This window comes from Rosa chinensis, chromosome 1 (genome assembly GCF_002994745.2).
Source record: "Rosa chinensis cultivar Old Blush chromosome 1, RchiOBHm-V2, whole genome shotgun sequence".
In the NCBI taxonomy this organism is placed as follows: Eukaryota; Viridiplantae; Streptophyta; class Magnoliopsida; order Rosales; family Rosaceae; genus Rosa; species Rosa chinensis.
Genome location: NC_037088.1, coordinates 28,362,099 through 28,424,125, shown reverse-complemented (window position 1 = coordinate 28,424,125; position 62,027 = coordinate 28,362,099). Strand labels below are relative to the sequence as shown.

General features: G+C 37.8%; 3 protein-coding genes and 1 pseudogene across 3 annotated transcripts; 3 read left to right on the top strand and 1 right to left on the bottom strand.

Annotated features, from left to right (window-relative positions):
• The first annotated feature begins 6,105 nt into the window (after positions 1-6,105).
• Positions 6,106-32,643, top strand: LOC112164379 (annotated as a pseudogene).
• Positions 32,644-39,704: 7,061 nt separating this feature from the next.
• LOC112164368 lies at positions 39,705-41,594 on the bottom strand. Its single transcript, XM_024300575.1, has 2 exons — positions 41,556-41,594; positions 39,705-41,447 (listed from the first exon to the last, which is right to left on the bottom strand). Exons 1-2 carry the CDS (start codon positions 41,592-41,594, stop codon positions 39,705-39,707), a joined length of 1,782 nt encoding a protein of 593 aa, XP_024156343.1.
• A 6,108-nt stretch (positions 41,595-47,702) lies between these two features.
• Positions 47,703-50,531, top strand: LOC112192621 (pentatricopeptide repeat-containing protein At2g35030, mitochondrial). The gene has a single exon (XM_040512653.1). The coding sequence runs from the start codon at positions 48,496-48,498 to the stop codon at positions 50,395-50,397; it is 1,902 nt and encodes a 633-aa protein (XP_040368587.1). The 5' UTR covers positions 47,703-48,495; the 3' UTR covers positions 50,398-50,531.
• Positions 50,532-51,654: 1,123 nt separating this feature from the next.
• On the top strand, positions 51,655-56,734 carry LOC112164359 (pentatricopeptide repeat-containing protein At2g35030, mitochondrial). The gene is given in 6 exon segments (XM_040505839.1): positions 51,655-51,670; positions 51,757-52,230; positions 52,233-52,265; positions 52,268-52,609; positions 52,612-53,574; positions 56,115-56,734. Coding segments are annotated over 5 exon segments (1,449 nt in total). The 3' UTR covers positions 53,196-53,574; positions 56,115-56,734.
• The last annotated feature ends 5,293 nt before the right edge of the window (positions 56,735-62,027 follow it).

The following is a 62,027-nucleotide window of genomic DNA, read 5'->3' as shown; positions in this document are numbered from 1 at the left end:
TAAAAGCATCCAACAATTTCAACTTTCAATTGTTGCAAATTCCAAATGATCAACCCAACAACAAGAAGCAAATAATCCAAAATAGTCCAATGATCTAAAATTTAAAACTAACCAAAGTACCAAACTGCTGCTGCAAGAAAGTGAATAAACTCAACGAAGTACCAAAAATCCAAAATGATCCAAATCTGGTAAACTAGTAAAGTACTAAACCACTCAACTGTCCAACTTGAAAAAATACTCCATAGTCCAAACCAGAAAAAAAAAATAATGAAGCAGGCAGGTGGAATGCAGCAAGGCAACAAGGGCTATTATGCAGCAACTTAGCAAGACAGCAACAAGTTGGAGGCTTGATAGATAAACTGCAATACTGCATACACATTTACACATTACACTGAAGCACATTTTGAAGTTTCAAAATTCAAACTTTCAAGTTTCAACATAAAAAAAGAAAGAAAAATTGCAAACCTTTAACAGTTGGAGTCTTGGAGACATGAATCATTTTTTGGATTTGGAAAACTTAGAAGTCTTAGAAGACTTTGATGTATTTGATGTCTTGGAAACCTTTGCAACCTTTGGAGACCTTGCAGCCTTTGGATCCCTTGCTGCCTTGGAAACACTTGCTTGTTGAGCTTGCTCTTTTTTTTCTCCTCTCTTCATCAGCTTGTTCTGCATCCAATTTGTGATAATAAGATAATGACAGAAATCAACAAAGAACAACTAAAGACTTAGAAAAAAAAAAATTATCAATCATTAAAGGATTAAATACTTGTTACTCCTCAAACTCTTCCCTGAAAAACAATTTAGTCCCTCGCCTTTTAAATTAAACTAGATAGTCCTTAATCTCTCTATTTCTCACATGACAGGTCCATAACAGGTCCAAAATGACTATTATACCCCTCACTTCCACTTTTTTATTTTTTTCTCTTTTTAATTCCTTTTTATTTATTTTTTCTACCTCTCTCTCTCTCTCTCTGAGCCCAGATAAATAAAAAAGGATTAAAAAATAAAAAGAGAGAAAAAAAAAAGAGAGGGAGAAATTAGAAAGAGAGAGAGGAAAAAAAGAAAAGAAAAAATGAAGTGAGGGGTATAATAGTCTTTTTGGACATGTTGTGTGAGAATTCAAGAGAATAAAGACTAACTTGTTTAATTTAAATGGTGAGGGACTGAACTGTTTTCTGGAGCAAAGTACAGGGAGTAACAAGTATTTAATCCATCATTAAATGTACCTTGCTCAACTTTTTCATAAAACTCCACTTCTTCAATGGTTGGAATATATTCCAACCCCATAATGCTATCTAACTTTAGCCAATTTTGAAGGCAGATCAATGGTTCTACAGATTTAGGAGTGAGTGAGCTCCTATATGGGTCAATAACCCTTTTTCCAGTACTAAAGCTCGACTCACTAGCCACTGTGGAGACTTGGATGGCTAGTACATCCCTAGAAATAGCCTGCAAGTTGGGATATTTACTGCCATTAAGCTTCCACCCAAGGTTTTAAATATCTGCGATATATCCGATATCTCCCCCGATGTCTCCTTTTTTCGACGGACCGATATATTTAGGGAGGTAAATATCTTATCTTTCACCGTTTCTGCGAAATTTCTCCGACATCGTCAAATATCCCCGATATATTAGATATTTATGATATATCCCCGATAAAGTGAAGAAATATCTGTAAAATTTGAGGTAAAAATATGGCTGTTTTTTTTTTTTTTTTTTCCCTTTGGGGCTTATAGTCTTTGATTGCTGACTAGTGAGCTTGTATACTGCTACTACAACATGAAGCTGCGGCTGCGAGATAAACAGGCAAAGAATAATGTGGTCAATGAAAACAACTATATAGATCTACTTCATGTTGCAAGCGAGCCGCTTGATAATGGCATTGATCCACTTCATGATTGGATTATGCCGGCACACCTCGATGATGAAGCTGGAAGACCTCTTCCACAAGTTGTAGAAACTGCAACTAATGCTGGAATCAACGTAGAGAGAGTCTTATCTGAAGAAGTTGTTAAAAACCCAGAAGATAATTCAGATAGTGATGATGCGTGGGGTGGTACAGCAACTCCAGATAGTTCTGATGATGGTGGAGAGGGTGGAAGCGGAACAGGTGGTGGAGGTGAAAGACATGACTATGGAGAATCTTCTGTGGATGGAGGATTCCAATTTACATGTGAAGGTAATTTTGATCATACCACCCAAGATGAAGACCACGGAGTGAGAACAGCTGGCCATGGTGCTCAAGAGAAGACCCGATATGGGAGGAGGACAAGAGGTGCAGCTGATGATCAAAGTACCCCATCTGATGTTTCTTCAATTGCCTTAAGTTTTGACTCAATCAGTTTAAGCACAGAGCGCAGTGGGATCTCAAATGAATCTCATGAAGGCAACAATCAATTTGGTTATGATGCTTATGGATATAATCAATATGGAGAAATATATGATCAGTCATCTAATTGGGTTCATCCTTATTATCCCCTTATAGGAGAAACAGTCGGCAGCTCTAAAGAGATCTATAACTATCATGTTCATCACTACAATTCGCACTATATGGGTCATATCTTGGTCTGATTATTGCATTTTCGTAGACCAGCGAGCGGCTTTTCAACCGCCTAGAGTCTCTTTTTGGATGTAGATGAAGTTGACATTCATATGTATTTATATGTAGTTCTAAATTTCTAATAAATTTACTTTTTTCAAAAACGACATTTTCTTACCCTGTATCCCCGATATATCCCCGATATTTCCGACATCTCCCTTTTTCAAAGTACCGATATATACAACGATACCGATATTTAAAACCTTGCTTCCACCAAAGCAAAATATTCCAATCTTCACCTTCTTTAGGCTTCTCTATCGGGTCAAGCAAATATCTATCAACTTCATGTCCAACCACCATCTGATCACCTTCTTCAAGCTGCCTATTCCAATCTTCAAGCATAAACTTCCTTTTACTAGTAGCTCTTCCCTTAGTTTTCTGACTTTTACTGCTGTTGCTCACAACCATAGCTGTACTCTCTCCACTCCTTGATTTTTGTGAACTTTGTGCACCCATAGATGCTGCATGTAGGTCACAAAGGTTAACCAGAAGCTCTTTCACATCATCTGACGTCCTTTTGATCTCTGACCTATCTAACCCAAGCATATTGTCACAATTAAATTCAAAGTACTTCAGCTTGTACCTAGGGTCTAACACAACTGCAATAAGGAAAAGCTGATTGATGTTGTCTAACTTATCAAAGTATTTGCTATACTTTTTCTTCATCTTGTTAGCCATCTGAAATAGCAACTTATCAGCCTCGGTTGAGTCTCCATCAATTGGCTTATAAAACAGATCATCAATCTCAGCCTTAATGGCTACAATGTCATGGAAAGCCAACTGTGAAGTAGGATGCAGCGAAGCACTCACATTCACTGTGACTTGATAGAAAACCCTTAGAAAATTCACAAAAGTTTCAGCCTTCTCCCAATCTTCATCCTTCGGTGGCCCAACCTTCTCCCTTGGTGTTCTAGACCTGTGTACAACTTCTGTTTCTTCCTCCTCCTCTTCTAATTCTTCTTCTTCATCAAAATAACTTTAGTACTTCACATCTTCATCCTCTGCCATCCTATCAAAAGCCTTCCTTAACTCCAAAGCTGTGTCTAACATCAGGTAGGTGGAATTCCACCATGTTGGAACATCCAAAATGCAAATTTTTTTACATTCTACCTTTGTTTGCTCCATACAATGCTTCAATACATCTGTTCTGGCCTGAGAACTCCTCACATACCTTATAGCATTCCTAATTGAAGCTACTGACCTCTCCATTATATGCAAACCAGGCCTCACAATTAAATTCACAATGTGAGCTAAGCATCTCACGTGCATAAACCTGCCTCCATAGATTGGCTTTCTATCCCAAGTTAACATTCTCTTCCTAACATACTCAATAGCAATCACATTTGCAGTTGCATTGTCTACACCAATTGTCAAAACTCTATCAATTGTCCACTCAATCAAGGCATTCTCTAATATTTTACCAATTGTGTTGCCATGATGGTTTGGAATTACACAAAACTTAAGACTCTTTTGTGCATATTCCAACCATAGTCCATAAAATGAGCTGTGATGATCATGTAATTGATGTTTTGATAACTAGTCCATGTATCTGTTGTTAAACAGACACAATGGGACTGCAATTCACCTTTCAACTCACTTTTTTTTGCTTCATACATCCTCAAAAAATTCTTCACAATAACCTTCCTACATGGCACCTCAAACCTAGGAACAGCTACATCACAAAAGTGCCTAAATCTAGGCCTTTCAATGGCACTGAAAGGAAGCTCATATATGACTATCATTCTAGTAGCAGCATCTACACAAGCATCCTGACTCCAAGTCCTACTTGTTAAACTAGGTTTCCCATCCACCATATCAGTACTCAAAATCTGTTGTCCCCCTCTAAATCAACTCTGCCTGGATAGCCCTTGCAAATAAGCTCAATGTGTTTCCTAAGTGAGCTAGTGCCATTATCTCTAGAATCACATGCTAGATGGGTAGGGCAATACTTACATTGAGCTCGTTTTGTGTTCCCAACAACAGTTTCAGCCCCATCGACCACCTCGATTAATGGCTGATCAAACTTGTGAACGTACTGCTGCAACCTTTTTCTCCCTCTTCCTCTTTGAAACTCTCGGAGTCGGAGCAGTTTTCTTCTTCTTCCCTCTTGGACCAGTAGCAGTGGTTTTTTCTTCTTCTTCAGATGCATTTTGACCAACGTTTTCTTCACTTTCTTTGTTTGATCTCTGAGTAGCACTTACAGCTAGCAACTCCTGACCAATAGGAGTTGGACTTGAATCGGAGGCCATTGATGATTAGAATCAATAGATGAATCGGGTTGATTTTTTAATCGATTGAATGAAAAAATCAACAATAGGGACAATGAATGTGGAAGTGGGGATGTCGATCTGGGAGAAATAGGGAAGAACTTAAGAATTGGAGGAGTGAAATAGGGCTTTAGGGTTATAATCGAAAAAATGAAATAGAGAAATCCCAAATCTGTCTAAGTTTACATGTATATATGCTACGGTGTCCGGTTCCTCGGTTCCCTGTTGTGTTGGACTACTGGAACAGAAACCGAACCGCATTTAGAACTCTCAGTTTGGTTCTTGAAACATAATCCATTCTCAAAGATTGAAACCGCACCGAACTGCCAGTTTCTGTTTGGTCCGGGGCAGTTATTCTGTTTATCAGGTCTAAAGTCCCACCCCTAGCTTAAGTTGTGACATGTTGATAAGTTATAAATTCAACATTGTAAATGTCATGTCTTCAATTCTTACTGGCATATATATAGTTTTTCTCGTTTAAGAGGGAACTTTTTCTTAAGTATTTGGTTTAGTTTAATTTCCAATAAATCTAAGATAGCGATTTGATAGAATGAAATCACCTGTCCCCAATTTTTCTGTCCCAAGCCTGTCTCTTTGCTTCAAATATTGATACGTGTCCAATTAACTTTTTCTTGAATGTTAACTTTTCTTTTTTAGATTTAACTTCTCCTTCTTCAACACTTCTCTAATCTCGCTGCATTCCTGCATTCTTATCTTCATTAACACCTTCAGACTAAAAGAACAGAAAAAACTATCATTAACATCAACAGATTTTGAGGGCATTCAGTCATGATACTCTAAATTCTCACGAGTGATTAGCTTCAATTGAAAGCATTGTTCTTGCCTTCAACTCAAGCAACCCACTTTCTGCCATTCCTTTGTCTCCACAGAACCAGATCGAACCAATTTTTTCAAATTCAGATAAAAGAAATGACCAAATTTATCAACGTGAAGTATGAATGCACAGAATTTCAAATCCAAGAGCTGATTTAATAGAATATACGTGTTCGATCCTAATAGAATAATACCCATCTCCAGAACTCATCACCAGCAATTCTTAATTAAGAAACCCAAGAACCAAATAATTGAAAATTCTACTTAGATCTAATACTGAAAGAAGAAAAACAAAAATGTAGAAGAGAAGGCAAAAACCCAGGCCGTCTTCATGGAGGTTTTGCCGTCTTCTCTCATCGAGTCGGGTTGGGGTCAAATGGATCCTGCTTCTCAATCAAATCGCAGATGGTGCTGCCAAGCAATGCAAGGTATTCATCTCCAAATAAAATTTGATTGAAAAAGATGAGATATTGATTTTGAGCTTCTTCTTCTTCTTCTGTTTTGTAGTTATTTTGGTGGTCTCTTTAACGTTTTTGAATGTGTTGTATTCCTTATAATGCAATTGGTGAATTTGGAGTGATGGACTCTATTGCGTTTTTAAAACTTGTTTTGAAACATGTATTGACATGTTTTAATAAACCTTAGGATGGGCATATGAGAATTCTGGAGTGGCCAAGCCTGTCCATTATTTTAGATGAACCTAAAGCGCATAAATCTGTCCATGATATGGATTTCAGGTGAGCACCTGCTTGTTTCGTTTTGTATAATGGTAGAGTGCATTGTGTACCATTAAATACAAGACAATAATGTTTTCAAAGAAGCTATGTTCAGACAATGTTGTTGATTGGCATGCTAAATTAGTATTAAATTAATGTTAATGAGATACATGGGAGAAGACTGGTTGTCTTTTTTGTAACTCTTCCACTCATCAAAAAATTTCTACAAGTTATTAGTGAACCAATTAGTCTTGACTAAATGTAGTATGAATAGTGTTAATAGTTTTGTTTTCACTTTTTTGTTGTTGAATTTGACAGAAGAATCCTACTTACTTGCCCTTGTTTTTAATCTAGATTTATTGATCCAGTGTGCTAGTCTAGGTTTTCCCTTGACCTTGCCCTTACCCTGTATCATTAAATTCAAAACAACAATGCATAAACGAGCTATATTCAGATGTTTGTTTACATTTGGCTTGGTTGGCATAATTATTTGGTTGTTAAGAAGTGTTATTCATTTTAATTACGGTTAATGTTGGCATCGGAGTTGTATCATTTTGTAATGCAGTGATTCTCCTCTGATCAAAGGATCTCTAAAATTTACTTTGAATCACTTCAGTCTTGATTATATGACGAAAGTAACGGTTGTTAATGGTTTTTGTATTTTTCATTTATTATCTTTTATTTATTTCTTTTGTTGAATGCACATATAACTTTTACGTAGATTTATCCTTGTCTTTAGTCTAGATGTTAAACATTCTGCTTGCCTTTGTATATTATGCTCTAGCTTAGACTCAGAGTTCTTAGCTTCGACATCTACTGATGGCTCAGCGAGAATATGGAAGATGGAAGATGGTGTTCCTGTGACTACTTTGACTCGCGACTCAGTAAGTTGTATTTCTTAATTTTTGGAAATATTTTTGTGATTTTTTTCTTCTATTTTAGCATCATATTTTTGTGTTTGATTAATGCAGGATGAAAAGATTGAACTCTGTTGCTTTTCTAAGGATGGGAAAAAAACCCTTTCTATTTTGCACAGTTCAAAAAGGTATGTGCACCTCTCTGAAGTAAATGACCTATACTACCATATCATTGTTTCTCAGACTATTAAATGTATTTCTGGGAATCAAACAGGTGCTAAAGCTTTAACTTCAGTCTGGGACATAAGTACATGGAAGAAAATTGGACATAAAAGGCTACTTAAAAAGTCTGCTGCTGTTAAGCAAGGATGGAAAATATCTTGCTCTGTAAGTACTAAATTTGCATTTGATCTTGTGATTTACACTAGGCTTTATACACATTCTTCAGCTGTAGCTTCAACTTGAAAATTAGGCATCGCTGGTAATTAGGTGGAAGACTAGTTCATATCTTACATGCATTAAAACACAGGCAGATGTACGAGGCAGATGTGCATGTATTTACTGTAAGCAAATATTATATACAAGAGTGGTCATGTTTTCCAACTGTTCAGTGTGTTTTTATATTCAAGTTCACAGAACTCCATAAATCGTCTGTTTTTTTTTTTGTTGAACAATGACTAAAGGCACCTCATAGATAGTGTTAATGCGGAATCATTAACCTCTGGTCCTCCACTTTTGGAGGTTGTGGTGTGACATTTTTCTTTTGTTATGTCAGTGTAGACACCAAGAAATTTAATGAAAATAAAATTCATTAAATAATTCAGTCAACACTTGAAATTATGACCGAACGAACACAGTCGACATGTGGGTCCTACAAAATGTGCACGTGGCTTGTGAGTAAGCAAAATCACGTAGACTCAGAGAACAACACTTGGCGACACATGAAAGGCCCGACGGCAATAAATGAATTTGTTCCGGCTAGGCAGATCACACTACTACAAAAAGGTCATCAGACAACGGTGATTTTCTGTTGTGTGATGACCAAACTAACCGTGGTCTAAACGAGTGTTGTGTGATTGAAAAATCAGACAACGGTGATTTCACCATTGTGTGACAATACTTTGCTCAACAGAATATTTGTTTCCGTTGTGTGAATTCTGCGCAAGCATGTGCCTGGCATGGCATGCGGATGGATGTGTCAGTACATTCAGACAACAAAAGAAAGAATTCACTGTTGTGTGAGATTCATAACACACAACAGATATAACTCATTCTTTGTTGTCTGAGATTCATAACACACAACCGATATTACTCATTCTTTGTTGTCTGAGATATATAACACACAACAGATATTACTCATTCTTTGTTGTCTGAGATTAATAACACACAACTAAAGTGAAATTATATCCCTTGTCTGTTGATTACTCAGACAACAGAGATGATTTCATTTCTGTTGTGTGTTATGAATCTCACACAACAGAACTTTGTTTTCTTTTGTTGTTGGTTGTTAGTTCACACAACTACTCTATTTGGTTTCTGTTGTGTGTTAGGAATCTCACACAACAGAACTTTGTTTTCTTTTGTTGTTGGTTGTTAGTTCACACGACTACTCTATTTGGTTAGCTGTGGTGTGAATATTGTAATCAAATTGGGTAACAAACCAGTGACTGTTGTAGGAAAAGCCTCAATTTCGAACTCTTTTACAGTCAGACAACACATTGATTTGCATTGTGTTGTAAGACTAAATATTGGACAGTAATTACCACATAAAAAGTACTCAAATCCATATCATTCCATTACCATTTTTCAAACATCCATACATTCAAGTGACTAGGTAATGTACCAAACAAGAAAGCATTCCTAGCTAGCTACACATGAATCAAAGCTGATATAATATCTTTTCGCTTCAACAAAACCTTCTTGTGCCATTTTATCAAGCATCATGTGCACTATATATACACTCTCATTTGCCTCACCTCCAAGCTTATTGTGAAGCTTCACGAGTTAGCACATATTGCAGCAGAAGAGCATGATACAGTACCAAAGGGGTTGGTTTTCCAGAGGAATGAAGAACAAGAGCATGTAACCCAAGTTCAAGTGCCTTTTCCCCACTCACTAGCACTAATGAAGCTGCACCATCACTGCTCAAGAGAAAAGCACAACCCATTATGCACTGTTAAAAATGAGAGACCATTGTGATTTATGAGAAGTACCTAAACACAGACACATATATAGATAATCTTATGATAAAAGCATTGCCAGCAGTAACTGTACCCCCATAATATAAAGTTTCAGATAGATGTAGATGGGGTGTGGGTAATTATTTTCTCTGTAAAAAAGGTAATGTACTTCATACTCAATGAACTTGACAAGCACAACCAAAATTTTCAGGTTCGACAGTTTTATGTAGAGAAGTCATGATTTAGAGATTCTTTTCCTAATGGACAAATTGCTATCAGCCTAAGCTATTAAAACTTCTTTATGTTGCTGATTACATATACACAAACTCAGTCTGAAACAACAAAGATCCCAAAACCAACCCACCTAGCTAGAAAGGAAAGCCATATTCACCATAAAATTGATCTAGACGAATGTTACTATATGAAGACTGATCGATCAGTAACAAAAACAAACTATGATAGAAATAAACAATGCAGAACTTGTATTTCTCACAATTCACAAGCCTAATATATAGCATTCTACAGTCAATTACCTCTTATGATCAATCAAATTAAATCAATTGATTCCGAGTCAAATCAAGTATTAAATTTCGTCTGCTGATTAGATGTCAAGTTATTTAAATTGATAATCAAGATGAAAATCAGCCATCAAATTAATTGGCTAAATTTCTTAATAGTCGTGATTAAATCAATTAATTAAAGCTGATTGATTTGATTATATTATTAAGGAAAAAACAATTAAAATCAGCCATCAAATTGATTGGCTAATTCCTTAATGATCGTGATTAAATCAGTTAATTAAGTCTGATCTATTTGATTATGTTATTAAGAAAAATGCAATTAATTGCGTGTCATCAAGACATTCCAAATTGAGAGAGACGCCGACACTATAAATACCCCCTCTCAAATCAAGAGAAGGACTTCAGCCAAAAAAGAGAAGAAAACACTCTCAAAATCTCTGAAGCCTCCCAAGATCGTGAATAACCATCAAGCTGCCAAATAGCTAGTTCCTCACCAACCTCAAGCCAAAACGTTGGTCACGTGTCAACTCTCGTGACCATCGTACGACTCAAGATCAAGCGTCAAGCCCTTGAGTGAAATTCATCGTCGGAGATAGAATCAGAGAATTACCAAAGATTGTAACCCGCACTCAAATTCTTAATAAAATTATTATTTTTTGTACACGTGTCTGCATACTGTTTGTTTTCAGATTCCCTTTACAAATTGGCAGGCCCAGTGGGACCTCTTTTCCTCTCATCGCCTTCTCCGTAAGACGATTCCAAACAAATCTGTTCAAGCAATGGCTTTCAAGAACACTCAAGTCACCCCGAAGAACAAGTCCAAGACAACGACCTCGAAATCGAGCAACAGCTCATCTGGTCACGTCACTCGAAGCATGGCAAAGGTTCAGCCTACAACAATTGTGGCTTTGCCTTCTAAGCCTCGCCAACCAATCATCACCCTAGAAAGTTTAGGGGCAGGGAAGCATGTCCCTCTAAGTGAAGAGAGACAAGCTCCAAATACAAGATCAAGGGAACGGTCGTTTTCACCTGCCTCTGATGACAACTCAAGCACCGGATCATACAAGGGGAGTCCTGATGCTGAAGAAAATAACACTTCTGGGATGCAGTCAGACGGTGCATCTCACCCTTTAGCAATGCAGGTCATGATGACTGGGGCAACCACGCTCGAAGAGCAGGTAGCTAATCTGATGGAGGCGGTTCAAAAGCTCACCAATATCGTCGAAGAAAAGGATATGCAGATTGCTCAACTTTGGAGCAGGCTCGAGAAACAAAACGATGAGGATTCTGCTAAGGTTCCATACAAGGACGACAAAGGCAAACAAGAAGAAACTTTAAAGACAAATGACAATGTTAGTGAAAGTCTACTTGGTTCTTTGTCCGTCCAGCAGTTGCAAGACATGATCAATAACTCCATCAGAGCTCAATATGGAGGTTCCTCTCGTGATTCTCTCACATATTCCAAGCCATACACAAAAAGAGTGGATAGCCTGAGGATGCCATATGGGTACCAGCCGCCCAAGTTTCAGCAATTCGAGGGGAAGGGCAATCCAAAACAACATATTGCTCATTTTGTTGAGACTTGCAACAATGCTGGAACGAAGGGAGATCATCTTGTTAAGCAGTTTGTACGTTCATTAAAAGGCAACGCCTTCAAATGATACACTGATTTGGAACCTGAGTCAATCGACAGTTGGGATCAGATGGACCGTGAGTTCTTGAATCGTTTCTATAGCACGAGACACACAGTGAGCATGATGGAACTTACTAGCGCCAAGCAATGGAAGGACGAACGCGCAGTTGATTACATCAATAGGTGGCGTTCGTTGAGTCTCGATTGCAAAGATCGACTGTCAGAAATATCTGCAGTGGAAATGTGCATCCAAGGTATGCACTTTGATTTGCTATACATTTTACAGGGAATCAAGCCTCGTACATTTGAAGAGCTAGCTACGCGAGCACACAACATGGAGTTGAGTATAGCTAGCCACAAAGGGAATAAGGAGTCAATTGTTGACCAAAGAAAAGACAAGGTCTTCGGAAGCAAGATTGACAAGGTACCGAAGAAATCTGCAAAAGAATCGATGGCCGTCAACATTGCCCCAGTCAAAATCTCTACACGAGATAAGGAGGTTAACAAAGTAGAGCCAATTCGCACCTATGACAGGACAAAGTGTTAATTGAAGGAATGGCAACAAAAGACGTATCCCTTCCCGAATTCTGACATGGCAGGCATGTTGGAAGATTTACTTGAGAAGAATGTGATAGAACTCCCAGAATGCAAGCGGCCCGAGGAAATGCATCCTGTCAAGGACCCGAAATACTGCAAGTACCACCGGATCGTTAGTCACCCGGTGGAGAAATGCTTCGTCCTAAAAGATTTAATAATGAATCTTGCCAAGCAAGGAAGGATTGAGTTGGATGTCGACGATGTTGTTGAGGTAAACTGTAAACTACACTACCATTGTGTTTGGGTCATTCGAGCCAACCCCATTGCCCTCTCTTCCAATAAAAGCACCATATCAGCTTTTGAGAAAGCTATGCATACAGTTAAAGTTAGAGAAAGTCAAGCCAATCCAGCAAGCAAGCCTCACACCTGTTGCAACTCCTGAAGTTGACTCAGTTGTCGATGACGAGGGATGGATACTTGTCACTCGAAGGAAGGCACGCAAGAGCCCATCGCCAAGTTTACCTATAGCTCAAGCAAAATGTAAGCAATCAAAAGAAAGTCATCAGTGTCTCGAGAAAGGTGGGACAAGATTTGTCAAAGAGAGGGGCAACAAACAAGAAAAGGTGAGAGTTGCCCACATGACAACGAGCTACGAAAATTGGTTCGAAGGATCCTGCCAAGGTTGAGTCAAGCACGGTCAACACTAACCAAACGTCAGAGGAGAATGAGGTGTTGAAGCAGCTAGAAGACCTACCATTGCACTTCAACATTTCTAATCTACTACAATTGCCAATAAGCAAGATGTGCTTTGGTACAGGTGCTGATCGACATAGGCAAGTACTCTACAGAGATTAACAAGGTGAAACCGAAGAAATGCGTCACGTGTGTTGCAGATTGTGACACCATTCACTTCACGGATGAAGACCTTCAGTTAGGCTCTAAACTGCACAATAGACATCTCTTCGTGACAGGGTATATGCGAGATCAAAAGCTAAACCGCATGCTTGTTGATGGAGGGTCCGCTGTAAACATTATGCCTAGGTCGACTATGAAGCAGCTGGGCATCAATGTGGAAGAGTTGTCCTGAAGCTTTCTCATGATTCAAGGCTTCAACCAAGGGGGGCAAAGAGCCATAGGGATGATCAGAGTAGATATGAAAATTAGAGAAATGAAGTCGAATGCTTTGTTCCATGTGATCGATGCGAAGACCTCATACAATTTGTTGTTGGGATGACCGTGGGTTCACGAAAATGGTGTCGTCCTCTCCACTCTTCATCAATGCTTCAAGTTCTACGATGGCGGAGTAAAAACGGTAGCAGGTGATACTAAACCATTCACTGAAGCTGAATCTTACTTTGTGGATTCCAAGTTCTACATGGATGATGAAACAGTAAAGAAAGTTCTCCCAGTTGGAGTACCCTTTACAGGGAAAACTGCAGAAATGCATAATAAGGAGGTGGAATCCAGCATGGCAAGAAGTCGCAATGAGGAACCACATAAAGTTTCGTTGGAAACGAATGTGGCAGCTTCAAAGAACAAAGTCAACTCCTCTGCTCCAGTCCTTCGTTATGTGCCAAAGTCTAGGCGAAAAGAAGGGGAATCTCCTTTGGTAGAGGCAAATGAGCAAGAATGTCCGCGAAATCTAGATGAGAAGGACGTAGAATTGCTAAAAGAAACATCAACCATACCGTTGACGAAGTTGAGCAACGTAACTCCCACCAAGTAGCCGCTAAAGGGGTTTGCCAAACTGATTCAAGGCAAGACAGAGTACGAACACTTCCTGACAAAAGGACAAAGTAGGGGTCATCATTTGGCCCGCGGGCCTAAAAGCCCATGGGAGCCCGCCCGGCCTAGTGGGCAAAAGCCTGGCCCGGCCCGCAGCAAAGCCCATCTTGGCCCTGCCCATTGGGCACGAGGCAGGGCTAGGGCGGAAGGTTCAAAGCCCAGGCCCAGCCCGCAGCCCGGCCCGTTATATGCCCATTAAAGCCCGCCCGGCCCGGCCTTATAAGCACGCCCGAAAGCCCATTCAATTTTTGTATTAATATATTTTTATGTAGTTATATTGAACTAATTATTGCATTAGGCCATATGTTTTTTTAATTTTGTATTTTATTTTGTTCAATCATTAACATATCATCATTTTTTCATAGATTTTTGTATTTTTTTAACAAAATAATATGACATATAAATATAATGGGCTCGGCCCTGCCTACCCAAAAAAGCCCGGCCCTGCCCGACCCTAAAAAGCCCGTAAGGCCCTGGGCCCATGGGTGGCTCTGGGCCTTGATTTTTAAGAGAAGCCCGGTCCTGCCCGGCCCGAAAAATAAAAAAAATATGTTTTGGCCCTGCCCGGCCAGGCTCGAGCCCATTAATTTTGGGCAGGGCCGGCCCTGCCCTGCCCATTAACGACCCCTAGGACAAAGGAAGGATTTGACCCTAACGCTTATAAGCTACTAGCAAAGGCTGGATATGGCTTCGGTCATCCCTGGCAAAAAGGTGCATGAGCTTAATGAATCTGAAAGGAGGTTGAGAGAGCAAGGGTGCACATTGGACCCTGCTAAAGCAGGTCTTGGTTTTGTGCCAGGCAAGCAAATCAAAATTTCAGGAAGAAGAAAAGTTGCAAAGGCAAGCACGCAACACATTAGTGTCGAGGTAATAGAAGAAGAAACTCAAGAATCTGAATCTGCCTTTCGCGTTTCGGCATTTGATCGCATTCATCCTAATTCTCAAGTTGCGGTGCCCGAACAAGTTGATGAATTGGCGCCTCGAGTTTCTGTATTTGAGCGTGTCCACACATCAACAAGCCAAATCTCAATTTTTAATCGCATCACCCAAACAACCACTCGAGCTTTCGTGTTCAATAGGTTGTTATCTTCCGATGAAGGAAATAAGAAATCTGAGTCAGTCCCTCGAAAGTCGGCACTTGAGAGGATACAAGCAACCAAAGAGCAACAAAAGCAAAAGAGAAAGAGGATTGACGACCAAGGAAACGACAAAGAGATCCGAAATCTCATCCCATCACGCATAAAGCGATGCTCTGTGTTAAAGGTGAGCTTAAGTGAACAACTCAAAGTGAAGGAGCACACCATCATACTCACTGGCCAAGTTGGAATGAGTAATGTTGATGGCAATGGCGAAGATGAGATTGTTTAGTCTGCCTATCATATCATGATAGCAGAAGCAGAGGCTTTTGCAGAAGATGACCATGATCATTCCGAGGATGAAGTAGATGAATCTCTTCCAGAACTTGAAGACAGGGGGCAAGCTACTATCGACGAGCTTAAAGAGCTCAATTTGGGAACTGGGGAAGATCCAAGACTTGTCTTCTTGAGCGCTTCGCTGAGTCCCGAAGAAGAAAATGAATACTATGGTATGCTGCTTGAATATAAAGACGTCTTTGCATGGACGTACAAAGAAATGCCTGGCCTTGACCCAAAGGTAGCGGTTCATCGTCTCGCAGTTAAACCTGAGGCTCGACCGATCAAGCAAACACAACGAAGCTTTCGGACGGAACTCCTTCCTCAAATTGAAGCTGAAGTTGATAAGTTGATTGCTGCAGGTTTCATTAGAGAGGTTCAATATCCTAAGTGGATTGCAAACATTGTTCCTGTCAAGAAGAAGAACGGACAACTCCGTGTATGTGTGGACTTCCGCGACTTAAATGACGCATGTCCAAAGGATGACTTCCCTTTGCCCATCATTGAACTCATGGTGGATGCAACAACAGGGCATGAAGCTTTATCCTTCATGGATGGGTCATCTGGATACAATCAAATAAGGATGGCCTTAGAAGATGAAGAGCTTACTGCCTTCCGCACTCCCAAAGGCATTTATTGCTACAAAGTCATGCCATTCGGGTTAAAAAATGCTGGTGCAACATATCAACGTGCTATGCAGAAAATCTTTGGAGACATGCTTCACAAGTACGTGGAATGTTATGTTGACGATTTAGTGGTCAAGTCAAAAAAGAGGACAGATCACTTGCAAGACCTAAGAAGGGTGTTCGATAGACTACGCAAGTACTAGCTCAAGATGAACCCTCTCAAATGTGCTTTTGGCGTCAATTCAGGAAAATTTGTTGGATTCATTGTGAAACATTGTGGCATTGAAGTGGATCAATCAAAGATTAAGGCCAACAAAGACATGCCTGAGCCAAGAAATCTATGCAAGTTAAAAAGTCTCCAGGGACGACTCTCCTTCATCAGACAGTTCATATCGAATCTCGTAGGCCGTTGTCAGCCTTTTAGTCGACTTTTGAAGAAGGATGTGCCTTTCGTATGGGATGAAGCTTGTCATAACGCTTTTGAAAGCATAAAGAAGTACTTGGAAAACCCTCCAGTGTTAGGTGCACCCATCCTTAGGAAGCCGCTTATCCTTCACATCGCTGCTCAAGAGCCATCACTCGGAGCACTCCTAACCCAAGAAAATGAAGAAAGGAAGGAGAAGGTGTTGTATTACTTAAGTCGAATTCTCATAGGACCTGAATTGAATTATCCACCGATAGAGAAAATCTGTCTCGCACTCGTCTTCGCCATCCAAAAGTTAAGACATTACATGCAAGCTTACACAGTACATCTAGTGGCACAACCAGTCTTGACAGGGTGAATGGCTAAATGGGCACTACTCCTCAATCAGTATGAAACCATCTACATACCGGCCAAAGCGGTTAAAGGACAAGCATTGGCTGATTTCCTAGCGGATCATCATATCCCTGCGGATTAGGAGATTTCAGATGACTTACTGGATGAAGAAGTCTTTATTACAGAGGTCCTCCCTGCTTGGCAAATGTTCTTCGATGGGTCTTCACGAGCAGATAGGGGAGGAGCTGGTGTGGTCTTCATTTCTTCACAAAGGCAAATATTGCCTTATGCCTTCACTCTTAGTGAACTATGTTCCAATAATGTGGCTGAGTACCAAGCTCTAATTATGGGACTACAAACTGTAGTTGAAATGAAAATCTCAAATCTAGAGGTGTATGGAGACTCGAAGTTAGTAGTTGATCAATTACTAACTATCTATGAAGTGAGGAAAGAGGATTTAGTTCCTTATTTTCAGCTCGCCACACAACTCTTAAAGGGTTTTAATGCTGTCACACTAACACATGTGCCAAGAAAAGAAAATCAAATGACAGACGCTTTGGCCAACTTAGCAGCAACTTAGGCATTATCAGAGGATGAAATCATACACCTTCCAATCTGCCAATGGTGGGTCGTACCGACAATTTATGAGCTTTGGCATGAAGACTCCAATGTTGACTCTGTGTACGTGATTGATGTTGATGACTGGAGGTACCCATTGATTGATTACCTCAAGCGAAATAGGCTTTCCGATGACCCAAAGCAACGCTCGGACATAAGACGAAGAGTACCACGCTTTTTCTACTACAAGGAGACTCTTTATCGACCATCATTCGATAGATTACTTCTTAGATGTTTGGGGAAAGAGAAAGCTGCTAAGGCTATGGAGGAAGCTCATTCAGGAGTATGCGGAGCTCACCAGTCAAGTCCAAAGCTCCATTTTCAAGTGAAGAGGATGGGTTACTATTGGCCCACCATGGTTAAAGATTGCATGGAGTATGCACAAAGGTGTCAAGCTTGCCAGTTTCATGCAAACTTCATCCATCAACCACCAGAGCCATTGCATCCAACGATTGCATCCTACCCCTTCGATGTGTGGGGACTTGATGCTGTAGGGCCCATCACTCCAAAATCCTCTGCCAGTCACTCATACATTCTAGCGGCTACGGATTCCTTTTCAAAGTGGGCAGAGGCAGTACCACTTAAGGAAATAAAGAAAGAAAACATTATAGACTTCATCAAAGGGACTATCATTCAACGATATGGTGTTCCGCGCCATGGAGAAACTCTGTGAGAAATATGACTTCAAGCTGCACTTTTCTTCTATGTACACCGCCCCGGCTAATGGGTTGGCTGAAGCATTTAACAAGACATTGTGCAATATTTTAAAGAAAGTTGTCCGAAAAACAAAAATGGATTGGCATGAAAGAATGGGCGAGGCGCTCTGGGCCTATAGAACGACATATAGAACTCTTACAAAAGCTACACCTTACTCCCTTATATATGGTGTTGAAGCTATCTTACCCTTGGAGAAGCAAATTCCATCTCTGAGGATTGCTTTGCAAGAAAGACTGACTAATGAAGAGAACGTCAATTTATGCCTTCAGGAGTTGGAAGCCTTAGATGAAAAGAGACTTGACGCGCAATAGCACTTGGAATGCTATCAAGCTCGAATGTCACGAGCTTTCAATAAAGGGGTTCGACCCCGATCCTTTCAAGTTGGTGACCTAGTGCTTGCCGTGCACAGACCTATTATTATGACACACAAGACTGGTCCTAAGTTCAAGTCAAAGTGGGATGGACCTTATGTCGTCAGCGAAGTCTACACCAATGGAGCCTACAAAATTGTGGCTGAAGATGGCCTGAGAATTGGCCCCATAAATGGAAAGTTCCTGAATAGGTACTATGCTTGAAGAAAGTAAGAAGATGCTCCTAGCCAGCACGACCCTAAACTGCACATAGCACCAAAAAAAAAAAAAAAAAAAAAAGTCTATTGAGTTGAAAACCCAAAAGGGCGGCTCAAGCAAAAAAAGGACCAACAAAAAAAAATTTTCACTTCATCCATAAACCCTTGAACTACGTGATGACTTGATTCCTTCATTAGAAGGATATGTAGGCAGCTTGGGTATAACAATCTCAAGTTCAGTCAAATCAAATAAAAAATAAAGGGTTTGTTTACCATTCGTAAAGTAAATAAATAGAAGGGTATTTTATTTCCATAATAAGTTATGACTGTCAAAGTTTGACTTATTACAAGTAATAAAGGAAAGTGAAAAAAATCATCATAGACTACGAAGTGGAGAACAGCTCTTCACACCCAAGTCAAACCCTTGAAGCTATTGTGATGGCTCTCAAAAATATCTCGCAATGATTTTGTCGTCTCAAGCTCTGCAGTGGTCACCTTAGGGGTCTCTTGGATTTGAGTCTTCTCTTTTTCTAGGTCGACAAGCTTCTTCTCCTGTAGTAGAAGTCTCTCGTCTAGTAAAGTCACTGTTTGCTCCAATCTTCGTTGTTCCTCCTTTAATTTCTCCAAAAACTTGAGAACAGATTGGCGATGATCAGAGTCAGCTTGACGAATTGAAGTGACTTTTGCAATTTCTGACTCTGTGTTAGCCAGACGCTGATTACGTGTGCCTAGTAGCCTTGCATGAGCAAGTAAGCCGTGCCAGGTTATATTGGTCAGCACTAGTCAACAATCCCTCAACTTTGCCCCTTACGGATGAAGGATCAATCCCATAATGGCTAAGCTCAGCTATCAGCTTGTCAAGTTCCTCTTGCTGGAAAGAATGGTCTTTGAGGAGTGCTTCATTATCATATCTTCAATTTGTTCACAAACTGTGGTAGCAGCTTGTTGACGGATATCACGAAGCCTTTCGCTAGCATCTATAATAGCAGCTCCACCAAGAGAGGCCTTGGAAAAGGCTATGGTGTTCAGAGGCTTGGGAGGATGCACATTAGTAAGTGGACCTATACATGTATCATTAGTAAAAAAAAGGGTGCAATGAAAATACTCAAGAGTTAGGAATTGTACCTGTAGGGTCAATTTGATATGAGTCATTCTTTGCATTGGATGTTCCTTCCGTGGGTAAAGAGTAAGCCTGAAGTTCTGCTGCAGAAGGAACACGTATAGGGTCTCAAGAGGCGTCATCGTTTCCCCAAAGTGAATGACCATCAATCTCTGCACCCTGAAAAGATAGGAAAAGAACAATTCAAGTTCTAAAAAAAAAAAAAAAATTTGACGCAAGTCCAAAAAAGGGTTACCTCATTACGTTGCAGCATCGGTTGTGAAGAAGTTGAAAAGTCACCAAGAAAGTCAGTATTTAGAGTGAACTTAGCATTGGGATCGCAATAAATAGGGCCAAGACTGGTGTCAATTTTCCGACGCTTAAAGTGCACTTCACTATTATTGCTACCGCTACTTCCATTACGCCTTCTTTCTTTGATGTCAAATACGTAAAGCCTAACCGCTTGTAGTGGACCCTACTACGAGTTAAGGTGGAGGAATCTAAGCGCTTAGGACGTTCACATTCTTCTCCCTGATGTCGACAGACACGCAAAACCTAACTGCTTTGAGTAGATTTTCCCACAATCAAGAAGTGGAAAAATCCAAGCACTTAAGTCATCTGCTTTCTTCAATTGTTGCCAAAACCCTGAAAATATATATATATATATATATATATATATATATAGATATATAGTACATATAGAACTGTGCGACATTAAAAAAATGGTGACATCATGAAAAAGAGGAGAGAAAAAATATATATAATTTCATAATCGTGCAATATCTAAAAAAAAGCATTAACGTCATGGCATATGAAAGAAAGATGCTTAGAAGGAAAGGATAAATCATGGAATTATGCTTTGATTGGGTCAAGGCAGGTTGTGACAATAATAAAAAAAAAGAGGACAGAAAGCCATACCTTACCTTTATGATTTGCGGAGCCCAAGGCAAGAAATTAGCAGCAACAAGCAGGAAATAAAGAAAGCAGAACTGGGGTTCTTCAATTGTCACCACAATTCTAAACAAAGAAAAAAAATAAAATATATATATATATATATATATATATATATATATATTAAGCAATTGTCAGAGTACACATATACAGTGCGATATAAAAAAAAAAAAAAAAAAAAAAAAAAAAAAAAGAGGCAATGACGTCAGCAAGACAAAGAGGATGTGGGGCATGTGAACATGAATGATAACAAAGAGACTTCCATGGACTAAGGTCGACCTAGACCTAGGCAAAAAAATCAGATATTTTGCCACCAAATGCCCCATTTTACCTATAATCCATCTACATCTTAGTCCATATTAGAATTTTTGGAATGATAATTAATCCATAGAGTGAAAAAAAAAAACTGCACTCTATGGACTCTATGGATCAATCATATGGCCTAATCCATAGAATTTTTGGAATGATAATTAATCCACCTTTGCATGTACGATGTGAAAAAAAAAAATAGCAAACTACAAAGACCCCCCTAGTAGAAATAACTCCTCCACTTTTGATTTTATACATCTAAGGACAAAAGTTTACACTTAAGGACATTTTGTCTTTAATAAGTCTTTTACTTTCCTTAATAGTTATCTCTTCCTTTGGTAAAAATAAAATTGACGGAGCGTAGTGGGCCCATGCTTTTGAATTTGTTTGTTTAACCATATTGCAGGTATAAATCCATCCTCTATACTCGAAGGTAAACGGTTATTTTTACCATTCATAATTTCGATTGTTGATAGACTTGAGTTGATTGCTATCTGCAAAATTACTACTAAGGAACTGCAAAAGGAGAGAGAGAAATTGAGAAAATTAAAAATCTATAGAGATAATCTTAGTAAAGATTCTCCCAATTACTGGGATATTATCTATAGACTACAGACTAGAATATATAGAATAGAAGAGGAGATAGATAATCTCTTAGAAGTTCTGGAAGAGGAACAAAAACCTCTTGATTATTTGAGCATTGGTTAGATCCGCACATCACTGGTATCAGAGCTTGTAAAATAGCTCAAGGAGAACCCCTCCTTAATGGGGACAATGTCAGAATTGTTATTAGAGAAAATAAATTCTCTATTGAAATCTTCTGATGAGAAATATCAGAAGTTGTTACTAGAAATATCTAGATGTCAAACTCATCTAGAAAAATTACCTGCTATAATCCACCAATTGGAAAGATTGGAAAACAAACTGGATTATATCAAAGAACTTCCAAAAACGGAAGAAGAAAAGCTGACAGTCGTCAGTAGAAAAATCAATGAACAGCAAAAAACGCTGGAATCTATGAAAAATATACTGAAGGACAAGAAAGGGCCTACAGTAAAAAAGAAAACTAATGGATTCAAACCATTAGAAAAACCAGACACAAATCGTGTTCCAAACATGATTTTTCTGGAACCATCTACTAGTCAGACTAGTATCCGGTATGAAAACCCGGAAAAAAGAGAAATGAAAATGTTAAGCATCTTTGGAAAAAAGAAAGGAGTACAACTCCTTAATGCTGAAGAGTTCGAATTCAATGAAATTGAACAAGAGGTAAAAAACTCCTCAATCCCAAAATTAGATTTTAAACAAATCTACAAAAGGGGAAAGTTTGATCTAATGGATAGCCATTATTTTAAACTACTAGAAATCACAACCCCCGCTACAGCAGGTGGAGAGACTGATCTTCTATTAATCACTCCTTCAGAAGTTGCTAGAGCTCAAGCAAAAAAATATCAATTTATGCATATTGGAGCAGTCCAAGTAGGCATAAATCTGCTTGCACGTGAAGGCATAAACTGTTCGGTCCTATGTGTTCTACAAGACAACAGGTTAACAGACTTCCAAGCTAGTTTGTTGGGAACACTCGAAGCATCCTTATGTGATCAAGTAGCGTATTTCAACTGCTTCCCCAACTTCACCACCAGCTTGAAAGATGCATCTCATTGTCTACGACTGAGAGTCAAGACAGATGGCATATCTATGAAAGAAGATATGCAAGAACTTGCTATAGTATATAGAATATACTATAAATTGATGAGTACTACAGTAGCCCCTAAGACAAGGATAACGAATATCCCAGGTCTTACTACTGGATTCCTCACCAATCAGAAGAACCATTCACAACAAATCCACAAGGTTACTTGGAATGAAGTGACTTTTCCTCTTGAATGGAAATTATCCGGTCCAAAGAAGCAGCCGGAAAGAGCAAAAGCAAAGATCTACGAGAGTAGAAAGACTGGAGAAATTAGTCTTAATTTTGACAATCACAGAAAAAGTGATGTCTGTCCTGAAAACCTCAGGATAAACAAGAATAATTTTCTGAGAAGAAGCTACAGCACTAGAGAAGCTAGTGTCAGTGGTATAAAACCCACTATTGAAGAACCAATTTCTGAAGAAGAATTGGAGGCTGATCTGAACAGACCAGTCAATATGCTCAGAGCTAAGAGGCTCTCTGAACTCTATAAAGAAGCTGAGAATTGTGAAAATCCTGAACGATTAGAAAAACTAATCGAGGAAATGAAAAAATCCAAAATCAGAAAGACGAGAAAAGTCTTTCCTTATCAAGATATTGAAATGGAAGAAGGAGAAAACTCCAGAACTTTCATTAGCAGAGAAAAAGGGAAGGTAAAACTCCCATTACAGAAAGCCCCCACGGGTAAAAAAGGAGAAAGAAATTCCCAAAGATTTGTCCCAGAGGACAATCTGCCTAGAGTTCCTATCACGAACTACGGCATCTGGTTAAATCTAGATAAGAGTCTAGATAAAAGAAAAACCATTGACCAATGGGTAGATAGCCTAATGATGGCTTCTGCACTCACCCTTGGCAAATTTGAAGCACCAGACCTGCAGGTGTACTATGAAACTACTCTCACTGGAGTAGCAAAAAAGTATTACCTATCCTTCAAAGAAACTGCCAGAGGAAGAGACTGGCTTGAAGAAATCAAAAATTCAAAATCTCCGTATGATTTTGCAGTACCACTGTACGATCAGTTCTGTGGAGATCTTTCAAATCTGAGTGAAAAAGCCAAAGAAACGGCAAAATCGAATATCTATGCTCTCAAGATCTGTGACATGAGATATTTCAAAGAATACCTGAATGAGTTTCAGGAATATTACTGTACAATTGGTGAACTAGAGAATACTGATCTAGTTAATCTGTTGCACAGGAAACTCCCTGAACCATGGAGAACAGCTGTGAGAGAAAGCATAGCTGAAAAACCAATTGAAAGATTTTCAGTTGGAGGAATTGCCGACAGAATCCGGCAATTACTGAAGGAGCAATGCAAAGCCAATCTTAGAGCTAAGATGGCCAAGAAACAACTCAAAGGAGTTGAAAATTTCTGTTATGGAATACTGGATATGCCCACAAACTGGGGATGTCATGAATCCAAATTCCACAAAAAGAAGAAAAAAGTAAAATATTACTCTAAAAAATTTAAAAAGAGTAATCAGAAAAGAGATTGGAAATTCAATAAGAGTTCCAATTACAAGAAACAAAAGGATGAAGATCCTAAAAAGAAATTCTTCAAGAAAAAGAAGAATACTCATCAGCATAAACAACCAAGCAAGAAAGCTTGCAGATGTTGGTTATGTAAAGCTGAAGGGCACTATGCCAATGAATGCCCTGAAAAGGGTAAAAGATCTACTAAAGCTCTCTTCGAAGAATATGAGCAAATAGTAGAGGTAGCAAACATGAAAGGCTACGAAATAGCCTATTCTGATGATGAAGATGATGACAGGTCAGTCTACTCTGCCTGGTCTGAAGAAGAAATTTCATCAGCTGAGTCTGAGATCGATTCTGAAGTAGAGTACTTCGAATCCAGACAAATGAATGTTTTGAAAATCAAAAATTGGGAAGAAAGCAAGACAGAATCCTTCATGTCTTCTTATCAGGTGAACCCTGGTACATTCGTTTGTGACTACTGCTTATGTCATGAAAAGAATGGTCTCCCTATGTTTTGTAAAGAGTCCAAGAAGACTTATCATAAAGAATGCTTCATAGCTGAAGCAAGAAGAAAAACCAAAAATGGTCTTGTCAGCCAGTTGGTTGAGCAAGAATATGAAGAATATTTCGCTGAACAAAAGGCGAAAGAAGTGGAAACTCTGTTCCAGGAAACCATGGAACCATCTTCCTCGAAAAAGGAAGAAATCATCGATGAAGATATTGAACTGGTTGAAATACCAGAAAATGTAGAACTGGTGAAACCACCAGAAACTGTTCATCTCTTAGAACGACAAGAGGCTACTGAAACATGGGATCTACTTGGCCAACCATCGGGCAAGTTTGATTATAAAGTCAGATATGACCCTCCGTCATGGTTCAGTGACCCAGACATCAAAGAGATAGTTCCTACAAACTGGGATGATACAAAACCTTCTAGTTCTGATAAATCACCTCATCCAGAAAAAGTTCCAAATGAAGAATGCAAACCATTCATTCCAAAGGAACAAGCTCAGGAAAATGAGCTTCATCAATCGAAAGTCGTCTCTACAAGTAGATACAGCAACTACATAGAGATTGGACTCAAATTCCCTGATTACAGAAAATATCATCTACATGCCTTTGTAGATAATGGATCAGGTTTTACAGTTGCAAAAAGATTTGCAATTCCAGATGAACTCTGGAGAGAAGATAAGAAAAAGTCTGCTACTGGTGTCACATTTGATGGAAGCCATCTCACCATGAAAAAAGTAGCAAAAAATGTTCATATCACCATCGGTGGAGGAACATTTATCATCCAGAATGTTTGGCAATCTGAAGGCCAAGGATCTGATTTCTTGTTGGGAAATGATTTTATTCTCCAACAACGATTCATTCAGGATGACGAAGCGATAGGCTTCAGGAAAGGAGAACGGGTGTTCTGGGCAGACCGCCTCACACAAGCCAGAACTGTGGTCGGTCCCGGTTTTACTACTCAGTATCAGAGATCGCAACAGAATAGTGGTGATCTTACCCCTTACAAACCAAAATTCGAACCCATACTCCAAATCAAGCAACAAGAAGAATTACTTGTTGAAGAATCTTCTGAAGAAGAAGAAGAAGAAGAAACTAGTGAAGATGAAGAAGCTAGTTTCATCCATGAGCATAACCTCAAACACTTTCAGAACAAGCTTGAGTCTCAGCAAATTCCCACTCTTGAAAAAATCAAGAAAACACTAGAGCAAAATGTGGATACAAATCCTCAGAAGTTTTGGGAAAAAGACCCAGTGGTCTGTGAATTGAAATTGCATGACATGAATGCTATCTGCCATGTTAAAGCCATTCCTCATTACAAAGAGGAAGATCAAAAAGAATTCAGAAAAGATATTGAAGATCTCCTGAACAAGAGATTAATTCAACCTTCCACTAGCCCTCATCATGCTCCAGCATTCTACGTGAGAAATCATGCAGAAAACCTACGAGGAAAAGCTAGAATGGTTATTGACTACAGAGATGTCAATAAAAAGACTGTCAAAGACGGTTATCAAATTGCTCAAGTAAGAGTATTGATTAACCAGCTCAGAGGAGCCAAAGTCTTTTCGAAGTTCGATGCAAAGTCGGGTTTCTGGCAAGTCAAGATGCATCCTGAGAGCATACCTCTCACTGCATTTGGAACACCACAAGGCCATTACGAATGGTTGGTAATGCCTTTTGGTCTAAAGCAAGCTCCCTCAATCTTCCAAAGAAAGATGGACAACATCTTCAAGCATGTGGCAGAGTTTTGCGTCGTCTACATAGATGACATCCTAGTCTTCTCCAAAAACAAAGAAGAACACATGAAACACCTCCATGAGGTAGTAAAGCTGAGAGTTCAGCATGGAATCATCTTAGGTGAAAAGAAAATCTTCTTTATCCTTGATGAAGTTGATTTCCTAGGAATAAACATCAAAAATGGAGTAATAAAACTCCAACCTCATATTCTTGAAAAGATCTGGAAGTTCCCAGACAAAATTCCTGATGCTAAGAGTCTAGAGAGATTCCTTGGTGTCATAAATTATGGGAGAGATTTCATCCCTAAAATCTCAGGGTTAACAGCGATGTTATCTCCTAAGACAAGTTCCAAAAGAAAATGGAACTTCACAGAAGATGATGAAAAAATCGTGAAGCAGATAAAAAATCTCTGCAAAAACCTCCCTCCTCTGCAACAACCAGAAGAGAATGATGAAATTATCCTCCAGACAGATGCGAGCGATAATTATTGGTCCGGTGTGGTTCTGGCAAAGGCGCCTGGAACTAACATTGAAAAGATCTGTAAATTTTGTAGTGGCAAGTTCAGCCCTGCAGAACTAAATTATCCCACAGGGGAAAAAGAAATTTTGGCTGTCAAGAAAACGATTTTAAATTCTCCAGCTTTTCTTGGAAAACCCTTTACTGTCCGCACCGATTGTGCCAGAGTAAAGAATTTCAAAAATTTCAAACTTGATAAAGCTGCTGATAGAGGAAGATTAGCAAACTGGCAATTATTTCTTAACCAATATGATTATAATGTTGAATTAATTGTAGGAAACAAGAATTATCTTCCAGACGCATTGACCAGGGAAATGGCAATGTTCAGCCAGAAAGAAGACGACGAAGGTCGTAATCCCAGAAGCAGAAGGACTGGGAAAGAACATGAGCTTCAAGAAGATCCTATGGAAACCAAAGAAAAGGTTCTTAAAAGGTTTCTGCTAGGTCCTAAAGGACTAGCCTCAACTGATCAATCCCAGGGTAAAGGATTGGCTAGCCCGTCTCAAACGGCAGACGGTAAAGGCTCATCAAGACCGTTGACGGCTGCTGCTTTGCCAAAAAGCAGACCAACTCCAACTGGAGTCATAAATGTTTTTAATTATGAATTAAGAACTTTTGACACTCCTGTGTTCAGAACTGGCAGGAGACTAGCTTATCACCAGAAGGCAATCCTGGATAATCTCTTATTTGCTTTTCAAGAAAGAAGCAGTGGTCTAATGTTCCCGGCACTCTTTGCACTAGCTGAAGAACTATATGAGAACGCCAGACCACAATTTGAAGAAAGTCATATACAGCAGAGTGCTGTAAGAAAAGAAAAAATTCTCTTCCTTGAAAGTCCAGAAAGTGCTAGAGTTCCTGTCATGGCACTTAATGAATCAGACTGGCATGAATTCCATAGTCTGATAGGAAGACATAATCCAGAAGACCTAGTTCCTCCAACTCTCTTTATTGTTTCAGGTCCTTATGTTGGAAGATACCTGGTTAATGTTCAGAGTGAACATCCTCAAGAACATAAGCTCTGGCTTGTTGAAAATGGTTTTGTCCATAATTTGTGGACTAAAACGAATGATGATCTAAAAGGTTTGCCGCCTATCATTGTCAATACAGTCAAAAATGTAAGAAAAAATGACTGTATGCTTCGACTGAAGTTCAGATCCACTCCTCCAGAATGGATCCAGAAGGCAAACGGTGAAGTCGAATATATTCCTCCTTATCATTATGTAAGAATTATTCAAAGGAAATATCTTCAACCAGCCTGTGTAGGGTACAATGGCCAACCAAACTCAAGTATCCCGTGGATGAAGGCCATGACTCTAGAATATATCAAAAAGATCATCTCTGAGGATACCTACAATACATTCCTGGCAGCAGGAGAAAAAATTATCATCACTGCTTACGATCATCCTGACGTAGTCAGCAGTGACTTATTCCTATCTCTTACCAGAAAAGAGATAGATTCGACACTGGCATGCTTACGATGGGTGGAAAAACTTGAAACTGACAACCACTACAAGATGTATGTTGATACAGATGTCGAAGACAATGCAACAACAGTAAGAATGGCCCAGGCAGATAACGACTCGTTTGTCCTTGGTCACAATTCAGAAACCGATGAGAACATGTGAAGCAGCAGGTGTAGAAAACACCGAAAGTTCTTTTGGATTTTTCCCAAAAGTGACTTTTGCTTTTCAAAAAGCAGGTGAAAAACATCTCACCTAAAGGAATCTGCTTTTTCCCCGGCCGACCTCCACCAGCAGGAGCACTAAGGAAAGCAGGAAATCACGGAGTCGTTCTGTACATTTTGTTGTTTTGAATTGTAATTTGAGTTCTGCTCCCTATATAAGGAGCTTTAGCTTCCCTTAGAATTGAATTCGAAGAAGAAAACATCAGTCTAATATTCAAAAATCGAGCAGAATCAGATTCTCTCAAAAAATAAGGAAGCCATAGTAGCAGCAGTAGCAGGTTTTATATAAATCTCTTTATGCAAGTGTGCATCTGATTCCAAGTAAGTATTTGTAATCAAGTTATGAGTAGCTAAGCAGCTTCTAGCTGTTTGCCCAAGAGTGAGGCTCTGGGTTCTGTATCTGTATTTATGTTTGAATAAATAAATTCAGTTTGTGCCCAGTACCCCGTCACAAAAATATTTTGTTATTTCTGCTTTTGAAAGTAGCAGTAGCAGTAGCAGTTGTTAGGTTTTTGTTTAAAAGCCTTCATCCTTTATTATACTAAGGCAATAGTGATTCCGCCCTGTTAGTAGCCGCTTAGACAGGAAGTCGTTAGGCGAAGTTGTGGCATGATGAAGATTAGTCCTTAGGCTGATACTGTGTGAAGACTTTTTAGCAGGAAATATTGGCTGTTACTGTAAAAAATTGTGAAAAGGTAAAAAGGAATAGGGTGTGTCCTTAATTGTATAAGGGGAAAGGTTGTGGAGTTTTTTGTTAAACAAAAGGTGGTCTGGTAGTCCTTTGTAGTTATCCCAAAAAAAAACTGCACTCTATGGACTGCACGTGCGTGTGTGTGTGTATATATAAAGGATGAATCATGGAAAGTTGGAACGGAGAGCACATGCATATATATGAATATATTCCTATTGTCAGGGCATGGTGCATATATGTCCCTATCATATCAGAGGGTGGAACATGGATGATTGAATAAACATATAAAAAAAAAAGTAAAATAAAGGCTACACGGGAATCTGTAAACATGGATGATTGGACAATAAATCAATGGGTATCACAAACCTATTTTGCCGCTACCACCAGATCGCTTGCTCGCGTCGTCTCAAGGTTCCAGAAGAAGAAGCAAAACTGTAGCAGCAGGTCCCTGTCAGAGAATAGAGAAAGAAAAAAAGTAAGCACTAAGCAGAGGCCGTATCGATTATTTCTGAAATGAATGAATGAAGACAAATCACCTTAATTGCTAGAAATTATTCTGCAACACGAGGACAAAAGTCAACCAAGCAGGGAAATTGGGAGCCACCAGCCGAGTTGAAGAAGACAAGTTGGAAAAGCTAGTGTGAGGAGGGACTTCATTTATATTGAAAGTATTAATTTCCTAGTTGAGACTTGAGACTAGGAAAATATCGCCGAAATCTAATATTTTCTGCTATATATGACATCAATTTATGTGGTACTTATATTGATTGTTGAAATTTTGCGAATAAATATCTCATTCGGAAAGAAATCAATGATCCATTCCATAAATATTAAACAAAAATACTCTTATATTATGGGCTTTGTCACCTGCCCATTTGGAGTCTTTGTCATATTTACAAAATTAAATCCTGATTGCAAGAGAATCTCTGCAAAATTAAATCAAGAGAATCTCTACAAAATTAAATCAAAATTCAAAACTTCAAGTTACACCTCCAGCACGTGACAACATGTTTACGGCGCACCTTGAAGTGGGAGTATTTGTAGACACCAAAAAATTTAATGAAAATAAAATTCATTTAATTCGGTCAACACTTGAAATTATGACCGAACGAACATAGTCGGCATGTGGGTCCTACAAAATGTGCACGTGGCTTGTGGGTAAGCAAAATCACGCAGACTCAAAGAACAACACTTGGCGACACATGAAAGGCCTGACGGCAATAAATGAATTTGTTCCGGCTAAATCAATTGATATTAAGGCAGATCAATTAAATTAAATCAATTGATTCCGAGTCAAATCAAGTATTAAATTTTTTCTGCTGATTAGATGTCAATTTATTTAAATTGATAATCAAGATGAAAATCAGCCATCAAATTAATTGGCTAAATTTCTTAATAGTCGTGATTAAATCAATTAATTAAAGTTGATTGATTTGATTATGCTATTAATAAATACAATTAAAATTAGCCATCAAATTGATTGGCTAATTTCTTAATGGTCGTGATTAAATCAGTTAATTAAGGTTGATTGATTTGATTATATTATTAAGGAAAAAACAATTAAAATCAGCCATCAAATTGATTGGCTAATTCCTTAATGATCGTGATTAAATCAGTTAATTAAGGCTGATCGATTTGATTATGTTATTAAGAAAAATGCAATTAATTGCGTGTCATCAAGACATTCCAAATTGAGAGAAACGCCGACACTATAAATACCCCCTCTCAAATCAAGAGAAGGACTTCAACCAAAAAAGAGAAGAAAACACTCTCAAAATCTCTGAAGACTCCCAAGATCATGAAGAACCATCAAGCTGCCAAATAGCTAGTTCCTCACCAACCTCAAGCCAAAACGTTCGTCGCGTGTCAACTCTCGTGACCATCGTAAGACTCAAGATCAAGCGTCAAGCCCTTGAGTGAAATTCATCGTCGGAGATAGAATCAGAGGATTACCAAAAATTGTAACCCGCACTCAAATTCTTAATAAAATTATTATTTTTTATACACGTGTCTGCATATTGTTTGTTTTCAGATTCCCGTGTTTACAGTCAGTTTGGCTGTTTTATGATGTCCACTTATTAACTTCTACGAACCTCCATTTGTTTTAACATTTTTTTTTTAAATTGTAGGGGAAGCAAAGATGGAGATATATGTGTGGTTGAAGTTAAGAAAATGGAGATTTGCCACTGAGTAAGAGGCTACACCTGGGAACTTGTATTGCCACTCTAGACTTCTGTCCCACTGAAAGGTTTGACCTTCCAATTTCTTACTAATAAAGTTCTATCAATTACAAACATATTAGTAGTCTTTGGAATTACTATGAACAAGCAACATCAATCCTTAAATAGAAGTATGGAACTAAATCCAACTTTCATTTGCAACACTGATAAGTATCTTTTACTATGTTATCAGAAATTATCTTGTTTTCATGCCCAACTTTGATTTATTTTTTCTCCACCACAACTCATGAATGATGATGTTGTATAAGTATGTTTTACTATGTTATAAGAAATTATATTGTTTTCATAGGAATAAAAGCATGTTGCTTTAAATCAAACTTCTAGGTATTCATTCTCTTGAATGTCCTAAGGATCAGTAGCATCTCTTTCCTTCCCTTTCTAATGCTTCTAGCTGTCTTCTATGAAGAGCATTTTATTCAAAGTCTTCCCAGAAGGGAGTTTCTGACATGTTCAATTTGTCTTTTCCTTTTCTGCATTGCAATTCTAAGATACTGTTGCGTTTATGAATGTTGTTATCTAATGTTTATATTCGATAATGTGAAAGAGAAAGGTGAATCTTTATGGGAGACGATTCACTTCTGGGTCTCTTTCGATCATGTATCTTTTGTGCTAAAAAAGTTGACTTTTCAAGCAATTGTATTATTTATAGATCATCAATTAAATTTAATTATGAGAAAGGCCTTTGTAGTCTATTTAGGTACGCAACTACTCTCCCTTTTGGTTTTTAACTACTCAAGTGTTGATTTGTTTCCAGGGTTGTGCTCACCACCTCTAGTGAATGGGGAGCTGTGGTGACCAAATTAAATGTTCCAGCAGATTGGAAAGGTTTATCTCCCATCCTCTGTGTTTTTTGTGTTAATGCACTAATCTGTTTATACACCAACTGTATGGCAAACTTGTTTACTCTTGTTTGAAATTTGCAGAATGGCAGATCTATCTGTTGCTTTTAGGGCTGTTTTTGGCTTCTGCTGTTGCATTTTATATCTTCTTTGAGAAGTCTGATAATTTTTGGAACTTTCCTAGCCTCTTGGAAAAAATCAACCAGCAAGACCTGAATTCGGGGCATTTTTGAAAGATTCACAGCCTTCTGACGAAAGAAACATTTGGGGTCTGTAGACATGTCAAAATTTTAATCATCCTGTGTCTACCAACAATGCAATGTAACATCAGCAACTGGATGCAAACTAACCTCTTTGTGGCACATTGTTTGTTATTTGTAGTATTCAGGGAGATGCAGAGAAACATATTTATTTCGGAAGTAGAGAGTTTTTGTCATGTCTAAACATATTTATGAAGCCATTCTTGATTATGGATAAGCGACTTTTTTGGCTTATGGCCTATGACGTGTTTCATATTTCCTTCTTTCAATGCAAAAGTTCGACCGCAAATGTTTACAATGCCTGGTCAAAAATATCATCAAGCTGCTGAAATAAACCCAGTAGCCTGGAACGGTATCAGCGGACAAATCTCTATCAGCTTACGAATTATTGAGCTAGGTTTGTGTTCGGAGAGGTTCCTGTCGATATGAACCAACCTAACCCAGATCAAGAAGAAAGATCAATAGCTGTTTTTCCTTTCTTTTTTAAATTCTATCACCATTTCCAACTCACACATCACTGATGCTAGTTTCTGAAATGTATAAGTCGGTTGTTCCAAATAATCAACTGGCTCATTGCTGCTTAGATACCTGACAATATAGTAATCGCCTAATCGGGGTAGAAGACTCGTCCTTGACCACAATGAGAAGCCAATATATAAATCCGGCTAGGCTGAACTTGCTCTTGTTGTTGTTGTTATTCTTAGATTGAGATTGCTTGTTGAACTTAGCTATCTCTACATATATAAGCCCCATTTGCAGTAGCTTCTCTCTTTGTGGCTCACTTCTCTCATTTCATAACAGGAATATGATTATCATACGGGGTTAGGAGTATAACCTGCCACTTTCGTAATGAAAGAGTTCAAAAAGCGAAAGGAAATGAAAGAATTCTTTTGTTTGTTTATTTTAAGGGATCGTCTTACAACACAAATCCAAACCCTTCGATCATGTTTGCATAAAAAATCAGCCGTATTGGGATTTATTTAGGCATGACAATTTTTTTTTTCAACTAAATCGTTCTTACCAATTTTTCGTTTGGGAAATTTTAAATACACACCCAAAACTACTTAATACACATCCCTATTATTTTATTTTAAATCAGATTTTATAGATAGATTAAATGACCAAAATAGATATCTATATATTAAAAGAAAAATAATAATAATCATATCTTCCTTATATGATTCTATAATTATAAACACAATAAATTTCTATACATGCATCCTCATTTAAAACAATAATAAAGTTAGAAACCATCTAATTTAATTTTTTCTTAAATAAATTGTAATTAAATGGAGTGAGAAACCATATAATTTAGAATTTCAAAATCAATGGCATTAAATGTTTTTAAAACAAATCACTTTACTCCCACTTTTAGTTTTTTTTTCTAAAAGTTATGATTAGTCAATTTATTATCTAATATAAAATATCACAGGCATAAAACTTTGTAATTGTTAATTTGTTTGACCATCCAATGACAATTTCATAGTTCCGCCATTGTTGAAAAATTACTGATACAGTTTTGGTTGAATGTTTGACTCAAAATTTTATACTTGATCAATATGGTGTTTGGTGGATGAGAACTCAAATAATACAAAACCTATTTTTAAGCATCTATTTGAAGGGACCAATAATGAATCCTTATGGATTTCTCAATAACTAAGACAAGTAATCAATATGGTTAGATATACTAATCAAATTAAATAGTAGCCTTAATGTTGTTAAATAATAGTGTATTTCATGGTTTGTTAGGTTAAAGATATTTTAGGTAATTTGGATTGTGTATTTAGTAAAATATTAGAATGAGAAATTAAATGATAAGTGTATTGAGAAAGGAGCGTGTATTAAGTAATTAGAGTGTGTATTTAAAACTTCTCTTTCTCTTTTCGTTTGTGTTTATATATATGATGGTTAATTTGGCTTAATTCTCTTTCCAGAATGCCAGACTGCAATGTGTGAGAGTGCTGAAAGCAAAATGGATGCCGAGTCGTTATGGTTATGGATATGATCTAACGTTGGTGTGGTGAAATTTTACGATGCTGAGTACTTATAGATTTACTTGGCGGTTTGTGTTTGAAAGAGGTGGTTCTTCTCGTTCGTTGATAATGAAGGTCCTATAAGGCTATATCATTACCTCGGTACGTACTATATTACACATACATATATGTGTGGCATGCTCAATAGTGTGGGGGAAGGATTCGATCTTGAACCTTTGGTGTTGATCGAACAAGTTTTAGGTTGGTATATATGCTATGATCATTATGTATCTACTTTATTTTGGCTAACCAAAAATGTGATGTTATATATTGATGTTAATCAATTTATTTGCAAAACGTGACATTATATATTGATGTTGACCGATTTATTTACTTCAAACAGAAATTTTTTTGTACTGATAATGATTCAGAGGGTGGATCATTGTCTCGCTGGGCAGCTAGTTACTGCAAGAACAAAGTTACAAGGATATCCACTTTCAAGAGTCGATCTCCTAGCTTTAGAATTTTTTAATTAATACATTTGATCATTTGTTTTGACAGTCTGTTGTTGTCTAAATGATACTGTATCTTTATCCGACTGTCAGCTTATGTTATATACATGCGCTGTTAATCATTGGCTTTGCAGTTATGAGCTTATTATTTATGAATTGATATGAATTGTCAGACTTTTAATTAGGTGAATCACGAAGCAAACATAGTTTCAACTTTTTTGCAGTCCAGAAATTGATTGTTTTACAATATTTTCTGTATCTTGGGTATTTGATATATTATCGCAACTTAGGTATAAATTTGGTATTTTTGACATTTTATTTTGTTATTATCACAACTTAGGTATAAATTTGGCATTTGATATATTATTGCCCTGATTCTTTTGTAATTTAGTATCGTAATTCTAAATTTTTAGAATAGTAGCATTGGCGTTTCTTTGCAAGTAGATGTCGTGAGTTTGACTCAGGATTAGTTAGTATCTACATTTTCAGTTGAAATTTATTTATTTGTTCATAAAACAATTATCGTTGAAATATATACATATTTGATTAGTTTCCAATATTACTATTTTTTGTCTGTTCATATACCCTTTAAATACTATAGAGATATCGTATTTACATCGTAAACCAATGAGTACAGTCCCAAGGAAACTGGAAAATAAGGTAGACTTGAATGGTTGTTACATAGTGGCTATTGTGATGAACGGTATGTGACAATTGTTGCCGACTCACACAAATATTGAATTGTATCCTGTGTCTAGGATTCTGAAAATCATTATTCACGAGTTTTAAATATACACAAGTATGAAACTTCTATATGGAAGGATCTTAATTTCAGTATCACTAGGAAATGCAATATTCCATGGCGCATAAAAATTTTGTTCGAAGACATCCTTTGGCTGGCTCAGTCTTCTAAACTCTGTAGTCTGTAGATAGATATTTGAAACTAATTATTTCCGAAAGGTTTAAAGGTGATGTTGTGAAATTAACCATTAAGGTTGAGTATTTCAGTTGCATAAAAATCGCTAAAAAGTTGTTCTTCTCTCTGGCTCTCGTAAGAAAGAAGTTCTTCAACAACTAGTCCTGGCTGGTGGTGGTCTTGTACCTACGGCAGCGAAGGGTGTTGTCTCATCTCTCTCTTGTCTACTCCTCGGTGGTGGTGGCGATCTTGCTTGACTGCTATCCGTGTCCATAGACTGCAACCACTTTCTTCTTATTGTTATCACGATTTATGATGGCAATGGTTAAGTGTAATTACAGAATGGATGTATGTAATTCTCAACTAACGGAACTGATCAATATGTCAACAACTTTAGAAATCAGTCTTAGGAGTGCAGGCCAGTTCGCATCCTAATACAGGATAGCAACACAACTTGAATCCTAAACGAAACTGCCGATCAATCTTAATAAGTCTAACGATGTTATGCTTTACTCAATTAGCCAAATCATTCAAAGTAAACTCATCACACATAACACAAGATCTGTTGACGCAGTAAAACCCTCCAAAGAGGTAAACAACTGCGGGCACTATGCCGGTGAACAATCCACTATATGAATATGAAAGTACATAAAGATCTTACACAACTCATCTACTAGAACCAATCTAGTGGGCAGCGGTGTCTCCTCGTCTTTGCTACTTCCAAATCAGCGACCTTGTTCTCCTTTGTCAATCTTAAGATGGCACAACTCTCACCTCGGTTGTCAATCACCTCAAGGCACAAATCATGCATGAACTACCAACACACATGAAGCATAAAACCAGAAAACTTTTTGATAGAAAAAGTTTGAGATTTGATAATCCTTCAAGAGCTAAACAAGGAACAGCTCATGAAGAATTCTCAACAACAATTTTGGCTCAATACTTTCTGAGGATGAAAGATCAGAAAGCTCTTTATAAAAGTAGCAGTAATTTGTTTTTCTGTTCTGGTGCACACACTTAACAATGTGAAAAACACATATATATAAGATATGAATCAACTAGGGTCTCCTAGGGTTTCTGCTACCGAAAGGCTTTTCAAAAGAGGTTTTTATCCATGGATTAAAATCAGACGTTTAAAAGGAAAAGCCCATAAACCAATTTAAGAAAGTTTGAATCCTTTGGATAAAACCTTCCAAAAATTCGCATATCAACACCTTAGGATTGAAAAGATTTTCGCATCCTACAATAGGATTTAAAGACAAGTTCAGTCCTAACCACTTGACAAGCATGCACATGTATGCAAGACATACCTGATTGATGAGAGTTGTGCCTGAAGCTTGAAGCATTCCATTCTTTCAAGGATCTAAGAGTAGAAAGCTATTACAAGAAACATGACTCTTGGTTGTTGCGCTTAGGAAATGCCAATCAAAATAAACATTGCACTAACAATCTCCCCCTTTGGCATTTCCTAGGCAAAACAACATGTACATTTAATCATACACAATAGTTGATCCTATGCTACCATGACCCAAGAAATATGAACTTCCAAGTTATAATCTGTACACAAGAAACATAACACCCGTGAAGAACAAGTATGGTTGAAGTAATGTAAGCATAAGTATATGGAACATTAAGAACATTAAACTTCCAATCTCTCCCCCTTTTTGCCTGGAAAGGACAAAGGGACCAAAGCATATTGTGCATAAGATTTCACTCCCCCTAAATTCAATACTCATGTATTGGTAGCAGTGGAAACAAACATTAATCAGGGGGCTAGGAATAAAATGTCAAACTGATCCTGCAATAGAATTGAACCTTCAAACACTCTTGAATATCAGTATGTTATGACAAATTTCAAAAGATCAAGAAGAATAGTGTATATGTTTAAACCAAGGTAACCTGCACTTTGTAGCAGACACAATTAAGAAGAACCAAGCAAAGATGATGCATGAGACAGACCATTACCACACACAGAGCAATCAAGCAGAGCTTTTCCAAGATAACATCAACATGAACACTTCTCAAGAGCATCAACCAGCAGATTTGAAAGAGAGCAGGTCTCAGTAACGAAACACTATTTATTTCAAAACCAAATTGAGTTAGGGTACTAAAAGTGCTATGCTGAAAAGTGAACCCAGATCATCAGAGGCTTTAGAGAGAGTATCACTAAAAGGAAAAATATATATATAAATGGAGACATGATCTATGAGGGCGCATTGAGCGTTGAGCAACTGATATACATTTTTTTTTTTTTTTTTGCGACCCCCGCTTTCCTTTTTTCTTTAATTAATTTTTTTTTTAACAGAAAGATCATGAGTCAAACCATCCCCGTTTCGACCTGAAACACACTAGCTTTACAAGGCAGGTGTCCCATCTACATTTGGAGATAGCCTGACTTGCCTAGACCACCACCGTTTCGACCTGAAACACTCTAGCTTTACAAGGCAGGTGTCCCATCTACATTTGGTGGTAGACTGGATGTCTCCTTAAAGAACAACTGGTGCCATTACAAGAGTGATAACTCGGTCTGCATACCCCACTCAACATCTTAGGTGTGCAAGTGCAAGAGACAAAGCAAGGCTTCAGTTGCCATAAACACAAGAAGGGAGGGAAAAGAATAGGGTTTAATTCTGGACCTTTAAACACTCAAACAGCAAGAACATATCACTACAGGAGAAGGCCAAGTGATTTAACTAAATCTCAGTTCATGAGTTGCTCTTGAGGTGATAATGTACGACAATGCACATATTAGGATTGCAACAGAACACGCATCCTAAACTAGGATTGAAATAAACCTGGAATCCTAAATGCAGAAATAGCAACACATATGCATATAGTCAAGTAACTCGAATCTAAATGAGGACAACAATGATCAAATCTATACTACATGCAAACACACAGCTGCTACAAACACAAGTTAAAACAGGAAATCAACTTTGACCACAAATTCTAATGAATCTCTTGAAATTGTCAACACATACTTGATACAAGGGCATTGAAAGTTGGCATTCATTTAACATGAACTCAAGTACAAGAGAACTTCTTTGAGCACCATTTAAAACACCACATGATATGTTCATATTATTAACCTTACCTGTCAACTTACCACAAGATAGATTGGATTAACCTGATTCACACATTCAGTAACACCATTATGAAATTTTCCAAGACATTGAGTTGTTGATACCAAAGTTCTAGACCTTTTTTTTTTTTTTTTAACTTTGGCAACCTAGCTTTCTTTGGAAATTGAGCATCCAAGCATTCATCCATTAATCCTGCAACTCAACACTCTCAAACAGAAATACCCGTGAGGCATGGTATGGTATGATATAAAATCAAAACATACACTTCAGTTTTTCCCTTTTTTTTTCTTTTTTTTTTAAATAAAGTCCCTACAAAAACAAAACCCAAAAAGAGAAAAGAACATCCTTATAGAAAAATGCAGAAATAAACACAAGCTACTAAGATCTTAGGATTGAAAAGCATATTCAGTACTAACAAACCAGAAAATATTAGCAATAAGAAAACTAATGTAAACAGAAAGACACTACTCCCCCTATATATGTGCTTATGATGGAAAAATCATGCTATTGGCAACCAAGAATATATTTTTCACAAGCACATATTGGAGGAGTTCACTTACCTGTATGTGGAAGCTTAGAAAGATGAGTCTCTTTTCATATCCAGACTTGCTTCATCTTGGGCATAGGTGAGAATGGAACTGAAACAAATCTTGCTATCTTGTTTACTTCTTTCAAAAGAAATTCCAGCTTTTCTTGAAGATATTCTTTCTTTTTGTTCATGAGTGGCTTCTTGTCATTCCAAGAATTTTTTCTTAGTTGATTGCACCTCGGTCTTATATGTCCCCGCTTTCCACAATGATGACACACAGGCACAAAATTTCTTGGCTTATCATTCTGCTTGGGTGGAATTGGGAGAGAAGCTTGAGAACTGGATTGCATAGTGGCCTTTACAAACTTCACAGGTTCAACTTTTGATCTGGATTCACCCGTGTATCCCAACCCACTCTTGTCACCAGCTTTCTTTCCACTGGTTAGAAGATTATCTAACTTTTCACCACTTGAGAGGATACAACCAGCCTTAATCTTCATTTGCTCGAGCTCATATAACAGACAAGCCTTTTCAGTTTTAAGTTCCTCAACTTTATCACATCTCTCTTGGTACTTTTGTTGAAGGGATTGAAAGTCCTCCACAAGAGACTTTCTCACTGCATCACTTGCCTCCAATTGGGATTGAAATCCAGCTTCAGTCCTACTAATATCAGTCTTCAAGTTCTCAACTTCATTACTCAATTCTGAATTTCTTTTCTTCAATTCTTTTGAAGCCTCAGACAACATGATATATTGTTGAATTACTTCCTCAAGATCAAATTCTTCAACTTCAGACTCATCACCAATAGTCATTAATCCTACCAAGGCCACCACTTCAGAATCACTTTCAAGCATAAAGTCGTCTTCACTGTCACTCCAAGTAACATTCATTGCTTTATTCCGTTTATTCTTGGACTTCTTCAAGGTATTTGCACATTCAGATGCAATGTGACCAAACCCTTCACATGCAAAACACTTTGGAGCATTGTTGTTTCTTTTTTCATGTGCTCTTTCAAACCTTAAAACCTTATTACCCGGCTTTTCTTTTATTCTTGTATTCTTGGAGCTTGAGTCAAACCTTGATTCACTTCTTTTGGATTTCCTATCCTTGAGAAATTTTCTGAATTTTCTTGTGACAAGATCAATTTCATCTTCATCAGCATCCTCTTCATCTGTTGACTCATCTTCAATGTCTTTCTTCACTTTAAGAGCTATGCTTTTGCTCTTCATTTCATCAGGGAGTTCCATCTCATATGTGGTTAAGTTTCCAATCAATTCTTGCAGATTATAAGTATTCAAGTCCTTCGACTCTTGAATGGCTATCTTCTTGGAATGATATTTCATAGGAAGAGACCTGAGTATTTTCTTGACTATTCTGTGCTGAGGTATGGGATCTCCTAAGTTGAAACAACCATTCACAACAACACTAAGCCTAGCAAAGAAATCAACAAACTTGTCATCATCACCCATCTTCATATTTTCAAATTGCTGGATAAGTTGCTGAAGCTTGGATTCTCGAACAGCTGTAGTGCCTTCATGAGTAACTTGGAGAATATCCCATGCTTGCTTTGCAGAGTAACAATGAGAAATAAACTGAAATTTATCAGAGGATACCGCTGTGAAGATAGAGTTTAATGCTTTCTGATTATTTGTACTCTTGGTGTTCTCATCTATAGTCCATTCACTCATCGGCTTCTTAACTTTGGCTTCAACAGTAGAACTACCCTCTCCAATCTCTTTTGTGTCAACTTTTTCAGTCTTAGTTGGATACTCCCAACCACTTTCAATAACAGCCCATACAGCTACATCCTTTGCCCACAAAAAAAGCTTTCATCTTAGCCTTCCATGCTGCATAGTTAGTTTTGTCATCAAGGAACGGAGGGTGACTTGTTGACCCAGCTGCACGATCACTTATACCTTCCATTCTGTTTCCTTTGAGGATCTCACTAAGTCCATCTAGTGACCTGCTCTGATGCCAATTGTAATTATAGAATGGATGTATGTAATTCTCAACTAACGGAACTGATCAATATGTCAACAACTTTAGAAATCAGTCTTAGGAGTGCAGGCCAGTTCGCATCCTAATACAGGATAGCAACACAACTTGAATCCTAAACGAAACTGCCGATCAATCTTAATAAGTCTAACGATGTTATGCTTTACTCAATTAGCCAAATCATTCAAAGTAAACTCATCACACATAACACAAGATCTGTTGACGCAGTAAAACCCTCCAAAGAGGTAAACAACTGCGGGCACTATGCCGGTGAACAATCCACTATATGAATATGAAAGTACATAAAGATCTTACACAACTCATCTACTAGAACCAATCTAGTGGGCAGCAGTGTCTCCTCGTCTTTGCTACTTCCAAATCAGCGACCTTATTCTCCTTTGTCAATCTTAAGATGACACAACTCTCACCTCGGTTATCAATCACCTCAAGGCACAAATCATGCATGAACTACCAACACACATAAAGCATAAAACTAGAAAACTTTTTGATAGAAAAAGTTTGAGATTTGATAATCCTTCAAGAGCTAAACAAGGAACAGCTCATGAAGAATTCTCAACAACAATTTTGGCTCAATACTTTCTGAGGATGAAAGATCAGAAAGCTCTTTATAAAAGTAGCAGTAATTTGTTTTTCTGTTCTGGTGCACACACTTAACAACGTGAAAAACACATATATATAAGATATGAATCAACTAGGGTCTCCTAGGGTTTCTGCTACCGAAAGGCTTTTCAAAAGAGGTTTTTATCCATGGATTAAAATCAGACGTTTAAAAGGAAAAGCCCATAAACCAATTTAAGAAAGTTTGAATCCTTTGGATAAAACCTTCCAAAAATTCGCATATCAACACCTTAGGATTGAAAAGATTTTCGCATCCTACAATAGGATTTAAAGACAAGTTCAGTCCTAACCACTTGACAAGCATGCACATGTATGCAAGACATACCTGATTGATGAGAGTTGTGCCTGAAGCTTGAAGCATTCCATTCTTTCAAGGATCTAAGAGTAGAAAGCTATTACAAGAAACATGACTCTTGGTTGTTGCGCTTAGGAAATGCCAATCAAAATAAACATTGCACTAACATTAAGGTATTCTAATCGAGAGTTCTCAGGTCTGAGGGCCAGAGGGGGGGCATGGTTGATGGCACCAGGTGATCGGCTTTCGATCGGTGGTGATGGGCTACTTCTTGGGCTGCAATAGTGGAGGTGCTTACTAGCAACTCTGTCTCTTTTGCGAAGGCAGTGACTTTGGAGCCGGTGTTGTTGGTAGCTTTGGATGGATCACATCACCACTGTCGGAGGTAAAGGCGGCTCTATTTTTCTTGGGGTCTGAATCTTCGATGGTGGTGATGGCGGATAGGTATCGCTCATCGAAGGAGCCAATTTTCTCGGAATCGGGCCAGATTACGGGACCTATCCTCGATAGTGGTCACGGCTGGTACGGCATTGGTCTTTACAATGATGGTGGCGGGTTCTACGAAGTCTGCAAAAATATCATCCGCGGCGATGGCAGTGTAGTGTGGTAGGGTAGGGTTTTTAGTAAATGGGACCAAGCTTTTTGTGCTTCTAGCGGATCTTCCAGTGTAGTACTGAAGGAAGATTCCTGTTATTTCGAATGTACTTAATGTTAAATGAGTGTCCTGGTTTCTACGTACCACTGCAGGTGTTAGCACGACTTCTTGGCTACCCCTAGTTGGCAAGAGGGTATGTAATGGTCATTCTGCCTTATGATCAATATATTGGCTTTTTGCCGTGATTCAAAAACAAACTCCTGGTAGGCAGCGAGTTCTTTGCTTTGTCAAATGGTCGCTACCACCTAGTGATAGGGTGAAGCTAAGTGTCGTCGGGTCTATTCTCCGGCGGCAACATAGTAGGAAAGCTGGGTTTATGGTAATTATGCTACACTGTAAAAGGGTTATAGATCAAGTTATCTTTCCGTTATGTCACTGCTATGTCAAAGCAAATGGAGTAGCTAGTAGAGCACTTTTTGCTAGTTGGCGCTTATTAGAATACATGTCTTATGTAGAGAGTCCTGATATTATTTCCGGACATACTCTAGATGCTTATTGTAATCAGGGTTTTAGGCTCAATGTCCCCCCTTGTATCCGACAGTTTCATTAATCAATGCTTGAGGAGTTGAGGGCAATTGCACCAGCCCTTTATTCAGGAAAAAAAAAAAAAAAAAAAAAGGTTTATGACTTTATGGCTAGTAACAATTCTGGAAAACCTTTAGCTTGCATTTGGATGAAACAATTTTAAATTCTTGACAACTTTTGAAATGATGGAATCTAGAACTCCAGCAATTAAAATTTTATTAATTGCAGTTTCCATTGTTTGGTTATATCTAGTTAGAATTTGAATTGTGTAATAAATTAAGAAAGTTTAAAATAAACTAAAATATTAAAATTAAAAAAATATTGTTTTGGAAACTAATAAAGAAATAAAGATCGAGAAACTTATGTAGGAAATTCGAAATGACATAATGGAATTTGAAGTGAGAAATTTAGAGAATCAATTCCTTCTTTTTTTTTCCCTTGTTTGGCTTTCTAAATTTGAAAATTATGAATTTAAGTAATTTTTTCTTCTCTAAAAATTTAAGTTTTTTTTTTAATTTTTTTTTATATATATTTTTAAAGCCTAACCCACCCTACTCTTACATATATTAGTGAGAATGACATTTACAATATTAGAATTATAACATACCAACATGTCACAACTCACTGATTTTTTTTTTTTTTTTTAAGAACTCAACTAATAAACCAGTTTTTGCTTAAAACTCGAACAATAAGTACATGGTAGCAGGATTGCCCATCTAAACATAGACATCAGTTAAAACATCATTTACTCAAAAACTTGATAACAGAGCTAATTTAAGAAGTCAGCTAATGAACCATTCCCCACAAATCTATCTCATCCACTATCAATCATAGATAATCACCAGTCTCTCCCTCCAACTTGCATCCAACTTGTCTTCTAAGGCCAGTTGTGCAATTCTCGAAGCAGTTCTATTTTGATGCCTCTCACATTTGCTCCACTGCAAATTCAGCTGCCGATACTAAGAAATGAACGCAGCAACACATAGTGTAAGTGATGCCATGAAAGCTTCAAATGTTGAGAATCTAGTATGAAAGAAATGTGACTCCATCACAAAAGGGCCATGGAGGCGTTCAGCAGCCAAGCGCAAGGCTAGGAGGCAGGCCTTAGCTTTTGCCTTAGAGGCAGAAGTAGCCACCCTGATCTCACACGCTGTAAGAAGGACCTGACGATCAGGAGCGCGAGCTATAATACACATGGCCACCTTGCAACTAGGCTTGAACCAGAATGAGCTATAGTTCATTTTAATATGAACTGCATGAATCTGCCAAAACCTATCATTTACAACCAATTGCCCCATAGGTCCAGCAACAATTTCAGCATCATACTTAATTACCTCTTCAACCATTTTCGGTTGATTTTTGATTTCTTCAGTCAGAATTTAAGTACTTACTTTTCGTGGTTTCTTATTATGTTTTGGCCAATTTCCAGCTAGTGTAATCCCTTTTTCTTCCTGATGCAAACACTTTATATGGTCAGCTTTTATGTTTTCACCGCATCTACCAACTGTTTGGCTGACAAGTAAATTGTCTCTTTCGCGTCTTTCTTGTAGAGTGCAGTAGTGCACTCTACCATAGAGACCAAAATGTTGTTTTCCTAAACTCTATATCTCAAGTGAGTATATATCTTTTTTGCTCAACAAGCGTTCCCAGCCTTCCTTATGCCTCAATTTCTGAAACCAGTGTGGTGTCTTGTTGAGTGAAGTTACGTTCTTGTTGAGGAATCTCAGAATTCCAGCTAATGTCAAACTAATAAAAGATGCAATATATTAGGTTCAACCATTCTAAGCTACATTTAATATTATATTGCGTTTTCGTATAACCAGCTTTAGTAAATACAGGATCAGGAGAAATACATGTATCCTTTAAGTATTATACTTCTTTCTATGAAGTAATGTTTTCTTTTTCTTTGGTGAAGTATTCCGTTTCATAAGTGTAGGCAATCCTTGGTTCCTAGTATTGTTTCATTAATTATTCATGAAAGAAAAACTAAACCATAAAAGATGAGATTTGGGTTCAAGTACAAGTGTAGGGTGTAATTTTGTGGGTTTGAATTGATTGACAATCAGTCGGGTGTCATTCTAAGCCGGGAATTGGGGTATAAATCTTGTCAAAAATGTTAGAGTTATAAAATAAACAAAATAATATAAACAAAATATATAAACATGTATCACAAAAAGAAGAGGGATTAAAAGAAGATGTATTCTAATCTAACTAAACTAATGACAAATAAATCTAAATCAAGATAGAAATAGGTGAATGGAGAAGCAAAGATGAAACAACCACCACTAACACGTTAACAAGGAATCCAAACATCAATTATGAATCAAACATGTCAAAGAAAGAAATCAAGAACATGGATGAATGCATACAAAGTTTTTATTACTTCCCTTAATTAATTAACTAGATGAACGCACCATAGTCAATCCTATTAATAAACATGCAATTACTAGTGATAGCTACTCACTAACAAAAACATATTCAATGCAAGACGCACAATGAAAGTTTGATTGATTTAAGCAAAGATAACAAGTTAATTGGAACGCCAATCTTTCATGCAAAGTTCATTGTTAATTTTTTTTTTTTCAACTTGCCATTGTTCATTGACCCGATTTAGGTGTAATTTTGTTTGGTTGTTTTGTCAACTTTGTTTTGTGATTTTGGTTTGGCTTTTCATGTGTCCACTTTATGTTGTTTTGTCAACTTTGTTTTGTGATTTTGGTTTGGCTTTTCATGTGTCCACTTTATATTAACCTCCATTTTGATTTGTTTTGGCTAATTTGCAAGTTTTTCTTCTTTATATTGAAGGGAAAGCTAAGATGGGAATATTTGTGTGGTTGAAGTTAAGAAAGCTGAGGTTTGCCATTGGTGTAAGAGGTTACATCTGCATTGCAACTCTAGACTTGTGTTCCACTGAAAGGCATGTCCCAATTTTGCAACTAATATAGTTTTGTGAACTACAAAACATAATTAACTTGTGGCTTTTGGAATTACAAAGATTGATCAACATCAATCCTTCAACAAGATCTTGACCAATAGTTAATAGAATTAGATCTAATTTTAGTTTGTGATACTGATAGGCTGATACATATCACATCTGCATCCTGTGAATTGATGATGAGAAATAAGAAATTTTTGCTTATGTTATCAGTACTCAACTAGTTTGCATACCCAGTTTCTCATGTTTCTTCGGGACAGTTTTCAGATGCTTCTTTAAATGCCAATTTTCTAGTTATTCATTATCTCAAATGTTCTTAGGTTCAGCAGCTTTATTTTATTTTTTAATATTTCCCTCCTCATACTTCTAACTGCAGTCTTCACTGAACAGTGTTTGTAATGTAGATGATTTATACCTTACCACTAGTACGTGCAACTATCTTTCCAAAACCCTCATTATTGGAAACATATATGAACGATTTAGATTGCTTTTCCTGGTTGCTTTCATAAACATCATCCTATTCAGATAGGCCGTCAATGACAACCACAAAATAAATTTATGCTACAAAATATCTAAACCTGTATCTAGCAGTTCCCCATTTATGTGCCACAACTACTAAAAGAAAACCAAACAAAACCTGAAGCACCTAAAATCATAACACAAAAATTGGTTCATTTGTTTATAAGGGAGTTTGGATAGACATGGTACGTTCTTAGTAATGTGCCCTTATTGGTTTGGTAGAAATATTTAAGTGGGATCTTGATATAATTCATTTCAACCGACTTTCTTAGATAGAAATTCTGAAGCTGAGTACCTGGGCAGTGGTTAATATATATTACTATTATGTGTTAGTTTCTTTTAAGAAGTTTTGGATTATGTAGTTCCTCACTGCTTGTTTGTCTTTCAGGTCTACGACCCGAATCATACATTTCTAAATAACATATTTATTTCGGAAATGGTAAGTTTGTGTTATGTCTAACTTGTCTAACTCTGAGGCAGTCTTTGATTATGGATAAGCAATTGGATTAGTATGTTCAAACGTGAGGCGTTTTTTATTTATTTTTTATTTTGGTTACAAGGGAGGTGAAGAAGGCCTAAACAGGAGAATAAGAAAGAAAACTAGCCCAAAGGGCTAACCCTAACTCTCCTAGTTCTGGAAAAATTACATAGATCATCTAGAAAAGCACTAGAAGCATGGAGGAGGACTAGAGAACAGAACAATGCTAGGATCATGGCTTAAGCTGCCCTTAGCAAGACCATCTGCAGTGTAGTTGCATTCTCTGAAAATGTGTTTAATACTCGCTTCATCAAACATACGTGAGGCGTTTTGGCTAATGGCCAATAATGCATTTCATATTTCTTTTAAATTTGGTGGAGCCTGTGAGAACAAACTCTATGCTTCCCTTCACAGTATAGCTAGATAGATTGATTAGTGCTAACTAAGCTATCTCTATAGAATCGATGTCATCAATGCCCTCAATGGCCGCCGGAGCTCCGGGAGGATGACTCATGCTAATGGAGCAACAATTGCGTTGAGTATGCTACTAGTTGGTGAGTTGGAGATTTTGGGCATGACAGAACAGAAGTACCAAAATAGCCTTCATAGTCTATATGGAGCTGGGGCTAAAATTGTCAAACTATAAACAAAAGAAAACCGTTGCGGCGTCAACAGAAGGGGAACAGGGGATGAAAATCTCGGCATTATTGTCTAGTCAGACCAGTTAATCGTCCATCTCGACGGACGCCGGCGAAGGCAGACCGTCGTCGTCTCAGGTCGAGCTCAACTCTTAGGTCAGCTCAACGAATAATAGTATGACACATGTTATGAACAGAGCCAGATTACCACTCTTGAGTTTTGGTCAAGCTCTCCGTACTCCCAGACTTGCATACCACTCCATGACCCAGAAAGCCTCACCCAGAATCACAATGCCGGACAGAGACTACAGTGCCAGCTCCGACGTGGCCAAGTCCAACTGGCTGATCACGAAGCTCAGCAGAGACGGCAAAGTTGGAGAAGCCCGCCAGGTGTTCGACGAAATGCCTGAGAGAGACGTGGTGACGTGGACGACGGTGATCACGGCGTACATCAAGTGCGGGATGGTGGAGGAGGCCAGGAGGCTGTTTGATAGACCCGATGCTGAGAAGAATGTCATCACTTGGACTGCCTTGGTTGGCGGGTATATAAGGCTGAGGCGGATTAAGGAGGCTGAGTGGTTGTTCTATCAAATGCCGGTCAGGAATGTGGTTTCTTGGAACACTATGATTGATGGGTACGCGAGGAGCCGGCAGGTTGATCAGGCGTTGGAGTTGTTTGAGAGGATGCCGGAGAGGAATGTGGTTTCTTGGAACACGGTTTTGACGGCTCTGGCGCAATGCGGGAGGATTGAGGAGGCCAGGAGGCTGTTTGGTTTCATGCCGGAAAGGGATGTTATTTCGTGGACCGCAATGGTTGCGGGGTTTTCAAGAAATGGCAGGATCGATGAAGCTAGAGAAGTTTTTGATATGATGCCTAGAAGGAATGTGGTCTCGTGGAATGCAATGATCACGGGTTATGCTCAGAATGGGAGGCTGGAGGAGGCTCTTGAACTGTTTGAGAGGATGCCGGAGAGGGACATGCCTTCGTGGAATACGATGGTTACTGCCTTTATTCAGAATGGGGATTTAAAGCGCGCGCGGGACTTATTTATTCAAATGCCACAGAAGAATGTCATATCATGGACTACAATGATCACTGGGTATGTACAAGATGGGAGAAATGAAGATGCATTGATGATCTTTTCGAAAATGGTGGCTGATAATGGGGTGAGACCTAATCAGGGAACTTTTGTCAGTATCTTGAGTGCTTGTAGTAACTTAGCTGGTCTTTGTGAGGGACGTCAAATACATCAGATGATAAGTAAAACAGTTTATCAGGAATGTGTACATTTGGTGTCTGCACTCATAAACATGTATTCAAAATGTGGTGAGTTAGTCTCTGCTAGGAAGATGTTTGAAGATGGATCGACAATCCATAGGGATTTTATCTCCTGGAATGGAATGATTGCAGCCTATGCACATCATGGATGTGGTATTGAGGCAATTAACTTGTATAATGAAATGCGGCAATTGGGGTGCAAACCTGATGATGTTACTTATGTTGGGCTGCTTTCTGCATGCAGCCATGCTGGTTTGGTGGAGGAGGGACTAAATCTTTTTGATGAGCTTCTTAGAGATGGGTCAATACAAGTGAGGGAAGATCACTACACTTGCTTAGTTGATCTTTGTGGTCGAGCAGGGAGGCTGAAGGAGGCTTTTGATATCCTTGAGAAGCTTGGGACCAACCCATCAGCATCTATTTGGGGGGCTCTTCTTGCTGGATGTATCGATCATCGTAACATGGATACTGGGAAGCTAGCTGCAGAGAAGCTTTTAAAGGAGGGACCAGATGATGCAGGAAGTTACTCGTTGTTGTGGAACTTTTATGCTAGATCTGGGAATTGGAGAGAAGCTGCAAAGATGAGGATTAAAATGAAAGAGAAGGGGTTGAAAAAGCAGCCTGGTTGCAGTTGGATAGAAATTGGAAATATGGTGCATGTGTTTGTGGTCGGTGATAAGTCTCATTGCCAATCTCAACCTATATATTCTGCACTTCACGATTTACATAAACAAATGAAGAAGATTGGGTATGTACCAAGAAATGATTTGAATGTGGATGAAGATATTTCAATTACATAAATTCTTACTTGGGATATTTGAAACTTCAATAGGCAGAATTACAGTGATATGTGGACTTCATAAGATTTGGCATTCCATTAAGAGCAAAAAGCTTATAATTAAATAATGCACCTGAAGCAGTACTTGTATGGCTAGTTTGGCGGGCAGGCTAAAGCATGGGGTTGGACTGTTTTAGACAAATATTGGTGTTGGTGTTAAATTGTGTTTAAAATGGCAATCAAGTCATTACGACAACTGATTACATCTAGACCCAGATAAAGTTAGATTCTTTCCTCACCCTCACCCTCACCCTCCAGCGGCCAATCTCTAGCAGCAACCGGTGGTTACCTCTATTACAGCAATGTGACCATCTCATCTATCTTCTGGTAGGTTTGGGTTTTCATCTCTGCTGCTTTCTGATTTCCTTTTCTTCTGCTATCCACTGTTTATTTGTTTATTATTATATTTTAAACCAAACTGAAGCTGAGCTTGATGAACATGCATGCTGGTTTAGTTAATCACTTTTTATTCACCAAGTTTGATGGTTCTTTTATTTTTTATATTCGCTGACTTAATCTTTGTAAGATTACATTATTAAATTCTTACCAAAATATTCAAACTTAATAATAAAAAATGTATTGGATAAACTAAGGTTGATTTGTATGTAGTTCCTCAATTCCAATTTGAAGTAGCTTTGTTATCTTTCCATCCTGTTGGGACATTGTTAAAATTCCTGATGGACTTTGATTTTCTTTCATTTTAATTTTTTTTCTTTTTCTTTTTCCTGAATCATAGATCCTATCTTTCTTTTGACTAAGTTCTTATACAGAATGAGGAAACCAAATGCTCGCTCTTTTTGAATTTTTGAATTTAATTTTTTCTAAGAGGTGATATCGATATATGTGCATAGATTCAATCATCTTTCCCTTATAGTCCATCTTTTTCAAGGTACAAATTTGTTCCACTACTCCATAATCTTAATTAGTTGCTAGCGATTATGGGATTGGTTCTAGTTGTTCATTTCAGTACAGTTGAGTGAATATCTGTGACATAGATATTTTGTTCACAATATGTAATCACCTAATCTTGGTTTTATCTCATGACACAGGCAGGCACATAAATCTTATGCAGAGTGGCTTGACAGCAATAGTAGCTAAAAGATTGCTGCGGATTTAGCATGTAGAATGAATCTGTTTATCTCGTTTTATTGGCCTCGGAATCTAGATTTTAACGTATAAGCGTTCAGAGATATTTGGACAGAATCAAGTTGGAAATGGAATGGCTCACTCTTGTTGTTCGGTTGTTCTATTCCCTTACTACACTGGAAATACTATTCCTAAATTAAACCGATGTAATATCCATTCCATTACTAAATCTGAGCTGAAGAAAGAACCCAATGTGCCCAACCCAATGTGGTTTCTTGGAATATGGTTTTAACAGCTCTGGCGCAATGTGGGAGGATTGAGGAGGCCAGGAGGCTGTTTTGTTTGATGCCCGAAAGGGATGTTATTTCGTGGACCGCAATGGTTGCGGAGTTTTCAAGAAATGGCAGGATCGATGAAGCTAGAGAAGTTTTTGATAGGATGCCGAGAAGGAATGTGGTGTAGTGGACTGCAATGATCACGGGTTATGCTCAGAATGGAAGGCTGAAGGATGCTCTTGAATTGTTTGAGAGGATGCCGGAGAGGGATATGCCTTCATGGAATACGATGATTACTGGCTTTATTCAGAATGGGGATTTAAAGCGGGCATGGAACTTGTTTATGAAAATGCCACAGAAGAATGCTATGTCCTGGACTACAATGATCACTGGGTGTGTACAAGATGGAAAAAATGAAGATGCATTGATGATTTTCTCAAAATGGTGGCAGATGATGGGGTGAAACCTAATCAGGAACTTTTGTTAGTATCTTGAGTGCTTGCAGTAACTTAGCTGTCCTTTGTGAGGGATGTCAAATACATCAGATGATAACTAAAACAGTTTATCAGGAATGTTTATATTTGGTGTCTGCACTCATAAACATGTATTCAAAGTGCGGGGAGTTAGTCTCTGCTAGGAGGATGTTTGAAGATGGATTGACAATCCATAGGGATTTGATCTCCTCAAACGGAATAAATGCAGCCTATGCACATCATGGATGTGGTATTGAGGCAATTAACTTTTATAATGAAATGCGGCAATTGGGGTGCAAACCTGATGATGTTACTTATGTGGGGCTGCTTTCTGCATGCAGCCAGGTTTGGTGGAGGAGGGACTAAATCTTTTTGATGAGCTTCTTAGAGATGGGTCAATACAAGTGAGGGAAGAGCATTACACTTGCTTAGTTGATCTTTGTGGTCGAGCAGGAAGGCTGAAGGAGGCTTTTGGTATCCTCGAGAAGCTTGCGACCAACCCATCAGCATCTAAGTGGGGCGCTCTTCTTGCTGGATTTATTGATCATCATAACATGGATACCGGGAAGCTAGCTGCAGAGAAGCTCTTAAAGGAGGGACCAGATGATGCAGGCAGGTACTCGTTGTTGTGGAATTTTTTTGCTAGATCTGGGAATTGGAGAGAAGCTGCAAAGATGAGGATAAAAATGAAAGAGAAGGGGTTCAAAAAGCAGCCCGGTTGCAGTTGGATAGAAGTTGGAAATATGGTGCATGTGTTTGTGGTTGGTGATAAGTCTCATTGCCAATCTCAACTTATATATTCTGCACTTTACGATTTACATAAACAAATGAAGAAGATTGGGTATATACCAAGCAATGATTTGAATGTACATGAAGATTTTTCAATTACAGGAATTCTTACTTGGGATATCTTCAGACTTATATAGGCAGAATTAAAGTGACATGTGGACTCCATAAGATCTGACAGTAGAGGAGTACAGTGGGGGCACCTGAGTTTTTGCGAGATTGGCATTCCATTAAGAACAAAAAGCTTATGGATAAATTATGCACCTGAAGCAGCACTTGTAAGGCTTGTTTTCCAGGCAAGCTAGAGCATGGGGTTGGACTATTTAAACAAATCTAAGTGATAGCATTAAATTGGGTTAAAATGGATCATACACAGTCAAGTACTACTCAAATCATTCTGTGACAGTTGGAATAAGTTGTTGCAACAACTGATGTTATCTGCAGCAGGATAAAACTAGATTCTTCCCTCACCCTCCAGTAATCTCATTACAGCAACAAGACCATCTCCTCTATCTTCAGGTAGGTTGGGTTTTCATGTCTGGTGCTATCTGATCTCCTTTCTTCTGTTATCTATTGTTTATTTGCTTGTTTCACTTTTCATTCACCAAATTTCTTTTATTCTTTATTCACCTTACCTATTCTTTGTGAGATTATGTCATTCAATTCTTACTAAAACATTCAAATTAATAATGTATTAGATAAACAGAGGTTTATTTGTAAGTAGTTCTTTAATTCCAATTTGAAGTAGGGTTATCTTTCCATCTCATAGAGACAATGTTAAAATACCTGATTGAGTTTGGCTTTCATTCACTTCAGCTTAATTTTATATTCTTTCCTCTTTTCTTTTCCTGAATTATAATTTTCATGTTTCTATGACTAATTTCTTTGGATGGAATGAGTAAAGCAAATGCACACTATTTTTAAAATTTTGAATTTATTTCTTTTCTAAGAGCTGATATCAATATATGGGTATAACTGCTTGTATTCAATCTTCTTCATCTTTCTACTGAGTTAGCATGGACAATGAATCTATTTATCTTGTCTCTTGCCCTGGGTATTTAGGTATTTAGCAATTGCTCCCTCTTATACTGTATCTGTTTTTTCGTATTTCTCTTATGCCCAAATCTAATTTTCCAAATGCTCTTTCGCTCCCATTCTCTCTGCTTTCTCAACACATGTCTCAAAAGAAGATTTCATGTTATGAAAATGGGGAAGGTACATGCATTACAGTTTGTTAGTCAGAGAAATCTATAGCTTTAATGAGATGACACGTTACTACGCTATTGATTAACTTTCAGTAATTCCTATATTCATGTGCAGTAGGACATGACATCCTTATTTGACCATTAAGTCTTCGATATATGGGATACTCGTAGCTGTTTTGTTTCTTTAAAAAGTTTGGTGTTTGTTTGGCACACCATATAACTAGTCGGATACAGATTTAAGAAGTTCCAACGCTTAATTCCACTGTCCTATGCGTCGGACATGATTTAGGTAAAACACTAGTTTATGTAGTAGCTGTTTGCTGTTACCAAGTTATAGCGGACCGAAAGACTCATTTGGGATCTGAATAGGGTTTTTCAGGCTCTAAACTCTCCTGGTGTCCGCTAGCTTTTAACATTTTACCAGTATTATCAACCAATTGGGATCTTAATAAGGTTTCTCATGGAAATGTTGTTGTATGATATTGTGAGAAATAAACTGTAGTCTTTTATTTGAGTGCTAAAAAAAAGAAGCCCAAATCATCCCACTCGATTAGGAAGAAGTACAAAAGGCTAAATGAATATTCAACAGATTGCTTCAGAAAACTAATTTAGTCCAGATGATGACTATTGGTGTTGATAATCTGCATCCCTTGAAGAATATTATCAATAATTGGTAAAGGTAAAAAGGCCAGAACCCTTTGAGGTTGTGGGGTGCTAGCTGTAGTTTGGGTGGTCTGGATGGAAAGAAATAAAAGATTATTTGAAAACTATGGAGGGGTGGAGAAGGAAGACCTGTGGGAGTGAGTCAAGTTCTGGGCATCCTTATGGGTTTCTATTTCTAAGGAATTCAAGGATTATAATCTTTCTTCCATTATACTTAACTGGCAAGCAGCTGTAGTATAAGCCCCTAAGCCTTGATTAGTATTACTAGACGAGATGCTAGGCCTATAGCCCTAGCTGCCCTCTTTAGATCATTAAAGCGGACTCCTTGTCCGCCTCCCTGTATCTCGATTTTTGCTTTTTTAATAAAAAGCTGTTTCTTCTCGAAAAAAAAAGAAACTGCTTGCAGATGATGTCTAGCTTTGACAGATGCGCTATCTCTCATGTGTATCGAGAAGTCAATATGGTTGCTGATGTGCTATCCAAGTGTAGTTTGAACACTGAGAGTGGACCATCTTCATGGAGCAACCTCCTCCTCAAGTTGTCAATATTCTCATTGATGATTTGAGTGCAGTTCCTAGATTTAGGAAAGTTTGTAGTTCTATAACTTAGCTTTTGTTTTCTTTGGGCCTGTTTTGGACCCCCATCTATCCAAAAATAAAATAAAATAAAATAAAATAAATAAAAATAAAAACTAATTTAGAGTTTTGAACATATTTAGACATACAATATTATCTTACCCATTGCTTTTTGAATTTTTTAAGAAAACTGTAACTATTAATTCTTGGATATAATTTGGGGGATACATATCTGCGGCATTTTTTCTATTTTATATGCCATCTTATTTTAGTGCCAAGGTTCAATATATGTGTGTTGAAACACTTGGCATTTAAAACCAAAAAAATAAGGCATCCCTATCTTCTGTGTTTCCTTTGTCTGATGTATCAAGTAATATGCAAATTATGGTGGTTATACATATTAAATCAAGATTGAAACAGAAGGTCGATGATTTTTATTCAACTTGCCATTGTTCATTGACCCGATTTACCTTAGTGTCTAAGGTGTAGTTTTGTTTGGTTATATTGTCAGCTTTCTTTTGTGATTTCGGTTTGGCTTTTCGGTTGTCCACTTTATATCAACCTCCATTTTGATTTGTTTTGGCTAATTTTCAAGTTTTTCTTCTTTATATTGAAGGGAAAGCTAAGATGGGGATATTTGTGTGGTTGAACTAAAGAAAGTGGAGGTTTTCCATTGGAGTACGAAGCTACAGTTGTAGTTTGCCATTGGAGTAAGAGGCTACACCTGCATTGCAACTCTAGACTTATGTTCCACTGAAAGGCATGGTCCCAAACTCCCAATTTCCAACTAATACAGTTTTGTGAACTACAAAACATAACTTCTAGCGTTTGGAATTACAAATATTGATCGACATCCATTCTTAAACAGGATCTTGACCAATAGTTAATAGAATTAGATCTCATCTTAGTTTGTGATACTGATAGGTTGATACATATCACATCTGCATCGTAACTCATGAATTGATGGTGAAAAGTAAGAAATATTTGCTTCTGTTATCAGTACTCATCTTGTTTGCATCCCCAGTTTCTCATGTTTTTTAGGTGGGTTTTTAAATGCTTCTTTAAATGCCAATTTATTTCTAGTTCTTCATTATCTCCAATGTTCTTAGGTTCAGCAGCTTGATTTTTTTATATTTCCCTCGTAATACTTCTAACTGCAGTCTTCACTGGACAGCGTTTGTATTAGAGTTATCTTGAAGGAGCTTTTAATGTAGATGATTTGTCTTTTTTTTTTTTTTCTTGTTCCAGTTATGAATGTTGTTATTTAACGACGTTATTTGATAATGTGGGAAGAAGCATGGATCACTATAGGAGAGGTTAATTCCTGGGTCTCTGTATGGGTGTCTGTAGTATTTTTGCTTCAGTCATTTATTCATCTTGGCAACCTCCTGTATATGGAATTTTGGGGTGAGAGCATCTTTTGTTGTGTATGTTTTAATTGCCGAGTTGTGTGGCGCTTTTGTCAACTGTTGCCGTATCCTTTCTTTTATGTTAAATGAAAGTTGTCTTTCTCGTAAATAAAAGTTGAATGAAAGTTTTGTTTCTCGAATCTTTGTTGCTTCATTGCATAGCCTGCCATTCGACACCGTGGTTTGGCCTTCACCTAAACTTGTCGACAAAGCCAACCCTACTCGTTACAGGGACAGAGACTCTGCCAATTTTCTTCAGTATATTGCTTCGTGTGACCACCAGACGAAGAGTTTCTTGCAATCGAGGAGATTGACTTGATTGATCGAGCACAGAAAAGAAAGATATCATTAGCTTTTGGCATTTTGACTGCTTGGTGCCTGGACTACGAAATACTAGACAATAGTTACAATACCATCTTCGACTCTGCTTTTGTTGGACTCGCCGGGATATCTTGACCCAGATTTTTTGGTGGAGAACTTTTTTTTTTTTTTTTCCATACGAATGGGTGGAAAACTATTGTAACTTGCTACTTTGTGGCTCATGCAAATTCATGTTACATGTAACAATATCAATAAAACTCTTGGTACATACGGGGCATTAATTGACTTTTATGTGTGTTCTTGATATCTATACCTATGTGATATACAGAGAGGTGTTTTCTAATTTATACCAAATCAAAAGCTATTTGATCACCGACTTTGTGTAGACAATTACATTGTGTTGGATAAAATTAGTGACAGCTTGGCTAATTATTTGTAAAAAAAACAGTTTTTACTGATCGGAAGATCTTAAATGGAAGCAGCTTGAAAAAGAAAATAAAATAAAATATGGAAGCAGTATCACAAGCTTTTTGTTTCCTATCTACTCACTACGTATACATTTGCCTAGATAGTGTGCGTGGATGTGATGTTATGATCACAACATTTCGCTTTCGCCGTGCTTCGAGCATTTTGATCATCGCTCGCTGCTATATAGTTGCAGCATTTTACCTTTGTTCCTCCACCTGCTTTAGCTCTTTTAGTTGAAAATGGCAGCTGCAGCTATCTTTTTGCAGCATTTGAGCTCTTTTCTATTCCCATGATCATTAATGCTGATGAACCTTACTACCAGTATCTGCAACTGTCTTTCCAAAACCCTTTGTCCAAATCTAACTGTCAACTCAGCCGTATTTTTCCATCCATGACCTTTGGCCCGCAAACTTCACTGCTTCTGTTGAGCCTATTGATATAGTTAATTGTTGGCCTGCCACCTCCTCCGGCTTCTACATTTGATTCATGGACCGCCCTCGGTGGGTTCCTTTTCTTTTCTTTTTTACTCCTAATTAATCTGCTTATGTTTTTATTATGTATTTGTAACTTGTGCCTCGTTTTTTCCTCTCAAATATTGGATATCTGAATAGAAAAGAGAGCTTCTATTCATACCTCCAAATTTAGCATTTGGACCTCTCTTTTTACAAGTGATACTTTATTGATACACCCCGGTTATAACCACATTATTATGAACTCCTGTTTCTAAAAATGTTGGATATAAATCAATTTGATCACCCTTATATCTCCAGAAACTGAGAGAGCAAGGTTTCCCGGCCACAAAATCGACTACAACTTCTTTAAGATATAACTGGCGCATTTAGGCCTAGAATTCTCACAGCTTTGATGAGAGTTAGTGGAGCCGGAGAAACAACACTGATGGATGTTCTTTTAGGAAGAAAAACTGGTGGAATCATTGAAGGAGACATTAGAATTGGAGAGTACCCAAAATTCGAAGAAACATAATGTCAGAATATCGGTGTATTGCAACTTGCGAGCAAAGTGACATAGATTCTCCACAGCTTACAGTTGAAGAGTCAGTATATACTCATTACTCAGCTTGGTTATGCTTACCATCCCAGATTGCTAGAATTACTAGAACTGGAAGTCCCTTTAAATTCATAATTTCATAGCATGTAATATGAATGAACATCATAGTTCAAATTAAAATCTAGAGATCGACTTGGTGCTATTCTTGTTAGACTTAATTATCCTAATGGAATATATGTATCAATATTTTAGACTTTAGAATAAGAAAGTTGGCATCACAACAATATAGCTTCTACGAACTGAATCTGATGCTGTATTTAAATATATGTATTATAAATTTTTTTTTATTGATTTTATTGGATGAGGGGCATTTTAATAAAATTAGGGAGGTGTAGATAGTATATTGGTGTTATATGTAAAAGTAAGATGGAGGTTTATTTAGTAGGGAGGTCCAAATGTTAATTTTGGCAGTATGAATAAAAGCTCCCAATATAAAATATCTATTTACCCAAATTTGAGCTACAATAACCCCAACAAATTATAAGCTTGCACCCTCACCCATAAGATTGCACATTTTTTTCCCGAATACCCAATTAAGTTTATTTTTGGACTATTTTTTCCTCTCTCCCTTATCACATAGAGGGAGATGGGGGCGGGATTGAGGGAGAGAGAGAGAGGTCATTGGAGACTTCGCCAGAGGTCGTGGGACTCCGATTATCGGTCACCAAAAGTCCCCAAAGAGCTCTTTGAAGATCTCATAGGTCACTGAAAAGGTCGTTGAAGACTTTTATTGGATTCAAATTTGCTCACCATTTTTATTTTGTGGTGATATCACCACTCAATTAAAACTTGCCACGTCATGTAGAATTAATTTAATACTTAAAATTTATTTGTTTAATAAAACATTATGATTAACTATAATTATGTTTTATAACACATGACAGTTTTATATTGAGTGGTGGTATCACCACCAAAGTATTGGTGGTAAGCAAATTTGAACCCACTTTTATTGCCTCTCAATAAAACCCAATAACTTTTATTGTCCTCCAATAAATTTTTTTATTGGGAAACAATAGAAGTTTGTTGGATTTTATTGGAGCGCAATAAAAGTTTATTGGTGGGAAGAGAGATAGTCTCCCCCCACCCCTCCCCTCCCTCTTAAAATTAGATAAATAAAACTTTGATTGAAGAAGATGATGAAGAGATTTTTTTTTTTTTTTTTGAAAATAAACGAATTTCATTGAATTAGCCATTAGTAACGCTTAAAAGGGCATCCCGGATAAAGTCAGGAGAAGCATACGCCATCCAAGTATGGGACAATTATGAAATTAAAGCGGTTTGGGCGAGAGTATGAGCTACACTATTGGGTCGACGGTCATGTGATATAGTAAAATGAGGATAGTTTTCAAGAATGCTTATGACTTCATCTATAACATTACCGCATAAAGATGCATCTTCACTGGTGTCGTTAATATAGCCCGGACCAATTGCAAGCAGTCGGATTCAAATTGAACCTGCTCATGCTGTAAAGAGATAGCAAATTGCAGCGCTACTTTAAGGGCAATTAACTCGACCTGGAAAGCAGAGGAGGCCGATCCGAGATATCAAGTTAAGGCAGCCTGAAATCTGCCTTCATGATCACGTAGCACACAGCCCCCACCTCACAAATCCGTGTAATTGAAGGTGCCATCCACATTGCACTTAAGCATATTATCAGTAGGACAAGTCGACCTCTGAATCACTTTACGTCCATGAACCTGAGAAGCATGAATAAGCTTATATTCATCAAACCATCCCAATGTGGCAATGATAATGTCAGCTGGCAGCTTGGGTTTATCTTCCCACAATGCAGCATTTCAATTGTTCCAAAAAGCACAACAATATCATGAATTTCTCAAACTATTGCAAAGACACTTTAGAAGCACATTCCAACATCCACTCCTTAAACACAAAAATAGGAGTTACCGGACAAATAACTTGTAGCACTGCAGCCACTTTGTCATCTGCTAAAACATGGCTCACTGATTTGACCGGACAATCACATAATAAGCAAGCTCTCTCACCTTCATATCCCTTCGGCAATAATCTCTCTCTAGTAGGTAGGATATTCTGACATGCCCTCTAAACACTTATTGCAACTTTCTTAGGTAATTGTGCTTTCCATATTGTCTTCCAGAGCTTTTGGAACGGATCAATCGGAAGCCGGTGTGTGACTTGGTTCAGAGCGATATCATGGGCAACAAAATAGGGTTTGATGTAAACAAGCCTCGCTTATTGGGGGGTGGAATAGTCTTGATGAGGGTTATTTCTGCAGGGGAGAATAGCTAAGTAAAGTATCATTCCATGTAGTAGTTTCTTGGTGTATAAGCTCCGAAACAAAAACTAGCCCCTGGGTTGGCGGCCTTGACCATGGCTTAATAGCATAACGGATCCGTATGATTAATTGTGGATCCAACACAACAATATGAAAAGCGTTAATTTATTTCATCTTATATTTTTGGATTTATGATCTTGTATATCTAGATAAATATGTATCTATCAAAAACCGATAGATCTATACAATAGGATCCTTTTAATTGTATTCGGCTGAATCCTTTTAGTAAAAGATTGGGTCTGAGTTTCATTTCAATTCAATTTTTATTTCAAATCAATTAAGAGAACTAGCAGTATGAAATTGCTGGATGACAAAGTATCCATTGCTTCGAATTCAAATTTGATCTCTTTCCAATGCTCCCATATGATAATATCCCGTCCATTTCCCACCATCCATCTGGTTCCCACTTGCAAGGTTTCCAGTGCTTCAAGAATTTTTCTCCACGGAAAAGATGGTTGTGCCCCTAATTCAGCACCCAAAAATGATGTGTGCGGGAAATATAATGCTTTGTATACTTGAGTAATAAGAGATGTCGGATGTCAGAGGAGCCTCCAGCCCTGCTTTGCTAGCATAGCCAAGTCTTTAAAGCCCATGCCACTTTCATTCTTATGAACACATAGGCGCTCCCATGATTGCCAATGAATTTTCTTCTTTGCATCCGTATCACCCCATCAAAATTCAGCACAGAGTTGATGGAGATTAGAACAAAAGTCTTGTGGCAATAAATAACAATTCATCACATACATAGGGACGGTCTGTGCAACTGCTTTAATTAAAATTTCTTTTTCCCCTCCACTAAGCAATTTAGATCGCCAGCTGATAACTTTTTTGGATAATCTCTACTTCAGATACTCAAAAGTTTTTGTTTTCAATCTGCTCACATGTGTAGGAAGGCCAAGATAACGATCATGCTTATCAACGCGTTTTACACCCAAGATAGTAGCTAAAT

Coding starts and splice junctions, on each gene's coding strand:
- LOC112164368 (XM_024300575.1), bottom strand. CDS start 41,594: ATGGACTTAGTGAGATCCTCAAAGGAAACAGAATGGAAG. Junction 41,448..41,555: donor CAAAGGAAACAGAATGGAAG/GTATAAGTGATC, acceptor TTGTGGGCAAAG/GATGTAGCTGTATGGGCTGT.
- LOC112192621 (XM_040512653.1), top strand. CDS start 48,496: ATGACACATGTTATGAACAGAGCCAGATTACCACTCTTGAGTTTTGGT.